The sequence below is a fragment of the Procambarus clarkii genome, chromosome 21 (assembly GCF_040958095.1).
Source record: "Procambarus clarkii isolate CNS0578487 chromosome 21, FALCON_Pclarkii_2.0, whole genome shotgun sequence".
In the NCBI taxonomy this organism is placed as follows: domain Eukaryota; kingdom Metazoa; phylum Arthropoda; class Malacostraca; order Decapoda; family Cambaridae; genus Procambarus; species Procambarus clarkii.
The window spans coordinates 5,964,951-6,037,039 of NC_091170.1; positions in this window are offsets into that span (position 1 = coordinate 5,964,951).

The window sequence follows — 72,089 nt, forward strand, 5'->3', positions numbered from 1 at the left end:
GTATGTCTGGTAGAGGGAGGAGGGGCCAGCCAAAACATGTGGTCGAGCGTATGGCTGCTAGAGGGAGGGGTCCGGCCTCAACATATTCTCGACCACATGTTGAGGCCGGCCCCTCTAACTCTACTAGCCATAAGCTCTAGCATATGTTGAAGTTGGCGAATCCCTCTACCAGTAATACTCTCGACCACATGTTGAGACTGGCCCCCCTCCCTCAACCAGCTATATGCTCGACCACATGATGACGCCGGTCCCCTCCCTCTACCAGTCATACGCACGACCACAATTTGAGGCCGGCCCCCTTCGTCCAACAACTGTACGCTCGATGACATGTTGAATCTGGCCCTTCTCTCTTTTCTAGCCATATGCTCGACCATATATTGAGCCCGGCCCCTAATGGAATAATGGCTGAGCCGCCCCTCTACCAGCATATGGCTGGTAGAGGGAGGGTGGCCAGCCTCAAGTATGCAGCCCCATCATGGAGTATGCAGCCCCATCATGGAGTATGCAGAGTATGCAGCCCCATCATGGAGTATGCAGAGTATGCAGCCCCATCATGGAGTATGCAGAGTATGCAGCCCCAGCATGGAGCCCGTATCTAGTCAAGCACAAGACGTAGCTGGAAAAAGTTCAAAGCTATGCCACTAGGCTAGTCTCAGAACTAAGAGGCATGAGTTATGAGGACAGAGTACGTGAACTGCATCTCACGTCGCTGGAAGACAGAAGAGCTAGGGGAAACGTGATCACCACATTCAAAATTTTCAGGGGAATTGGCAGGGTAGACAAGGATGTATTATTTAACAGGGTGGTACACGCATAAGGGGACACAGGTGGAGACTGAGTACCCAAATGAGCCACAGAGACAATATAAATAATTTTTTCAGTGTCAGAGTAGTTAGTAAATGGAATGCAATAGGAAGTGATGTGGTGGAGGATGACTCCATACACAGTTTCAAATGTAGATATAACAGAGCATAGTAGGCTCAGAAATCTGTACATGAGTTGATTGACGGTTGAGAGGCGGGACCAAAGAGCCAAAGCTCAACCCCCGCAAGCAAACTAGGTGAGTACAAGCTTGACAAGTGCGGACAAATGCACTTGTCCATATACAAAGATTCAACTGAAGTTGAAAGGCAAGTAATAAAGGTGTAATCAGTTAACAATTAAAAAGAAAATCTGATTAAAATTCGCATGACACTATATAAATATGTACATATTTTATTTATTTGAACATCAAATATTAGTCTAGTAAGAGTGAAAATATTATACAGTGCTGTGTTTGTAGTACTACAAACATATTACTACACCTTTTCACTATAACTTAACAATAATGAGCAGCATTAAATATTGGTAACTTGAATAATTACCTCCCAACTTTGTTGTAACGATACAGTTTCTTGTTGCCATCAATATGTACAGCCAGAGTTGTTGTACAACCCGTTCTCGCACTTTCGTACAGTCAATATAGACTTATTAAATAAGTGCTTATGTGATATACTAATTTATTGTGAATGTTTTAGTTTACCTTGAAAAGCTTCATAGAAAACACCGACCTTACCTAACCTTCTTAGTACGTTAAGATAAGCATCTTATTGCTTCGTAATTACAATTATTACTTAACCTATATCTATAAAAGGTCTATAACTATAAAAGGTTAAGTAATAATTGTAATTACGAAGCAATCAGATGCTTATCTTAACATACTAAGAAGGTTAGGTAAGGTTGGTGTTTTCTATGAAGGTTTTCAAGGTAAACTAAAATATTCACAATAAATTAGTATGTAACATATGCACTTATTTAATAAGTCAATATTGACTGTACGAAAGTGCGAGAACGGGGTGTGTTGTATCACATACAGAACACTCATTGTCAGATTCTCCTTTTATTCTCCCGAGTTCATGCTGATGGAAACGCCATTCTAAGAAGATGGCCATTCAAAGAAGACAATGCTAGAATGTAAAATGTGTAAAGCAAAAGTAAGTAGTTATCAAAAGAGGGTGCCAAGCTCTAGAATGTTAAGCATCAGACTATAAATACCTATCTTGAGGTTATCTTGAGATGATTTCGGGGCTTTAGTGTCCCTGCGGCCTGGTCCTCGACCAGGCCTCCACCCCCAGGAAGCTGCCGTGACAGCTGACTAACACCCAGGTACCTATTTTACTGCTATGTAACAGGGGCATAGGGTGAAAGAAACTCTGCCCATTGTTTCTAACCAGCGCCCGGGATCGAACCCGGGACCACTGGATCACAAGTCCAGCGTGCTGTCCACTCGGCCGACCGGCTCCCTACCTGCAGGAAATGAAAATATACTTTCATGAGCATTACATAAAAAGAGAAATTGTTAAAGATTGGTAATCTATTTCCATTTGACTATGACTATGACAATAATAATAACGACAATGCATTTGCTTAGTAACAAACTTAGTTTTAGGTTTATACACCAATTTAATACCTGCACGATTAAAACAGGAATGGTATGAAAACTTACACGCCCTCGAGAAGCACCAAATAATTCCAGTGAACTAACTAAAGCCTGAAGAAAAGTTCCAGGACTGTTTCTCTTGGAAAAATGCCATGAATTAAATAGATTTATGCTGGAGAAAGTGCTACTATTTCTTCCTGTTGAATAAAAACCAGTCTGGTGCATGGTTTTCCCAAGTTCTTCATCTACATATCCGCACTTAAATTATTGATGTATACAGATCATACCTACCTGCCGCCTCCCCCCCACCCGCCCCCCCAGAAAAAAAGATTAGAGTAAAACAATTTTATTTGGCAAGAGGCTATCATTATACGTGTAAACCCACCCACAAGCAATTCTCTGTATTGTTTATGTTATTTCAAAATATTTATTTGATTTGAATTTGAATGTTATATAAATTACATGAATTAAATACAATTTTACAACACACCTTGGTTCAGGATAGAAATGGGAGTAAATGAAACAGATTACAGGTAAACTACAGGAATTTGAATCTGAACACACAGTTCGTGTTGGGTCTAAAGGCTCGAAGAACCCATTTTTCCAGCAGAATCGCTGGTGGAAAGGCATTACAAAATGCTGCTGCTGGTCGCATTTATGACACAAAAAATGAAAGCAGTCTTCACATTTTATGGTTGCCTCACAACTTCTACATTGTACACAACATTTTCCTGGTTGTCCAAAAAATAATGTAATTACTTTGAATGTTAATACTGGATATAGCAATATTGTATACCCGAGTTTAAAAATGACAAACATCTAAGTGTATTCAGAGATTAATAATGCAATTCATAATTATATTGAAATTTAACAATAATTACACACTAAAGATGTTATTTACCTTTACTTGGAACACCCAACTTCGACAATGTCCAGCTAAACAACACTGACCAATGTTCTCGTATTTAATCTCACAATTTTTTCTTCTTTTTTGCCAATCATAAATGCTTGCTTGAGAATCATAAATTTCCTCCAGTTCTGCAGCAAGTACTTTGAAATATGAGATTCTAAATTAGCCAGGAAAATCTTCACGAGCAGGCAGAAGGACTGTGTGGCAGAAAATCAACCTTTAAGTATGGTAATTCCTCAACATTTTATTTATTTTTAATCTAAACTATCTAGATTTTTTTGCTGTCTATGACTACAAATTAATAAAGGAATCGTGAAGCCTATTTATATACTGTGATACTGTGTGTGTGTGTGTATGTATATGTATATGTATATATATATATATATATATATATATATATATATATATATATATATATATATATATATATATATATATATACATATATATATATATATATATATATATATATATATATATATATATATATATATATCCATCAGTCTCCTGAGACTGATGGATGCCTACTACTATATATATATATATATATATATATATATATATATATATATATATATATATATATATATATATATATATATCCATCAGTCTCCTGAGACTGATGGATGCCTACTACTATATATATATATGTCGTACCTAGTAGCCAGAACGCACTTCTCGGCCTACTATGCATGGCCCGATTTACCTAATAAGCCAAGTTTTCCTGAATTAATATATTTTCTCAATTTTTTTTCTTATGAAATGATAAAGCTACCCATTTCATTATGCATGAGGTCAATTTTTTTTTATTGGAGTTAAAACTAACGTAGATATATGACCGAACCTAACCAACCCTACCTAACCTAACCTAACCTATCTTTATAGGTTAGGTTAGGTTAGGTAGCCGAAAAAGTTAGGTTAGGTTAGGTTAGGTAGGTTAGGTAGTCGAAAAACAAATAATTCATGAAAACTTGGCTTACTAGGCAAATCGGGCCTTGAATAGTAGGCAGAGAAGTGCGTTCTGGCTACTAGGTACGACATATATATATATATATATATATATATATATATATATATATATATATATATATATATATATATATATATATATATATATATGTCGTACCTAGTAGCCAGTGCATTCTGGCTACTAGGTACGACATATATATATATATATATATATATATATATATATATATATATATATATATATATATATATATATATATATATATATATATATATATATATATATATATATATACATATATATATATATATATATATATATATGTCGTACCTAGTAGCCAGAACGCACTTCTCAGCCTACTATTCACGGCCCGATTTGCCTAATAAGCCAAGTTTTCATGAATTAATATATTTTCTCTAATTATTTTCTGATGAAATGATAAAGCTACCCATTTCATCATGTATGAGGTCAATTTTATTTTATTGGAGTTAAAATTAACGTAGATATATGACCGAACCTAACCAACCCTACCTAACCTAACCTAACCTATCTTTATAGGTTAGGTTAGGTTAGGTAGCAGAAAAAGTTAGGTTAGGTTAGGTTGGTTAGGTAGTCGAAAAATCATTAATTCATGAAAACTTGGCTTATTAGTCAAATCGGGCCTTGCATAGTAGGCTGATAAGTGCGTTCTGGCTACTAGGTACGACATATATATATATATATATATATATATATATATATATATATATATATATATATATATATATATATATATATATATATATATATATATAAGTATTGGTGTTGCCCTGCGACTTGCTGCTCCTATCTCCACTGAATACCGATGTTTTTGTGGTTATGCACGGCCAGACCAATACGGCAGTCATGGCCTCATCTGTCGTAAGACACAGTGAAATATTGCCAGACAAAATATTAACAGAGACTTTCTGTTAAAAAATATACATTCTGAATTGGACACATTATAACTGTAGCAATAGAAGCTACATTAAATGTTTTGATGACACTGTAACTGTCTAAACCAATGATCAAAGTGATAGAAATTATAATGAGATGGTGGATTTCAAGCCAATTATGCTGAGCATAGAAAAAAATAGTGTTGTTATTGTTATAACAAAGACTTACTGTATTACACAAGGTTGTGAAGTTTTATATTACTGCACTATAAATGCCATAATCAAATGATTTTAAAACAATACCATCATTATTGTCCGCAATTATTCTTGGTATGTCTGGTAAGTAAACATAGTTTTGAGGAGACGAGAACGAATCTGCCAAAAAAATATTGGACTTTGTACATTCCAATTCGTACAATAGCCTAATACTGCATACTAATACAAATTAAAAAACAAATTGGAAATAATTGCTAGCCTAACCTAACACAATGACATAACCTAACACTTCTTTATTTGCAATTTTGTGACCGGCTGATTAAATGATATTTTTCACCTGCAAATATGCTGGCTTGGGTCGATCTTCCAGGCATATTTATTCTACCGATTTATGGTATTTGTGACTACTACTGCCTCAGTTGAAGGATTTGTGACAGACACTGTACTGCTTTCTGTATCATCTACCTATAATAAAAACATAATTGAAAAAAACGTGCTGCATGCTCAAACATATTGGAATGTGAATACCAATATGAAGTAAAATATATTCTTCGTACAAATAACAAGCAAAACTTTAATACTATAACTAGTTTTTTTAAATTATTTAACTAAATAGCAATAAAATATTTGCATAATTTTCAATTAGTAAAATATTACATATGTAGGAATTATTGTGGAATTGGAACTTATATTATAGTTTGTGGAGATTTCATTTTTACATATAAGGGGCCAGGGGCCAGATTCAGGAAGGTACTTACGAAGGTTTTTCTTCTTAGCTACGAATGTTTTCCTTCTTAGCGCCTTCGTGGCGGCTACGTCGGTATTCAGGTAGCTACACTAAGTGGAAAAACCTTCGTAAGTGTGGTCCGGCATCTAAGTGTGGTTTCGACCACTCGTAGCTTTACATAAAATGGATGTAACTCAATTTTTCTCTACTACATAACACTGGGATCGATTTTAAGATTTTGGAACATAAACAAGAGATTATAAAAATTGAATCTAGTGAAGAGGAGTCCTTTGTGTTAGTTATATATGCATTCTCTGCTTGAAACTTGAAACAAGTAAATGTCTTTTAAGATAGTAGAATTAGTTTTATAATAGCAAGATATTATACCCGTAGTTATTAAGTAAATAAACACTGGTGAACATGAAATATGAGAGAAGGTGATGAGCCCTGCCTGATGGGAACATTTTCTATCACCAAATGCCCCTGTTCACCTAGTAGTAAGGGTGTACCTTAGCTATACATACCCATTTCTAATTTATTTAGTTTGGTTTTATTTTGAAATTAAATCTGGGTGAGACATAAAATAAAAATATGCTGCACAAATGATGTTAGGTAAGGAGAAGGGAAAAATGTTAAAAACTTTATTCATTGAATACTTAAAGCTATAATTATGACTATATAGACTATTAAAAAAGAGAGAGGGAAGTAGGGGTCCAAGACCTCTTCCTGTTATACAATTTGGGTGTGGAACAAGTAATTATCAAAAGAAGGCACCATGCCGGGAAGGCTATGTAGCAGTAAGGCAGTGAGGTGAGGCAGCTACTTATTTGAGAAATGCTTTTTTATATACCTTATAAGCTGAGGCAACTTATTTTATTTGAGGAATACTCAGCTGATTCCTCTACATTTAGCATGGAACAAATTTGTGTCCAAGACCTCTTCCTGTTACACAATTTGGCTGTGTGTAACCAAACTAGATGTGCTCTACAAATCAAGGGACCCAGAATGTGGAATGACCTCCCAAATCATGTCAAAGGCTGTACCTCTCTCAACCAGTTTAAGAGTTAAACCAAGTACTGCCTAATTAACTCCATGTAACCTAACTTACCTCTTAAATGTCAACCCATGTCTTGCTATTTTTTAAACAACGCTGTTCACCAACATGTGCAATTGCTGATGTATGCTATGTTAACCCCCTTTTTGTATTTTGTATTCCTTCTTTCAACACAATTTATACCTAATCCCGATTACTATTAAGTTTTAGTCTAAGTGTTTTTTCCCCCACACCTTGCCCGACATGCTATGAGTATTAGTGGCTTTAGGTATTGTATGTACTAGCTCTGTCTATAAATCCAACATTATGTTTGTAAATCAACTGTATGTACTTTTCCTGAATAAAATGTATTTATTATTTATTTTTTAATCAGTAGGTATTAAAAGAAGGCACCAAGCTGGGAAGGCTATGTAGCACCATTGTGTGTAACAATAAACCAATTTTTTTTTCACAAATAATGCACCTGTATGGTGAAACAAATCCTGTCAGCTGTAAAAATATTGATGCAGTTATTTAAATGAAAAATATAATGAAAAAAATATTACTGGTTTATTTTATCCTATCTTTTTGTACTGTACAGTATATCCAAGGAAGTGAAAAATTGAGACGTAATGCACAATTTAATGAATGATTAGCATGGATTAGCACTTCAAAACAAATATGACTATTACATATCAACATGAGATCTTAATGATCCATGGTCAACATGATTTAACAAGGATAATACAGTACTGTATTTGTAATAATACAAACTATAATTTAAAATCTTTATTACTGATTTTTTTTATTAAGAAGATTAGGTATACACAGCAATGTGCTGCTACCCTATTCTATATGGAATATTACACAGTGTAGATAAAAAACTAGCTATAAGTTTATCTAATACTCCCATCTCACAGGATGGTTAGACATACAGTACTGTACATGGAATCAATTTAGAAAATACCAGCCTCAATACAAAAAACAAATCAACTCTGACTAAACAACTCTTCGCGATTCTCACAAGAGGTAAGCACTGAATCATGGAAACATTATATTATAATTACTCTTACCAGTTTCTACAATACTCCTCTCAAACAATGTATTTTTAAACATGTTTAGGTATACACAGCAATGTGCTGCTTCCCTATTCTGTATAAAGGACCACACAGTGTAGATCAAAAACCAGCTACAAGCTCATCCAACATCCTCACCTCACAGGATGGCCAGTCATACATGGCATTAGGGGAGAACAAAATACTTAATGCTGATCTATTAGCCTCCACTGACAAAATCTGGGTGCAGCACATGAATATCTTCCAATATTCCTGAGTGTATGAAGTAATTACAGAGCTCAAAATATCTCATACCATTTGGTATGAAGTCACTGATAACAGGAAATCACAGATATAGTGTTGGAGAGTATGTTCTCTCAAGTAGGACTGAAAACATATTTTTTTCCCCACCAAGAGAGGCTATAAACCCATAGAACCGCCTGCCCGCTGAAGCCGTAAATGCCAAATTCCAGCTAAAAAATATCATTAAGACAATTGGCGGGCCCTTTAACAAGCCGCCGGCTTTCTGTCCTCTTCGAGGCCACTAGATATTTAGTGGCCCTTGGGTAAATTCAGTAAATATATTAAATAATTGTCAGCGCATCTTCCGAGCAACAAGGAAAGCTACACAGTATCTCTTAGAATTACGTAGGTAAACAACAAATGTAACATATTTGTTTACTACAATGTCGGTGCTGGCTGTAGAGGTTGAAAAAACATTGTTTTACTTCGAAATATACTAATTTTATAAGAAAATTCGACGTAAATAGGATGCAGTAGAGCTCCGATAAGCCAGCGCTAAATCTTCAATATGAAGAATGTTGCTGCTCTCTGATTGGCCAAACGAAACACAGTAGTGACCTCTATCGGCACGCAGGTGAACCAACAAATTTCTTCCTGGTTGATACCTGGTTGATGGGGTTCTGGGAGTTCTTCTACTCCCCAAACCCGGCCCGAGGCCAGACTTGACTTGTGAGAGTTTGGTCCACCAGGCTGTTGCTTGGAGCGGCCCGCAGGCCCACATACCCACCACAGCCCGGTTGGTCCGGCACTCCTTGGAGGATCAGTTGCGCCATAATACTCATCGACAGCACTATGCGTTTCTACGTGGAATAGTTTACCTCTGTTCATAGCGCACTGCGTTGATGAGGCTGGGGTGTGGGGAGCCGTGGTGGGAGAGCCCAGCTGGTGTGAGGGCTGGGACACCCCCTGCTGGGGTCTCCCCTGGGGTACTGGCCAGTAGTGACACTGAGGGTGAGAACTTTAATGGTAATGACGATCAAGATGTTGATACCGGGTCTAATAAACTCTGTTTGAAGGAATACAGTAGTGGAAATGTTGAAAGTGATTGTGGTAAAGAACAAAGTGAAACCAGTGACGCTTGTAGTGATAGTGACGAAGTTCAACTGGACGTGGATGCCCGCCTCGGGCCGCGCACGCCACATCCCAGATGGTTCCGCCGTGACACATTTAAAGAAATGGTGACAGGTGATGTGCTGACTGAAGAGGAAAAAGAAGCTGTAATAAAAGCACTACAACCGGTATGTAGACATACTTGCTTTCCTGAAACTGCAGACTGATAAAGTACAAAAGAACAATGGCGGCCTCTGAATCTCATAAGAACAAGTACAGTGTCATCAAGATACTCAGTTGGAATATTGCTTCTCTTAGAAAACGGTATTCAGATCTCCATCATAAGGTTATGACTGAAGACATAGATATTGTCTGCCTCCAGGAAACCCTAACTCCCGCAGGTAAAACCCCGCAGAATTTGCCTAGTAATCAGTGTTATAATCCCAGATCAAAAAATACGTGTCTTATGTATGTTAAAAAATCCCTGCCACATGAGCCACTTCCCGCCCAACAACGAGAGGGGTTTCAATATCATGGTATCCGGGTACACGTTGGTAACTCTACACTTAATGTTTTGAATGCCTATGCACCTACTGGCTTCCTCCAGTATACTGACCTACCTAGTTTTGCACATACTGATTCTACAATATTAATTGGGGATTTAAATGCTGAACACAAACAATTAGGGGATCAACTCACAAACACCAACAGGAGAAGAGTGTTGGCACTTCTCGATGCATATGATGATGTTCCAATTATCAGTAAGAATCAACCAACGCAAATATATGGAGGAGTCCTAGATAGGTGCATTGGCTTTAACCTGTCATACACAACTCATGAGACTGATATTATGGATGACTTAATGTCTGACCATTTAGCCATAACAGCTAACATACACGTGGCTAATGTTGACCTACCTGGCACTAAGCTGAGTAGACGCAGGCTAACAGTAAGGAAAGAGCAAGAAAAATTCTTTATAGACAGCATAGCACATTGGTATAACAATTATGAGCCTGAGAATGTACAACAGTTTTATGATGACCTCATAAATAATACCTATGAGGCCATCAAAAATAGTGAGTCACGCCGAGCAAAAAGAAGTACTGGTAAACAGGTCAGACACAACCAGTACTATGATTATGCTAAACTGAAAGAGCTTAAATCAATTGCTAGACAGACAAGTAAAGCATATAAGAGCCTTAGAACTCCTCAAATGTTAAAACTGTTTCAGGCCGCGCTTGCAGCGGCAAGGGAGAGAATGACTGAACTGAGACAAAATGAATGGGAGGGTTTTGTTAGTGGACTTAACCTGCATACTCCCCTGGGCAAAGCCTGGAAAGGCATAAACAAAATTATTGGTAAAAATAGTAGACAAGTTTCACACCCAAACCCGCTACAGAAAGCTAATCAGTTAATTGCAAAATGAGCTCAGGTTTCCAGCCTTGGAATGTTACCAGCTAGCACTAGGGAGAAATTGCAGGAGAGGTCCACAGACAGAAATGCTCTCATAAATTTCATGTTGAGCAAGCAACATGATGAATGTGATGTTCCATATACAGATTATGAATTGGATGCAGCCCTCTCCAGGGGCAGTAGCACTGCTCCTGGTGAGGACGGCATCACCTATGATATTCTAAGACTCCTACATCGTGTACCCGGTAACCCATTATTAGAATTGTTTAATGCCAGCTATGTCACTGGGCAGTTGCCTGTATCATGGACCACCAGTCTTACGGTACCTGTACCAAAGCCTGGCCAACCTGATGCTTTCCGTCCCATCTCACTGACCAGTTGCATGTGCAAAACCTTTGAGAGAATGGTACTTAATAGATTACTGTATAGAGTTAAAGAGCACATGTCACCTGATATCAATGGTTTCACACATTGTAAAAGTGTACACAACTGCATCACAACCTTTCTTACTGTTCATGGAGATAAAAGGCACAAGTACAGAACATTTCTTGATTTAAAAAATGCCTTTGATATTGCTAATAGGGAAGTGATTATGTATGAATTAGCGAGAATGGATATAGGGGGACATTTATTACAATGGATACGAGGCTATCTTACCAACCGGAAGTCCTCTGCACTGTTCCAAGGCTACAAGAGTGAAACTAAAGTAATGCAACTAGGCACCCCACAAGGAGGAGTACTTAGTCCTACCTTGTTTAATGTTCTAATTAATGCTTTACTAAAATCAATCCCAACTAGTCCGGCAAACATCACTATCAGCTATGCAGATGACATCCTTGTGCATACTAAAACCCACCGCGAAATGCAAACAGTCTTAAATTGTATACATACAGCTTGTGAGAGCCTTGGGTTTGTAATCAACGCTGCTAAAACTAAGGTATTTAACAGACAAATTGGCAACCGCAAAAGTGGACCACGAAAACTTAAGATAGACAACATACCAATAGACTATGTCTCTTCTTTCAAATACCTTGGAGTCTCTGTCCCTTGTACCTCAACTGCAGTCAATAAGTTACATCAACAATGTAGAGACAGACTCAAGGCTCTCAGAACTGTAGTGGGGTACAGCCCGAAATATGGTGTTAATATTAGAATAGCAAGAATGATGTATTTAGTGTATATAAGGTCTCTGATAGACAATCATGCACCAGCTTTGGTCCTGCAGAATGGCAAAAGTATTGATAGACTGGAAAAAAATGCAAAATGAAGCACTCAGAATTATACTTGGCTGTCCTATAACTACCAAAGTTCTCAACATGCGGAAAGAATTAAATATACTTAGCATTCGAGATAGAATATTTGAAATTAATCTTATGATGGGACTAAAGCTGCTGCGTGATAACAAAAACAACATTGTGTCAGTTGCACTGTTAGAACACATACGAAATGGAACTAGCGAGTCTAAATGGATTCAAAGAACTGCCACTCATATTAAAATGATGGGACTGCACGATGTATATACAGATGAAAGAGTACAGCACTTCCTTCCACCCTGGCAGATAGTACCTTTTGACATCCTGGCCCCTGCATACCCCACCAAGAAACTAATCACAAGCAACCCTCATGCTCAGCTTGCTGCTAAATTAAGCACCATAGAACACATTCACAATATACAAGCTGAAAACAACATTGCACAGACCATATACACTGACGGATCACTCAATACAGCTACAGGGAGGGCAGGAAGTGCTGTTATTGCTCATCAGCCCGATGGCAGAATAATTCAAAGAAATATCCGAATTAGTAACTGGGAGTCCACAATGCAAGCCGAGTTGGTAGCGATACTGGTAGCACTCGAAATTATTGACAACACTGAAGTAGACAGCTTAATTATTTCTGACTCCCTATCCTCACTACGAGCAATAAACAGTTTGCAATCAATTGATAACGTGCTTGTCTTGGAAGCTAGACCTAGATATGTAAGAATACTTAGCAAGAGGGTAAATATAAAAATGTTGTGGATTCCTTCTCACATTGGCATGCAGGAACATGACAAAGTTGACGCCCTTGCTAAGGCTGCAGTAAATAAAGACAGTATTGAATGGAATCTTGAGTTATCAAATAGGTCCCTTAAAAGTGTCATTAGACGAGAACTCCTAGATGGATTTGAAGAAAGTAGAACAGTGCAAACTGGAACTAGTAGGTCCATTGTTCATCACAATGAAATGTGTGAAGTAAAACATGTGTATGGGGCAAGTAACAAAGTCAGTAGACTAACATATGTTGTCACAGCTCGTACAAGACTTGGCTACAAGTATCTCTGGCAGTTCGGCTTGTATAGGGATCTAGATGAAGTAAAGTGTAAAGTGTGTGGACATAGGCAGGGACACACACTCGAACACTCTATCTTGGATTGTTGTAAAATTGAGCCTTTTAGAGATAAATCTAAGCTCACTCTGTATGATATGGCAACCTATCTTATTACTATGGATAAATTACCTGAAATCCTTGCACTGTACCCACATTTTGCTTCCAGTAGATGAACGACATATGAGATTCAGAAACAAGTAGTGTATTGTGAGGACTAATAATAAACAAAAGCTCCCCTATGACTCTGTAATATCCCCATTGGCCAAACTATTATGTATTAACGACAAGACCTACCATTAATGTATGATGACTTACTGTAAATATGTAGCTCTTGTAATAGCACTTTCTCTGTAACTAGCTGACATTGTATCTATAAGGTGTGAAGGATTGAAGAAATTGTTTATGTAATAATCTAAGATGAGGTCTGATAAAGACCTTTTGTGCCCTCTGTAATGCTTTTGCGCTTCCGCTCACAGGATGAGTATGGGGTGCACAATACACTAGCCGCCTTCGGCGGCAACAATCAAATCAAATCCTTGGAGGAATAAATCTAGTTTCCTCTTGAAAATGTCCACGGTTGTTCCGGCAATATTTCTTATGCTTGCTGGGAGGACGTTGAACAACCGCGGACCTCTGATGTTTATACAGTGTTCTCTGATTGTGCCTATGGCACCTGTGCTCTTCACTGGTTCTATTCTACATTTTCTTCCATATCGTTCACTCCAGTACGTTGTTATTTCACTGTGTAGATTTGGTACTTGGCCCTCCAGTATCTTCCAGGTGTATATTATTTGATATCTCTCTCGTCTTCTTTCTAGTGAGTACATTTGGAGGGCTTTGAGATGATCCCAATAATTTAGGTGCTCTATTGCGTCTATGCGTGCCGTATATGTTCTCTGTATTCCCTCTATTTCAGCAATCTCTCCTGCTCTGAAGGGGGAAGTGAGTACTGAGCAGTACTCAAGACGGGACAACACAAGTGACTTGAAGAGTACAACCATTGTGATGGGATCCCTGGATTTGAAAGTTCTCGTAATCCATCCTATCATTTTTCTAGCTGTCGCAATATTTGCTTGGTTATGCTCCTTAAACGTTAGGTCGTCAGACATTATTATTCCTAAATCCTTTACATGCTGTTTTCCTACTATGGGTACATTTGATTGTGTTTTGTACTCTGTATTATGTTTAAGGTCCTCATTTTTACCGTAGCTGAGTACCTGGAATTTATCACTGTTAAACATCATGTTATTTTCTGATGCCCAGTCGAAAACTTTATTAATATCAGCTTGAAGTTTTTCAATGTCCTCAGCCGAGGTAATTTTCATACTGATTTTTGTGTCATCTGCAAAGGATGATACGAAGCTGTGACTTGTATTTTTGTCTATATCTGATATGAGAATAAGGAAAAGCAGCGGTGCAAGGACAGTACCCTGAGGTACAGAGCTTTTCACTGTACTTGGACTAGATTTTATATGGTTGACAGTTACTCGCTGAGTCCTGTTTGACAGAAAACTGAGTATCCAGCGTCCTACTTTACCGGTTATTCCCATTGACTTCATTTTGTGTGCTCTCACGCCATGGTCACATTTATCGAAAGCCTTTGCGAAGTCCGTGTATATCACATCAGCATTCTGTTTCTCTTCTAATGCCTCAGTGACTTTGTCGTAGTGCTCAAGTAGCTGTGAGAGGCACGATCTTCCCGCTCGAAATCCATGTTGGCCTGGGTTGTGAAGGTCATTGGTCTCCATGAAATTGGTGACCTGACTCCTAATCACTCTCTCAAATACTTTTATGATGTGCGATGTTAGTGCAACTGGTCTATAATTTTTTGCCAATGCTTTGCTCCCTCCCTTGTGTAGAGGGGCTATGTCTGCTACTTTAAGTGCATCTGGTATCTCCCCCATGTCCAAGCTCTTCCTCCACACTATACTGAGTGCCTGTGCTACCGGCACTTTGCATTTCTTTATAAATATTGAATTCCATGAGTCTGGACCAGGGGCCGAGTGCATGGGCATGTTTTCAATTTCTTTTTCAAAATTTAGTGCGCTCGTGTTTATATCAGTTATATTTACAGGGGTTTGAATATCCCGCATAAAGAAATTGTCTGGATCTTCCACCTTCATGTTGTTTATTGGAGTGCTAAACATGTCCTCATACTGCTTTTTTAGGATTTCACTAATTTCTTTGTCATCCTCCGTGTATGAACCTTCACTTGTACGAATAGGTCCAATACTGGCAGTGGTTTTTGCTTTTGATTTCGCATATGAGAAGAAATATTTTGGATTTTTCTTTATTTCCTGAATTGCTTTCTGTTCTAACTGCCTTTCTTCAGTTTCATATGAGTGTTTCAATTTCCGCTCGATTTCTTCAATCTCCCTATTTAAATTATTCCTTCTTTGACGGGAAATTCGTGTCTGCATAAGCAGTTCCGTTATTTTTTTTCCTGCGTTTATAGTGTCGTCTGCGTTCTCTTTCTACATTAGATCTCTTTTCTTCCTAAGTGGAAGTACTTGAATTGCACCTAAGCATCTTCTTAGGGCACACTTAGGAACCATCGTAGCAAACCCACTTACGAAGAAATACACGGAGCTTCCTGAATCTAGGTCAAGGCTTTCTACTTTAAAGCCAACAGTAAAGCCTGAAAAAGTTAAAAGAAAGCTATATTAGCCAATACATACAATCACAATGTTCCTATTTACATTATATTCCAAGACACTCAGATTAACCACCGTGCTGCGCCCAGTTTATTGTGAAATTCCCCCGGTGCGCAAGAAATATAGTGTTCCCAAAAAATCCTTTTTTCTTCGTTCAGTGATAAATTCCCTTCCCTGAAAATGTCTATGTAATAATAAATACCAAATTCCACTTACTTTTGCTGTGGGGACGTGGACAAGGTGCGCTGTGACGTCATCAGGGCCTGGTCGCCCGTGCGTGAATCTCCCAGACACGGTCGCGCGGGCTATTCAAGCCCCGGGTGTTGCCACAAATATATATTCAATTATTTGTTTTATGTATTTCCAATGTGGTTTTATTTGATTTTTTTTACGTATATGATGCATATATGTGTCCTTTACAATATGTATACAGTTGAACGTTCATAATGTTCCATGGAACTGTGATGCATGTGTCAGTAATGTGTCCACAATAAATGTTTATTGTCGCAATATTACCTGTTAAAAATTCACTAAAATTACAATATGTACAGTTTCACACACTATTTACACAGTAACACACTGTGTTACACATTCAATACTTCGGAAGTGAATAATAATCAACAAAGTAGTCCATGGTAGCCAGCGTGACTTCGCTCTCAGTGCACCAGGTACAGATAAATTTTCGCTTCCTGTTTCTTTAATCTGTGTGCTTGCAAATAACGCACTCATACACACCCATAGCTTTAGTACTTGTAGGTTGTATGTAGCCAAGCTAGTAAAGCTTAAGGTAGTATTGAAAAGATTATAGGAAAAGTTCAGTTTGTAAGGTAGTCTTGAAAAGATCGCTTTGTATGGTCCCACACAGGAAGAGATTCAGCTTGCCTCAAAGAGTTTCCGCTGGTCACAAAGAGATTTAGCTAAGTCTCAAAGAGTGTCCGTCATGTAGGAAGAGATTCAGGTTTTCTTGAAAATATCTACGGAAAACACCACCATGAAAGCCGCTAACACTGTTTATCTATGCCACTTGTATCAGATGTATCATCACTGAACGCAGAAAACAATTCATCTATGTATCATCTGAATAAATTGGAGATAGCATAGGATAGCATAAGGGTGACGCTCGCTGTATTGTCCTCATAGGTGCTGTATCACTTGCATCCGACCTTTATGTTAGGTCCTTATTGTGCCTAGCTTCACCAATATTATGACCCTTATGTTCTTCAAACAATAAGGTTTGAATTTCACCGACAGAGCATTATCTTTCAACGCCGCGTCGGGCAGGTGTTTGGGAGCCAGAGGGGCGTGGGCCACCCATGGTTGCTCATTCAGTACTAACCCAGCCAGCAGCCCTAGGGCATTCTGGGAATTTTTCCCAAGATGGCTGCCTCTCACTGGAGGTCCTAAGAGTCCATTTCGTACACAACCAACCTCGCACACATTTAGAATTGGTACCGAAAAATAAAAAACAAATTCTTGGTTGGCGCAGTTTCCCTCCGAGCGAGAATATGCGGTTGGCGCAGTTTCCCTCCGAGCGAGAATATGCGGTTGGCGCAGTTAAGTGGGTAAAAGATCTCAGTAAAACATCAACTGTTAATTAACTTACAACAATTTCTATTCTGCTCGGGAGATGAATCTGGAATTGTCGATTCTGAATGAACGAATCAAACTGTACTACTGGGACAATTCAATTATGTACAATCTACCACCTCCTGGTATATTACTGTTCTCAGACTACTTATAGGCAATCGAAAGTTATAATTAATTATCTTAAAGACACAAATACCGAGAAAACTTTACATACCATGTCCGAATCTAGATCACGTGTGTTATTGTTGTTGAACAAATGCGCCCATGATCACGTGTTTACATTCACTGCGATGAAACAAATGACTTTTAATTTTATACAGCTTTATATATCAACTGTTTTACTTACATAATTTTTTTGTTATGTGTTCTTAATATAACAAATATTTGCTTCTTTTTTATGCCATTTGTAATTAATGTCATAAAGCTTTACCATCTGAATGCACCAAACTGTGCCTTTTCATATTTCCAAACTGAAGTCGGGCACCCGAAAATGAATATATCCATGCTAACCGAATCACGTCCTGCTATTTGGAGAATGGTTAGTTTTTTCCTACTGATAGGTGCAGTTTGTGTGATATAAGTATTCATCCAGAGGGTTGGAAAATATCGGCGGAACAGCCTACCCGCCGATCATAAAAGACAAACATCTGTTAACTTTTCTTTTAAAGTATAGCTGGAAAATATCATCAAGGCAAACTTTCGACAAGCTGCTGATTTCCTTTCCTCTTCAAGCCTACTATTTTTAGTGTCTCTCACTGTAAACCTATGTAAAATCAGAAAAGTTTTTCAATTGGCTGAAAGCACGACAGTTGATGTTGGGGGCCGCTTGGCTTCGCTTCGTGGTTGATGATAAATATTTGACTGTTAGTCAGGACTTGGGCATTGTTTCTTACAGTTAGACTATGAGAGCACTAGATGGTCAATGGTGGTCGTTCTTCTTTATGATAGGTTCAGTTTATTGTTTAGTGGCCAGTATTATTCAGTTTATTGGCCAGTGCGTTGGCATCAGTTCTCATTGACGAACGAGCAAAAACTAGAAGGAATTAAATTGTCCTTTAAATCGTTATCTCATACCTTCTGTCCTTTGAATGTCAGTGACTGCTTCTGCCATTCTCAATTCTCTCAAAAGCGGCCAATTTTCATAATACCTTAAATTATAAAGACCAAATTTGTGCTGAGTATACGAGAATACGCAAAATTGACTGAGTATCTGCAAAATTTAAGGAAAAAAACAGCACACCCGTTACATTAAAGAGAACAAATTCATTGTTTCGGGAGAATATATAGGGAGCTCAGCAGGTAAATGTAACAGCCCCATAAGTGCAATTATGTACTAATTACGTATGTCGGGAAATGTACATATTACATTTAGTATTAAAACATACTGTCTATTCAGAGAATGGGTTGCATTTAAAGAAAACCAACATCGCTGGAAACCCAGCAAAACTCCACGGATTTAAATTTACTAGAGATAAGAAACAGCCAATGTTGGCTCTCGACGACTACCGGATGGACAGGATTAAAGGACTCAAGAGCCATGAGGGCACTACGAGAGTCAACTACAATCACAAAGGAAGATTAACAACGAGAAAGCCGGGGACAGGGAGCATAGGGACATGAGTGCAGAAGCGTTTATCCAAGCTTTTTGTAGATTTGCTGCACGCAGATGCTGCTCCAGATTGATGATTTCAGATAATGGATCAAATTTTGTGGCCGGAGAAGCCTGTCTACGAGAGATATGGAACCATGCAGAGGTACAGTCAGTATTAAAACAGACAATGCCACTGGAAATTTATACAACCAACACCCCTTTAGCAAGGTGATTTTTATGAGCTTATGGTGGGAACTGTCTAGAAATGCTTAAGAAAGGCCTTACATCGGCAAAAAATTAATCTCACTGAACTGCAAACCCTTGTCACAGAAGTCGAATCAAGAGTCAACAACAGACTATTGACCTACCTTTCAGATGACTTCTCCCAGAGAGAATCCCCGAGTCCCTCACTCTTAATTCATGGTGGTCTTCTGAGCCCTCTAATATCTCTAGCAGGCGAGGATCCAGCTGACCCTTCACACGTTGATAGGAGAGATTTGGTAGAAAGTTATAAACATCTTTCAAGGATAATAGAGAAGTGGAATGAAGTATGGACTCGAGAATATCTCACCGCTCTGAGAGAATATCATTATGGAGCTACGAGCCCCTATACTAAAGTTCAACTGAAACCAGGAGATCTAGTGTTAGTTGACAGTGCAACCTGTTCTCTTAATAATAACGTCGCTTTTGGCTATTTACCTGTATGGCTGAAAGTGGGCGTAATTTGAAAATAATAAAAAATGAAAATAAATTTGGGATTTTTTTTCAACAACAGTAAGTTAAGGGTCCTCTGATAGGTTAGGTGGGCAGGAAATTCTCATATAGTTTTAAAACGTTATGAAAAAGTTCGTTGAAAGTTTCCTTTCCTAACCTGTCTGTGTAGGCCAGACGACTCAAACAGTAAACGGAACAGTACGTCACTTTTGTGAGTTGATTTCATTTCAAATTACGTCCAAAATTGGCCATAGCGCGCATACGAGCCAAAAGTGACGTTATTTTTAGGAGGACGGGTTGGACAGTGATGGACCCAGGTCTGAGTGGCCTATAGACAAGATTGTCGCTGACCACTCAGATCGTCAAGGTATCCTACGAATAGTAAGGGTTTTGTGTCGAGGCACTACTACCTTGAAAACATTGGAGAAGTTGGTACCTCTAGAATTAACTGAACATGAAAGTTCAACTGAGTCAACTTTACCACCAGTTACAGAAAGCAATGATACTGTTCAACGGAGCTCACGACCATATAAAGTCGATGCGCAACAGTGTAAATTGAAACTTCAGCAATATTTTAATTCTGAGTAATTACAGTTAATTTATCATTCGATTTTGAGTCGATCATGATGTTACAGTTGGGTTGATGTCCAGTAACTCAACAGATACAAGTCACTATGGCCCTGGACAGTGATCCTACTGCAGATTCGATGTCGTCTTGATCTTGAATGACCTTGTTATGGGGGGCAAGTTGGTTGTTGTACTGAGAGGTTCAATAGTGAAAATCACAGTTCTTAAAATAGTGTAGATTAGTTAGGCCCCGACCCCCAGGGAAGAATGTTCCCAACAATGAATACTTGCTTGGCTAGATTAACTTCTGCCGTCTAAGATAGATCATCTATTCCACTTTAACAGGACGAAAAGATACTCCTAGCTTATTCCTTATTTATTAAACCCTCTAATAACCCCCACGTATACAAACTACAGTAAATCACTTTACCACTCTACCTTACGTTAAACACCTTGATCCACATAAGCAGGATGCAAGGTTTATAATTGCAAACTAGGGTAAAGACTACTTGGTGAAGGGCACTTGTAAAGGCTCCAGGTAGCCTGGGTAAACTTGAGCACACGTGGTTCCCCAGTCACCCTAGAGTACAATTAGGGATACCAAATCACTGGCTAATAATACACACTCTCTTAAACATACACCTAACTAGTTGCACGGTAAAATCGGACAAAGGTACTTATCTTGGACATAGGGTATAGGGAGAGAAGAAAAGAGGAGAACAGAGCCCACAGGAAAGGTGTAGTCACCACCACAGCAGTTACAGAGAAGAACCAGCAAGCAACTCTCTCTGCCTACAATGATGTTGTGCGCGGATACTCAACTGATCATACGGTAGCAATCTTCACAAGTATTCCCAGACATTCATTACTAGTTACTTTAACAATTCTAAGAATAGCTGATTTCTAGCTTTATATTATATTTAATAATCAACAAGCACAGAGTCTGAATGCTCTGTGAGTAACAAGATTCGTCTTACTTCTGGCATGGAAGACGGGTACAAATGCATACCCAGGTTTTAAGAAGCCATGAATGTAAATGTTATTGTTAATTAAACATCCTTCTCACATGATCCTTCTCACATCCTTCTCTATGAATTAATGTCTACAATTATTTTGAACTCAAATTGACCTCTGGTTTCCAATTAAGAACCTAGGATCGTAACAGACATCATAAGATTAAATTTATAATTTATTTTACATGTGTAGTCTTGTGGAACACAGCCTACACATAAATAGCATCTATTCTTGAATATTTCTGAGTCTACAAAATTGTTCTGTGACTGAGTAATTTTACCCTTACACGTCATAAAGACACAAGTCATAGATTCAATGAAGATTTAGAAAGTTCTTGTTTTAGATGATGTAACTCTTTAATATTATTACGTTTAATTTATGTTCCCATGAAGACTTAGAGTCTTCTTACCTACTATAGCAGAATCGGGACAGCCGTTACGTGTGTACTAACGTACTAACTTACTAACCTTATAATATAATTTCAGGGTAGGGATAGGAACGTCATTACTCAGCAGTTAACTGCGATCCAAAATTTAGGGAGTAATGTTGGAAATAACCAACAGTTTTTTCTCCTTTAGCTACTAATGTTAGCATTTACTAACACCACTAACACGTAGAATTATAATAATTCATGTTTTCTATAGTAAGGCAATATTTTGTCAGATCCTTCCTAGTCCTCATGACACCGGGAGGCAGCGTCAACCTGAAACATGAAATCCTTCACGTTTTGTTGGAAATAATATTGAGTTCAGTTAATTACTTTTCTTTCTAAGTATCATTCTTTATGAAAGAGTCTACTTATTTCACGTATCTCTATGCAACGTGGACGCCATTACTGAGAGAACAACGTGGTCAAACAACCAATACTGCATTTAATTCTCGTGTCTAGCAGTCTATATTTATCCAGTAATCCGACCTTCTGCATCAGCGAACGTCAGGGACCATCAACTACTCCTACAATCAGCAGACACGATCAGCGAGCGTAATGAGTATAACAGTTCCTACGTTAAGTTTTTTAGTGTGCACACATAAATTAACATGTAGGTTTCTCGTCGTCATATAGCCAAAAGAAACAAAAACCACGTTAGTTTCCCTTGTATTTATGTCCTCACCTTTTCTAATGAATAGTGGAATAATTTACTACCCTAGACATTTTCTACAATTTTATTGTGATTCCAGTGTGGATTGTGAGGATAAGCCAAGATAATATTCCCTTCCATGCGGTTTCCATTGCCCTGTGTTCTCAACAAGTAAGTAATTATCAATAAAAGGCACCTAACCGGGAAGGCTATGTAGCACCATCAAATCCGCGGGATAATCAGAGGGCTCTAAATATCACCAAGAATGCCAATACGAGAACAAAAACGCATAAGGCGAACGGTATCAAAAGTATCCGAGTCACCAAGAATTCTATCGAGGGACAAGCGACCGCGGGGGACGGTCGGAAAACAAGACACACGCTCGTCCTGGAAGTCAGAACATTCAACAAGGATATGTACGACCATAAGAGGGACAATGCAATTTGAACAATAAGGAGCAGGGCGGCGCTCCATTAAGTGACCGTGAGTTAAACGGGTATGGCCAATACGTAACCTAGCCAGAGCCGTTTCCCACCGCCTGTTACGGTGGCAGGAGGAAGACCACTGGGACACACGACTCTTAAGAGTATGCATTTTGTTACCAATAACAGACGACCAACAACTCTGTAATCGGGCAAGGATAGAGGCATAAAGAACTGGGTAAAAGTCGGAATAAGGAACACCTTTATGGGAGATGGGACAAGTGCAGATAACGTCCTTAGCGGCAGCATCCGCACGCTCATTTAAAGAGACACCAACATGGCTGTGAACCCAGCAAAACGCAACCGTCTTAAATTTACTGGAGATAACAAACAGCCAATGTTGAATCTCGATGACCACAGGGTGGACTGGATTAAAGGACCCTAAAGCCATGAGGGCACTACGAGAGTCAACTACTACCAGGAAGGAGGATTGCCCCTGGGAAAACAGGAGACGAAGAGCATACAGAATAGCATAGAGTTCTGCTGTGAAGATGCTAGCCTCCGGAGGAAGGCGACACATATAAGTATGGTCAGGAAAAACAACAGAGTAGCACGCACTGTCAGCAGACTTTGACCCGTCGGTGAAGATGGTAACGGAGTGGGAGTGAGAAGGAAAGTGCTCAAGGAAGAGGCGTTTCAGAACAGTAGGAGAGGTAAAAGCTTTAGTGATGCGCGTCAGAGAAGTACAAAATTTGGGAAGGGGGACCCTCCACGGGGGCAAGGAGGGAACAATACGAGGAGAAACATTAGTAATACGAACCGAAAGAGAATCTTGTAAGCGAAAGAAACCGACAGAAAGAGGAAGGTGGTGAAGAGGAACAGGAACTACAGGAGGGGTAAAAGTCAAAGTACGATAGAGGCGAGAGTGAGGATGCTGTAAGGATCGGGCAAGATAGCGAAGACTGTAGCGATCACGGCGATCCTGGAGAGACAGAAGGCCAGTGTCCGTGTACAAGCTGAGGGTAGGAGTTGAACGAAAAGCACCAGAGCTGAGGCGCAACCCAGTATGGTGCAAAGGATCATGATGGTGAAGAGTAGAAGGAGAAGCAGAAGAGTATGCAGGGCAACCATAATCGAGCTTAGACAAGACGAAAGAGGAATGCAAATAAAGGAGCGTGCGCCTATCCGCTTCCCAAGAAGTATGGGACAAAACCTTAACAGGTTAAGGGCCCTAGAGCATTTAACATGGAGGTAAGGGACATGGGGCGATCAAGACAAACGAGTGTCACAGAATAACCCCAAAAGCTTCGTGGAATCTTTGTACTCAAGGGGATGACCATAAAGTGACAAAGAGGGACGAAGAACGACCCGCTTCCGAGTAAAAGTCATGGCACAAGTCTTAGTAGTAGAGAACTTGAAGCCATGATTGGTGGCCCAAGAAGACACGGCATCAATCGCAAGTTGAAGCCGCCGTGTAAGGAGAGGCGAATCATCACCTCGACAGCAAAGAGTAAGATCATCAACATAAAGAGCGGAGAAGATGCCAGAAGGAAGGGAGGAAAGGAGACCATTGAGGGCAACCAGAAAAAGAATAGTACTCAGAACACTACCTTGGGGCACACCTTCATACTGTCGAAAAGAGGCAGAGAGAGTGGCACCAAGCCTGACTCGAAAGGTACGACGAGAGAGAAAGCTTTGAAGGAAGAGAGGGAGATTACCACGAAGGCCAAAACAACGAAGTTGGGACAGATTATGGTATCTCCAAGTCGTGTCGTAATTCTTTTCCAGGTCAAAAAGGACAGCAACAACGGAGGTCTTTGCAGCAAAAGCAGTACGAATATAGACCTCCAAGTTCACCAGGACATCAGTCGTGCTGCGGCACTTGCGAAAATCAAATTGAGAAGGAGAGAGGTGGTGATGGTGTTCCAAGAACCACATCAGACGGACATTTACCATACGCTCAAACAGCTTGCAAACACAACTCGTGAGAGCAATAGGGCGGAAGTCCTTAGGGGACGTACCAAGAGACCCTGGTTTCCGAATAGGGAGTACAACGGCATCGAGCCAGTCCTCAGGGACGGACGACGACTCCCAGACCTGGTTATACAGATTCAGTAAATACTGAAACGTGCACGGAGGGAGATGGCGAAGCATCTCATAATGAGTGTCATCCGAGCCCGCTGCCGTAGATCCACAGAGGCCCAGGGCAGACCGAAGTTCAGAAAGAGAGAAAGGATCGTTATAGGGAAGGCGGAGATGAGTGTGGAAATCTAAAGGATAATATTCAAGAACAGGCTTACGAAGAAGGAAGGATTGAGGAAGATGAGAACCAGAGCTAACAGAAGAAAAGTGGGAACCCAGTTCGGCCGCTACCTGGACTGGATCCGCCACAAGAGTGCCATGGAGGCCGAGAACCGGCGAGACATCTGGAACAAACTTGCCTGCAATCTTGCGGATCTTCTTCCAGATCTGCGGAAGAGGAGTATCAGACGTAATGGTGGAAACATAAGATTTCCATCTCGCACGTTTAGCAGTACGGATGGTCGTACGGGCCACCGCACTTGCCTTCCGAAACAGAATAAAAGAATCAGCCGTCTGCCAGCGGCGGTGTTTTTTCCAGGCTGCACGCTTACAGCGGACAGCCCGAGAACAGTCCACATTCCTCCAGGGAACACACCTCCGTGTGCCCCGGGAGGAAGAGCGAGGGATAGAGCTGAGGGCAGCGTTGAAGAAAGAGTCATAAAAAAGGAGGAGGGTGCGAGGAAGAGGCAGAGAGAGTAGCACGGAGGGTGAATAGGCACCAGTCAGCCTTGGCAAACTGCCACCTAGGGAAGGAGAGGGGAGGGTGGAAAGAGAAAAAAGAAACGAGGATGGGAAAATGATCACTGTTATGGAGGTCATCAAGAACCTGCCACGTGAAATCTAAGTAAACGGACGACGAGCAGAGAGAAAGATCAAGACAGGAAAGGGTGCGAGTCCGAGAGTCCACATGAGTGGGCTCACCGGAATTCAGAAGAGAGAGAGAGAGAAGAAGCGAGGATGAACAGTTCGAGAAGACGGCCTCGGGTGTTTGTCAGAACATCACCCCAGAGGGAATGTCGACAGTTGAAATCACCCAAAAGAAGCATCGGCTCTGGCAAGGAGTCCAGGAGGTGCTTAAGATCAGGAAGGGTTAGAGGGACATTTGGAGGGAGATAAATGGAACAGACTGTATACCATTTACCCACAAAAACACGGGCAGCCAAACAATGGATAGGGGACGGAAGAAGTAGGGTGACGAAGGGAATATCAGAACGAATTAAGACAGCAGTAGAGTTATGGGCCCCAGCAAGAGCTGAGGGGGGGGGGGGGGAGAAAGAAAGGAATAGCCACGCAAGTGACCAGGACGAGCACCAAGCATTGGTTCCTGGAGACAAACACAAAGTGGTGTAAACTGTGTAATTAGAAGTTGGAGTTCATGGAAGCTGGCATAAAATCCACGAATGTTCCACTGAAGAATAGACATTATCAAAGAGAAAGGACAGTAACAGAGAACAAGAAAGAAATAAAGGTAAAGAGGAACAAAGTTTATTAAAGAATCTCCGGATCAGGGTCAGGATCAGGGGTTTGGATCAGGAGCAGGGTCGGCAAAATCAGGGTTAGGGGGCATGGGTAAACTTAGTAAAGAGAGAGGGAGCGAGAGAACAGACCAGAGGAGGGCTGATGGGGTCCGGAGGAGGAGGAGACAACTGAGAGGGGCAGGCAAGGACAGTTGGAGGAGGAGGGGGGGGGGCAGAAATCAGAGAGTGCACCTCAGGAAGGGCAGCAACAGAGAGGGAATCAGGGGCGGAAGAAACCTCCATATCAGAGACAGGGGGTTCGACTACTGAAATGGGAGGGGATGTAGTGACAGAGCCAGAGGGAGGGGGTGAGGAAGAATGCGAAACCTTCTTACCCGCCGGAGAGGCAGAAGGAGAGGAGCCAGGCTTACGTTTCTGACTCAAAGAGACAGGCGTTCCAGTAACAACGTACCGGGCGACAGACTTAATGGTCTCAGCAGGAGAAGAGGAACGAGAGCGAACAACATGAAGATTGCTGGGAGGATGATGGATATCAGTCTGAACAGACAGGTGGCGTGGAGGGTCAAGAGACTGGGGGAGGGTCGGGAAGAAAGAGTGGGGGGAGATGGGGAAGAAGACAAAGGAGATATGGTGGACTGGGTAGGAAGGGGGGATACCCCAGATGGAGAACCGGGAGGGAGACCATCTGGGACAGGAGGCAAAGGAATAGGGGAGGAGGTGGTGGGTGTGGTCGCGTTTAAGGCCTGAAAACGGTTGTGAGACTGAGGAAGACGAGAAGGACGAGGAGAGGTAGAACGCCACACGCGAGCGTAGGAGACGCCCGCGAAAGGGGTGAGACGACAAACATGGCGTCTCGCTTCAGGAAAAGACAGACGATCACGGTGCTTCAAGTTGAGGACGGCTTCCTCGAGTTTGTAATGCATACACGAGCATGAGAAGGTAGGGTGTGCTTCACCGCAATTGAGGCAGCAAGCCTGGGGAGAAGTGCACTCGGACTTAGAATGACTATCGTCCCACACACAAGGGGCACAGATACACAGTACTGGTGCATTTGAGGACACCGTGCCCGAACTTCCAACACTTATTGCATAGTCTAGGAGAGGGAATGTCATCCTGAACGGAGCATCTGGCACCAGCAAGAATAATAGAGGGCGGAAGGGCCCCTACTATCAAAGGTGATTTTTACAACTCAAAGGAACTGACGGCGATGACCACGAGGGGGTCGAGTAAACGTGTCCACCTGGAGGACAGAATGGTCTTGGGCTTCGAGGATATGTTTAATATCCTCATGGCAATCTTTGAGGTCCCGAACACCAGTTGCAACATGGTGTGGGAGGAGAACAGTGCCAACACTGGCATTTAACCGAGCGTTCTTGGAGACCCGAACAGGGGTCTCTCCAATGCAGGACAAAGCGGCTAAGTGAGTAGCTGCATCCTGAGAAGGAGCAGCGACGACACGCGTACCGTAACTGGTGGAGTTAAAAGTAACAGAGGCATCTACTGAATCACAAGGTGTTTATGGAGGGAGAAATCGTTAAGAGGAGTAGAATCCAGTTGGTGGAGATCAAAGTATTTAGCTCACGTAGCGGGACCAAACAAGGCGTTGTAAGTACTATTACGGGAAGGGATCGTGCAAGTGCGGCCATGGCGGGAACGGCGTTGAGAACCCCCGGAGTTCATGGGGGTAAAAGGCTCAATAGTCACAATGAGAGACGAAGCCGTGCCAGGGGACGAGGTATCACCACTGGGGGCTGGGGACTCAACCCTACCGCAGAGGAGGGAGGGGAGCTGAGGGGAGTAGTCAGGTCGTCGGGGCCAAATGCAGCAGGGGCTACAGGGCCTGGTCTTCCAACACAGTCCAACTCGGGGGCTTGGTCGCCCACCCCATGAGCCTGAGAAAGTACAAGGGAAACATTATCAGCTATGAAAACGAGGGAAACCTTTCATTCACTATTGTGCACCTACACCCACCATGGAGCCACAATTAGAGGCAGGAAACCCAACAAGAAGCTATCGCCGATCTTGCCGGGAACCCCCAGGAGTGCGTCGTGAGTATACGCTCCACAAACGCCACCTTAAGAACCGTGAGTCCGTCGAGATCGGGTTCAGTGACAAAAGGAGGATTGACAATAAAAGGGTCCCCTCGCTCGAGACGTTGGGTACTACTGTTCTATGGGTGCAAGAGTATGCCTCCCCAAACACCCGGGCATCAAAACAAAAGAAGGTCGAAAGAATAATCAAAACAGGCAAGAGGTCGGCAGGAAATGACAATTTGATAGGAGAAGAGGGGGGGGGGGAATGTAACACAAGGAAAAGGAAAAGGGGCCTGGCAAAATTGGTAAAGGCAGCAGCAGGAGCATAAGGCTGCAAAAGGACAGAGGACTGACCCATGGAGCATCACATTCCGGCAGCTGCCCACGAAGCCCCCTCACGGCGACAACGAGCCAGACAGTGAGGGGGTGTTCCAGACAATAACCTTGTTCCCAACAATAATAATACGTCTACGAGAATTTGATCTGTTAAATGAACGTTGTGAAATCTTTTTTACAGCTAAGCCCTCATATTAATTTTTCTTAGGTACTTTAGTCACATTCCTAATTGATTTATTTCAAGGATTTATTACTTATACATATGCTATTCATTTCTTATGCATGTATATAATATTTCAATGTAATTAGACAAATTTACCCTCTTTCATTTTCTAACTATCTACTTACTTCATCATAGAACCAGTGCTGAAATAATACTAGGGATATATTTATCACTTAGTATGTAACCCCCCAGTTTTATATATGTTAAGTCTACTCTTTAATTTATTGTAATTACAGTTCATTTAATGCTCTTAATACTTCATTGACTTAATCTAGGTCCATAGGACACTGGTTCTTTGGGTCTTTTCACATTAATTTATTTTTCCTTCTTTTTATATAAAAGAAGGTGGTCTTTCGGAGTTATCTTCGTATTCATTTTATATGATTATTATTAATATTCAGAGTTAGACTTTTCCCACAGTGGGTATGGCGTCCACAACCACTTGTAGGTTGGATATGGGGTCCTCTACACCGTCCGCAGGGTGTATATGGGGGTCCATTACCACCCACAGGATGGATATGGGGTCCACTAGCGCCCACAGGATGAGTATGGGGTCCATTACCGCCAACAGAATGGGTATGGGGCCCACTACTACCCATAGGATTGGTATGCAGAGGGGCCACTACCACCCACAGGATGGGTATGGATTCCAATACCACCTACAAGATGGGTAAGGGGTCAACTACCACCTACAAGATGGGTAAGGGGGTCGACTACCTCCCACAAGATGGGTATGGGGTTCACTACCACCCACAAGATGTGTATGGAGTCCACTACCACCCACAGGATGGGTATGGTTGATACCTGGTTGATACCTGGTTGATGGGGTTCTGGGAGTTCTTCTACTCCCCAAGCCCGGCCCGACGCCAGGCTCGACTTGTGAGAGTTTGGTCCACCAGGCTGTTGCTTGGAGCGGCCCGCAGGCCCACATACCCACCACAGCCCGGTTGGTCCGGCACTCCTTGGAGGAATAAATCTAGTTTCCTCTTGAAAATGTCCACGGTTGTTCCGGCAATATTTCTTATACTTGCTGGGAGGACGTTGAACAACCGCGGACCTCTGATGTTTATACAGTGTTCTCTGATTGTGCCTATGGCACCTCTGCTCTTCATTGGTTCTATTCTACATTTTCTTCCATGTCGTTCACTCCAGTACGTTGTTATTTTACTGTGTAGATTTGGTACTTGGCCCTCCAGTATCTTCCAGGTGTATATTATTTGATATCTCTCTCGTCTTCTTTCTAGTGAGTACATTTCGAGGGCTTTGAGACGATCCCAATAATTTAGGTGCTTTATTGCATGTATGGGGTCCAATACCATCTATAAGATGGGTATAAGGTCCACTACCACCCAAAGGATGGGTATTGGGTACACTATCACTCACAAGATAGGTATGGGGTCCACTAGCTACCACCCACAGGATGGGTGTTGGGTCCAATTCCAGCCACAAGATGGGTTTGGGGTCCACTACCACCCAACAGGATGGGTATGGAGTTCACTACCACCCACAGGATAGGTATGGGGGTACATTACTACCTACAGGATGTATATGGGGTCTACTACCACCCACAGAATGGGTATGGGGTCCACCACCACCTACAAGATGGGTATGGGGTCCACTATCACCCACAAGATAGGTATGGGGTTCACTACCACCCACAGGATGGATATGGGGGCTCCCTTCCGCCCACAGGATGTGTGTGGGGATCACTACCACCCGCAAGATGGGTATGGGGTCCACTATCACCTACAAGATGGGTATGGGTCTACTTTCACCTACAAGATGGGTATGGGGGTACACTACCACCCACAAGATGGGTATGGGGTCCACTACAACCTACAAGATGGGTATGGGGTCCACTACCACCCACAAAGATGTTAATGGGTCCACTACCACCTACATGATAGGTATGGGGTCCACTACCAACTACAAAATGGGTATGGGGTCCACTACTAACGATAAGATGCGTATGGGGTTTACTACCAACTACATGATGGGTATGAGTCCACTACCGCAATGTAAGTAGGGTAAAGTGTGACTACGACGACGCGCGCCACCTGTCCAGGTGGCACTCTTGAGTGCCAGCTGAGCAGGTGTTGCGCGTCGTCGTAGTCACAGCGCGTCGTCGTAGTCACATGGGGTTTTTGCGGGGGGGATTTTCCTGGAAGTTTGGCGTGTTTCGGACGCGTGTGAGCGTCCTGTGTTTGGGTATGTGGGCAGGAACGAGGGAAGTCATGTTGCGGGGGTGGACAGGTGTTGCGCGTCGTCATAGTCGCAGCGCGTCGTCGTAGTCACATGGGGTTTTGGGGGATTTTCCCGGAAGTTTTGGCGTGTGTCGGACGCGGTCTCGAGTGGTGGGTGAGCAGGTGTATCGCGTCGCTCTAGTCGCAGCGCGTCGCTCTAGTCACAAAGGGGATTTCTGGGAAGTCGTAAGAAAATAGAAGGATAAGAGGAAGGAGTAAATGAATATGTATGTGTGTTTTGCGTAGACTTAATCCTGTGTGCGGATAATAATTTTGATGATCGTGAGATTGCGTGTAGATGCGAGGAGACCCAACACAGTCTGTTATGTTGTTTGGGGTGGGGGAGGGGTATGGGATGGAGGGAGGGAGGGGAAGGGTGAGTGGGAGCTTCCCCTCGTCGTCGTGAGACTGCTCTGGGTCATTATGCGGTTAGACAATCCATTTAACTCCCCTACAGGAAGCCCTTAAGTGGGGCGCATTGCTCTAGTCCTCGTGGTTGTTGGGGCTGTAAGAAATGCATGGAAAAGACACGCGAGTGGCACCTGGCTTTTTCTGTGTGTTTGGGTCATGAAAGAGTGAAGCCACCCTCGTTGTGAGACTGCAGTGGGTCATTATGCGGTTAGACAAACCATTAACTCCCCCTACAGGAAGTGTTAAGTGTGAGAGGATGAGAGAGTAGACTCCAGCAGGAGGACTGTGTACCATTACCCTTAAGCGTTTTTCAATGTCCGCGGAGGGGTGTGCGTATGGGTCACAGGTTAGAGGCTGACTGAAAGTCTTTTTCCAAGTAGTCGGGTTATATCTCCCCCTCCCGGAGGGTAGGCAATGTCGACCATTTCTTCCTCAGACAGGGCGGAAGTGGTTGGGCATCCATTACACAGTGCGTTTCGTACTGAAGTGCATTTCCAAGTACTATGGTTGTATCTCCCAGAGGGTAGGCAATGACTGTCATTACTTTCTCGGACATGGCGGAAGTGGTTGGGCAACCGTTACCCAGTGCGTTTCGTTAAGGGGAGTGGTAGCTACAGTCAGCAAGTCTGTCTCTCTGTCTCTCTGTCTCTCTCTATCTCTCTGCCTCTCTCTGTCTCTCTCTGTCTCTCTCTCTCTCTCTGTCTCTCTCTGTCTCTCTCTGTCTCTCTATCTCTCTCTCTGTCTCTCTGTCTCTCTGTCTCTCTATCTCTCTCTGTCTCTCTGTCTCTCTCTGTCTCTCTGCCTCTCTCTGTCTCTCTCTGTCTCTCTATCTCTCTCTCTCTCTCTCTCTCTCTCTCTCTGTCTCTCTGTCTCTCTCTCTCTCTCTCTCTCTCTCTCTCTCTCTCTCTCTCTCTTTCTCTCTCTCTCGCTCTGTCTCTCTGTCTCTCTCTCTCGGTCTCTCTGTCTCTCCCTCTCTAAAGTCCACCACACGTCACTTCACTTAGTAAACTCAGTCAAAGTCCGGAGGTTAGCGTTTACTAAAACCTGAATGAATGAGCCGGCCGTACCCTCCCCCAGCCCACCCCACAAACCCATACCCCTACGACCCCCTCCATGGCCGAACCATCACTGACCCCTTCCCAGACCGGATGTTCTGTTCTAAGCCTTAGTATCATCATAAGCATATATACGATAATATGGAAAACACAATCTTGTTACTATTATTAAATTGTCTTGTTCATTATCCCGAGTTCAACACACTCTCTCTCTCTCTGTCTCTCTGTCTCTCTCTCTCTCTGTCTCTCTCTCTCTCGGTCTCTCTCTGTCTCTCTCTGTTTCTCTATCTCTCTCTCTCTCTCTCTGTCTCTCTGTCTCTCTGTCTCTCTGTCTCTCTCTCTCTCGGTCTCTCTCTGTCTCTCTCTGTCTCTCTCTCTCTCTCTCTCTCTCTCTCTCTCTCTCTCTCTCTCTCTTAAGACCTACATTATCCAATGTAAACAGTCCGGATGAGCTCTGGGTTAAGTCTGTTTTCAGTTCTTATAACAAGTCTGCTTTTCAGTTCTTATAACATTTGAAAATGTAAGCGTGGTTACTCATTCCGTCTCGTTGCATCTCGTTAGGGACTGACCTTGAGTCTTTCCATAGCGCGAGTTTTCACTCATCATCAACCATTAGTAATCGTTCGATCCAACAGAAAAAAACAGAGACTAGTGTTAGCATAATAGGTGAAAAAAAGTTAATCTTTCTCTTATTACGTTTTATTCAATGACTGGTAGACACTTACATATTTATCTTGGTAAAACAAAACATAATAACTGTCAGACAGACAGACAGACAGACAGACAGACAGACAGACAGACAGACATATGGTGTTAGCATAATAGGTGAAAAAAAAGTTACACTTTCTCTTATTACACTTTATTCAATAACTGGTAGACACTTACATATTTATCTTGGTAAAACAAAACATATTAACTAACAGACAGACAGAGACATATCACTCAGCTTAATGCAGTCATCAGCGGAGTTTCAAAAAGTTTTTTTTTTTTTTTTTTCAACTATTATGAGTTGTTTTCCATGTTTCTTTAACACCATGGCTAAGTGAGCCAGAGCTGTGTAGTAGTTGACCTCCCATTCAAGCTTTTCATCGGGATTCAAGTCATCACTGTCAATCATTCCCAACCCATAAGGAATTTTAACGCGCTTGATTGAATTATGTCGCTTAGTTATGCTTAAAATTTGATTAATGCATAGTTTAAAGCTCCATCGTCTCTTGATCTTAGTATCGTTGCGGAGTCCCTCCATTATACAATCTATATCCTCCCCACACTGCTCTAATAGAATTTTTTGGTTAACAGCGTTATTTTCTATTGGTGGTCCTGCGCTATATCTGGTCGCAATAGCTATAACATGTGGTAGACTTTCTGGTGAGGGGGAAGGAGAAAAGACGGCTCCTCCCACTTTAACGCGATCAGCCACCACCACATAGTTACTTAATGGTTGGATCGCTCGCTGTAGTCGTGTATAAGGATACCTTTCCCAGATCTCGCAAGACATTCCTCCTGAATGGGTGTGAATTGAAGGAATATCATACACTATACAGTCACCAGGATGGATCTCATCCGTTGCCAGATAATCACCTTCTACTTTGCAGTCTTTAAGACTGGTTAGCTTATGAAGCATATACCTTGAACACATCTTGACAGTTATTAAACGCGAGTTTGCGGATGTAAGAATTATATACAGTATAGAGTTACCAGTTACTCTTTTTCATTCCTCTATCACATCTATAAACACACTCAACTGTTTGTTAAAGCGGGAAGATAAACACAGAGTATAATATTATTTTTATTATTATTAATTGCAAGCATGGAAAAATGGTAACAATAGTAAATAAATAAAGTCAATAGTTTATATATATATTTCTAGTCAACTGTTAAATCAATCAGTTCTATATCTCCTGTGAGATCTATTATAGGCACGGCTTTGCAATGGGGTTTTGTAGTTTCACCTCCAGCTTCATCCACATCTGCGTTCAAGTTGTTGTTCTTCATCCGATGATAAGCAGAGGCAACTCCTTCACTTAACTTATGTGTAAGCACACCGTGTGTAGGCAATGCTGCAGGGATTGCATTGCTTGCAGAGTCAACCATCACAAATTTCAACCCGCGACGCTGGTAATACCGCTCCAACTTCATCATTATGGGTAGATATTTCAGTCTCCACACTTCTTGATTGTAGCTCTTCCAGTACTGACCACAGCTCATCCCAAGTCCAAAAGGGAAAATTATGCGGTTAATTTTATATTCTTCTTCTCTTGTTAAGATGATTGCAAAGGCCTTACGCAGAGATTTTGTAAACCAATAGCGACGCATTTCTTCTGTATCCAACTGTAAGCCTCTGTAGTAGTGCGGGTCGACAGCATATAACGTCTCGATTTCCTTCATCGTCATGTTCAGGGGTTTAGATGATTTCCCTCCGGCGTGATGTGTTATTAATCCGATGAGATGAGGTAGATGCGGGTCATCACCAATTCGATTGTTGAATTGAGGGAGTTCACCATAGACAATCTCTCCAGGCAGGGCTCGGTCTCTTCTCTCTGCACGATTTTTGTAGGGTAGTTTGCTCCGATGAATGCGAGCATAGGGATAACGAGTCCATAATTCTTCAACCACCCCACTCATCATCACACTACAGGCGTCCATATCATAGATGATGCAGTCGGAGTAAGAGTACTCCGAAAAAGATGAAAGGCTGCCAGCTACAGTCGTCAACATCTTATCTGATGAGTAGAGTAGAGGAAGTGAGTCGGAGAAGGAAGAGCAGCCGCCCCTTTATACGGTCGTGCGAAGGTTACTGGGTTTCCTGTTTTGTTTCGTTCCTGTTTCCCTGGGGCGGACTAAAATCACTTTGACGTTATAAGGATTTAAACTCCCCTGCATATTTTGAATAATGGGGAGGTGAGCACTTTCCCACTCTGCATCTTCACACCGACCTGACATACCTACACCCCAGGGAAGAATAACTTTCGTGATCTCCTCGGTATCTTCAATATACAATAAGAGTTCTTCTAATGATTTCGTCAAGTATAACAAGCGGTTTTCTTTCATATCAGCATGCAACCCTTTAACCATAGAGTAATCTTTTGATTTATCGGTAATGGCTTGAGCAATATCATTCCTCTCAATAGGCTTCCCTAATCCATACTGCGTCGCCAAGGCTACTATGCTTGGTCCTTGACTGTCTCTGCTGATGTGAATGGATCCAGGTGTTGGACGGTCTTCTCTGGTGCATCTCTTTAGATTATACAACAGCGTTCTGGCGTAAGCGGTGGCATGAGAATATTTATCAGCAATGTCCTGGGACAGACCGTAGGGGGAGCACGATATACAATTTACAAAGTAGACAATGCAGCACTCTCGATTGTTAAACTCCTCATCCGTCATGTATCCATGATGAATTTCTACAGAGTTCATTTTGGCTATGGAGTTCATTTTTCCCCAACGCGATATAGATGAAACACAGGGGAGCGATGAGCGGGCAGTAATGAATTAGTGTGATCTACCCACCCCCTTTTATCCTCGTCATGTGTGGCGCGCGTGCGCGCATGCTCCCGGGATAGTTTCCAATTAATGATTAACCATACTCCTTAGTTTCATATTTTATATTATTTATTTATTATTATTTAATAAACGTGGATTATAGTCCATTCTAGCAGTAAGATAGGTGTAATACTATATTCTCAACAATGAGGTTTTATATTGACTTTGCACCAAGCTAAGATTTTTTTCTAAGTTGTGGAGAGCTTAGTATATCCCTTCACATCTCCTTCACTATAGAAATTAATCTAAGGCGGTGCTGTATATATATATATATATATATATATATATATATATATATATATATATATATATATATATATATATATATATATATATATATATATATATATATATATATATATATATATATATATATATATATATATATGCACTACTCCCAACCAACTATAGACCTGATAATATTCTACAAAGCAAGAAGACTTCCAAACTCCTTATCAAAACAGTTCCGAAGCGAAAGAGAACCCTCTACAGCAGTCAAGCATTGTATACATGTACACTTACCCCCCCCACGAAGGATGCAACCTTCAATCTAAGTACATAGGTATGACACCAACCAAGCTGAGGAGGTGATTGTCACATCATCTTCAATCCGGTGCCCCCCAGGAATCGCATGAGACAAGCTCATGTCATCACTCTAACAAGAGAAATGTTGAACAAGAATATCTGCATAATAGACAAAAAAAAAACAGATGTAAGAAGATTGTGAATTCTTGAGGCGATTCGCATAAGAATAGATCAACTTACAATGTTCACCCAAATCATGGAGGCATTTACTCTACACACCATGAGAATAAGGTCAAGACCAGAATATAATGCCACCGTCACAGAAGACAATATCCAACAATATATATATATATATATATATATATATGAATATATATATATATATATATATATATATATATATATATATATATATATATATATATATATATATATATATATATATATATATATATATATATATATATATATATATATAACTATAGGTCAAGACCAAAATATAATGCCACCGTCACAGAAGACAATATCCAACAATATATATATATATATATATATATATATGAATATATATATATATATATATATATATATATATATATATATATATATATATATATATATATATATATATATATATATATATATATATATAACTAAATTCAGTTGCATATTGTCCTGGGGACCATTCAGGCTTGTTCGCATATATATATATATATATATATATATATATATATATATATATATATATATATATATATATATATATATATCATATTTATCTCAAACAAAAACTACTCCCTCGAGCGGTGTTTAGAGCGAGTGCAAACTTTAATCCACTACTGGATAGAACAGATTAGATTTTTTTTTTTTTCAATCCGTGCGAAGCCACCTATTTCAGCTTTCCCACTACCTCCGCTTAAACTAATTGGAGCGAAATGCGTCACCCCATTCTCGAGGATAAATAGCCCGGAAACGGTCAAACCTTTACCACAATTTCGAGTGTTCGACCCAGCATGGACGTCTTTCGCACCAAAACTTTCCGCAGCATGGAACGAAGCAGATGAGGTTAGACACCTTTGTGGGATGGCGTCTTGACTGGCTTTTGCCCCAGGATTTAGCCAGTGATGGATTCTACTTCACCAAATCCGTGGATTACTGCATATGCAGTTTCTGTTATGCCTTAATTGGAGGATGGGTGGAGGGGGAGGACACTCCCCGCAGTCGTCATGTAACTGCAGCTCCACACTGTCCTTTCATCACTGGTAAACGTACTGAAAATGTCAGCATTGCGCTAAGCAACATGGTCTACGCCTATGGATTGAATTTCACCTATTCCGTCCTGCAACTGGAAAGAGATGGAAATTCAGCCAACAGTTGTAAGTATCCATCACAATTATGTGTTATCTCATAGTCACTGTGAATAACGTTGCTTGTATAGTCATTGTGAATAGCTTGATAATAAGAGTGTGTGTGTGTGTGTGTGTGTGTGTGTGTGTGTGTGTGTGTGTGTGTGTGTGTGTGTGTGTGTGTGTGTGTGTGTTTGAACACATAGTTATCTTTCATAGTGTGTTTATAGGAATGGTAAGCATATATATATATATATATTTATTATTATTTTAATAATTGTAGGTACTGTGGAATGGAGTGAGGAAAACTCGGGAATTCTACCATTTTCTATGCCCATATACCCAGAGATAAGTCTCGTTTGGCATCATTCGGCATCATCTGGCCTGATATGTGTGGTCAGTCTCCGGCAGAATTATCTCGTGCTGGCTTTTTCTCTTGTGGTAAGTATTGGAAGATAATATTATTATTATTATTATTATTATTATTATTATTATTATTATTATTATTATTATTATTATTATTATTATTATTATTATTATTATTGTTGTCTTAATGTAATCACACGAGCCAAGTCTGTTTGAGACGTGCTAGTATTTACTTTCTCATTTATTTATTTATAAAAAAAAATGTTTATATATATATATTTTTCTTTTTTCTTAGGAGTTGGAGACCATATACGATGCTTTTATTGTGGTGGTGGTCTTGTTAACTTCATACCTTCGGACGACCCCTGGACTCTCCACGCCCGGTACTACCTAAGCTGTGTCTACTTAAACTTGAAGAAGGATCGAGCCTTCATTAAAAATGCAGTCCCTTTCTCACCTCCTCAACCGACAATAGCAGTTGATAAAACATTGATAAATGCGCTCCTGCACGGTCTTGATTATTACAATGGTCTCGCTGCTGCAGTAAGATTTCCTTACATCGCCCTGCGAGGTGCACTAAGAGAATACCTCAAGATTAAAAAGGATATATTACCTCTCCTTAGCGAATCTAACTGTGTAGAGGTGATGTTGTGGTTTTTAGATGGAGTGGATGAAAGTGAGGACACAGGTGCAGTAACTGAATCTCCCTTAGAAGTATTATCATCCCAAGGTGTTATTTTCCCCCGCCCAGTTCCCCCTGTAGATGAACGAGAGGAAGAGAATGCAGTGCATGGTGCAGCTAGGTTTTATTGTAAGGTATGTTTCACTCAAGAAATAAACACGGTTCTCATTCCGTGTAGGCATATGGTCATATGTTTGGATTGTGTAACACGATGTGACAAATGTCCTGTATGTCGCGGAGATGTAGTACATCTACTTCTTCCCATCATCTCTTAATAATAAAAACAAATCTAAAGTTGATTCTTTTATATTATCCTTATGTATTATTTTTATTATTATTATTATTATTATTATTATTATTATTAAGGCTGAGGGAGTTGGAGGTGTGTCGTAAGGAGGCACCCTCGTGAACGGGGGTATATAGCTCACCCTTGACCTGTCAGGGTAAACACTCAGTCACCAACCCGCCCACCAATCCAAGATGACCGCACGAGCCGCTGGTGCCACCACCGGTGTGGCCTCTCCTCACTCAGAGGGCGATGAGCGCTTAGGACAAGCCATCGTAATAATACGAGGTACGTTTCCCTTAAGTTGAGTCATATTGTGCTAAGATGCTTGTTGTTGTTGTTTGCTAATGTTGATGTAACAAATAATATCAATAATGTGAAGAGTGAGAGTGAGTGTGTGTGTGTGTGTGTGTGTGTGTGTGTGTGTGTGTGTGTGTGTGTGTGTGTGTGTGTGTGTGTGTGTGTGTGTGTGTGTGTGTGTGTGTGTGTGTTATGCTAGTAATGTAAACTTTTTTTTTAGATTATCTGGAGAAAGCCAGCGGCTGTGTGAGCAGCAGCAGCAGCAGCAGCAGCAGAGGTCCCACCAGATCCACCTCTGAAGGGAACATCTTTATATTCTTGGGAACCACCCACATACACACGAACACGGGGGAGGTGTCTGTGTCCTCTTCCCCTACTCCAGTCGACTACGGTGACAACCTCCCCTCACACACCGGTGCTGCCAACCGTAGCAACCAGGTCGCGACAGGTGTCGCCCCGGCTGATACCACACGCACCGCACGTGCATGTCTCCCTACACACGCCACTACCACACCCGCTACTGCTCCGGCTGATGGAGATTGTGGTGATAGAAGTACTAGTAACACCATCCCTCATTGTGTACCAACCAGTCCTACTGCCGATCAGAGGGGTGGTAACGTTTTATATTTTATGAACACCATTGAAGAGGTGCTGTCCCCCAGCCTTTTAACTGGGGGGTGTAGAGTAAGTAGTGACCCTACTACTAGTAGTAGGGTCAGAATGAGTACTACTAGTATCCCTAGTAGAATGAGTACTACTAGGGATAATAGGACTGAAGAAGAAGTAGTAAGAATGAGTGAGAATATTTCACACAGGGGGGTGAGTATCCAGATCTCTTGACTATGAGCGGAGGTCTTGATGATGCGGTGTTTGCCGCTATTTCTCTCTCAGAGGACAACCCCGCTACTCAAACCGAAAATGATTTGAATGTAGAAGCCTTACTGGGTGAGCGTATAATGCTTACAGACAGTCAGCAACGTGGATTGCTGACTGACGTTGATGTGAATCTTTTCCTCAACCCCCAACTTAGTTCACTCCAAGGTGTATCTACTAACCTTGACCCTGAACCCCGCTCTCACCCCTCATCCTCCACATCCCACAACTCTAAACTAAGTTCACACAAAGCCACATCTCGGGCTAGAGGTCGTGATGAGTGCAACACAATGTCTCAGACGGTGATAATAAGCAGTGATGGCGAAAACTTTACCCCTCTGCGAAGGATACGAGTTGGTGACGATCTTAATAGATCCCGCTATATTGACACCACCACTGATAGCGGCAGCGACTGTGATAGCGAGGTTGAGCGTGAAATAATCGCACCTCCCCCACCCAAACGTCAGATTAAACGAAACGGTGAACGTCTGACTATAGAAAAACCCAGCAAAAATCTAAAATCTAAGCCTAAAGCTAAAAAAAAAAAATTTTTGAAACTCCGCTGATAACTAGTAGTGATGTAACTGCATTAAGCTGAGTGATATGTCTCTGTCTGTCTGTTAGTTAATATGTTTTGTTTTTTACCAAGATAAATATGTAAGTGTCTACCAGTTATTGAATAAAACGTAATAAGAGAAAGATCGACTATTTTTTCACCTATGTCAGCATTATGCTGAGTGATATGTCTGTCTGTCTGTCTGTCTGTCTGACAGTTATTATGTTTTGTTTTACCAAGATAAATATGTAAGTGTCTACCAGTCATTGAATAAAACGTAATAAGAGAAAGATTAACTTTTTTCACCTATTATGCTAACACTAGTCTCTGTTTTTGTCTGTTGGACCGAACGATTACTAATGGTTGATGATGAGTGAAAACTCGCCCTATGGAAAGACTCAAGGTCAGTCCCTAACGAGATGCAACGAGACGGAATGAGTAACCACGCTTACATTTTCAAATGTTATAAGAACTGAAAAGCAGACTTGTTATAAGAACTGAAAACAGACTTAACCCAGAGCTCATCCGGACTGTTTACATTGGATAATGTAGGTCTTAAGAGAGAGAGAGAGAGAGAGAGAGAGAGAGAGAGAGAGAGAGAGAGAGAGAGAGAGAGAGAGACCGAGAGAGAGAGAGAGACAGAGAGACAGAGAGACAGAGACAGAGAGAGAGATAGAGAGACAGAGAGAGACAGAGAGAGACCGAGAGAGAGAGAGACAGAGAGACAGAGAGAAAGAGTGTTGAACTCGGGATAATGAACAAGACAATTTAATAATAGTAACAAGATTGTGTTTTCCATATTATCGTATATATGCTTATGATGATACTAAGGCTTAGAACAGAACATCCGGTCTGGGAAGGGGTCAGTGATGGTTCGGCCATGGAGGGGGTCGTAGGGGTATGGGTTTGTGGGGTGGGCTGGGGGAGGGTACGGCCGGCTCATTCATTCAGGTTTTAGTAAACGCTAACCTCCGGACTTTGACTGAGTTTACTAAGTGAAGTGACGTGTGGTGGACTTTAGAGAGGGAGAGACAGAGAGACCGAGAGAGAGACAGAGAGACAGAGAGACAGAGTGAGAGACAGAGAGACAGAGAGACAGAGCGAGATAGAGAGAGAGAGAGAGAGAGAGAGAGAGAGAGAGAGAGAGAGAGAGAGAGAGAGAGAGAGAGAGAGAGAGAGAGAGAGAGAGAGAGAGAGAGAGAGAGAGAGAGAGAGACAGAGAGACAGAGAGAGAGAGAGAGAGAGAGAGAGAGAGAGAGAGAGAGAGAGAGAGAGAGAGAGAGAGAGAGAGAGAGAGAGAGAGAGAGAGACAGAGAGAGACAGAGAGAGGCAGAGAGACAGAGAGAGACAGAGAGACAGAGAGAGATAGACAGAGAGGCAGAGAGACAGAGAGACAGAGAGAGACAGAGAGAGAGAGATAGAGAGACAGAGAGAGACAGAGAGAGAGAGAGAGAGAGACAGAGACAGAGAGAGACAGAGAGAGGCAGAGAGATAGAGAGAGACAGAGAGACAGAGAGACAGAGTTGCTGACTGTAGCTACCACTCCCCTTAACGAAACGCACTTGGTAACGGTTGCCCAACCACTTCCGCCATGTCCGAGGAAGTAATGACAGTCATTGCCTACCCTCCGGGAGATACAACCATAGTACTTGGAAATGCACTTCAGTACGAAACGCACTGTGTAATGGATGCCCAACCACTTCCGCCCTGTCTGAGGAAGAAATGGTCGACATTGCCTACCCTCCGGGAGGGGGAGATATAACCCGACTACTTGGAAAAAGACTTTCAGTCAGCCTCTAACCTGTGACCCGTACGCACACCCCTCCGCGGACATTGAAAAACGCTTAAGGGTAATGGTACATAGTCCTCCTGCTGGAGTCTACTCTCTCATCCTCTCACACTTAACACTTCCTGTAGGGGGGAGTTAATGGTTTGCCTAACCGCATAATGACCCACTGCAGTCTCACAACGAGGGTGGCTTTACTCTTTCATGACCCGAACACACAGAAAAAGCCAGGTGCCACTCGCGTGTCTTTTCCATGCATTTCTTACAGCCCCAACAACCACGAGGACTAGAGCAATGCGCCCCACTGAAGGGCTTCCTGTAGGGGAGTTAAATGGTTTGTCTAACCGCATAATGACCCAGAGCAGTCTCACGACGACGAGGGGAAGCTCCCACTCACCCTTCCCCTCCCTCCCTCCATCCCATACCCCTCCCCCACCCCAAACAACATAACAGACTGTGTTGGGTCTCCTCGCATCTACACGCAATCTCACGATCATCAAAATTATTATCCGCACACAGGATTAAGTCTACGCAAAACACACATACATATTCATTTACTCCTTCCTCTTATCCTTCTATTTTCTTACGACTTCCCAGAAATCCCCTTTGTGACTAGAGCGACGCGCTGCGACTAGAGCGACGCGATACACCTGCTCACCCACCACTCGAGACCGCGTCCGACACACGCCAAAACTTCCGGGAAAATCCCCCAAAACCCCATGTGACTACGACGACGCGCTGCGACTACGATGACGCGCAACACCTGTCCACCCCCGCAACATGACTTCCCTCGTTCCTGCCCACATACCCAAACACAGGACGCTCACACGCGTCCGAAACACGCCAAACTTCCAGGAAAATCCTCCCAAAAAACCCCATGTGACTACGACGACGCGCTGCGACTACGACGACGACCGACACCTGCTCAGCTGGCACTCAAGAGTGCCACCTGGGCAGGTGGCGCGCGTCGTCGTAGTCACACTTTACCCTACTAATGTATACAATTGGAACAGACAAATATGGACTGGAGATGCAGATGTACTAAATTAAAACTTTAGAGTCCATTAACAATGGTGGAATATTGTAGCAATAATAAGTCTATAGTAGCTAATATTAATGTGAAAATATTTAAATGATGTCAAGGTTCCCCCCTTCTTACCTTATATGGTTGGGGCCGTTCCCATGGGTCTTCGTCCCTCCGAACCAGGCGCCACTGCTTGCCCTGGGGCTCCCCAGTCTACTAAGAGCCGGCCTTATATACACCTCTAGCGAGTGGAGAGGTTCAAGTCTACCTGTACCCCACCTGAACCTGCCCGTCTCTATCACTAGGAGGCTCTCTCTATCTCTTTCTGGTCTGCCCTAGGTTGCCAGCTGGGTGTTTATACTCATCTCCCAACAACACGTCAGTGGTCTCATTAGTTGTCTAATGAGACCACTGACATCAATCTCATGTGCAGTGCAAGGTGACATAAATGGTTCACTCAGAATAGTCCTAAAGAATGGAGGATCACTTAAACACATTTTTTAGATTAAAAGTTTACTGAAGAAAATATATACACTTGCATAAAGAAATAATCAGGTGGAAATTTCCGATGGCAGCAACCTTCTCTCGTCACGTCTGGCAACAAGGTCAGTTGACTGGGTCCACTTGTCAGGCAGCGGGCACACACCTTGCGCCTCTGGCAACACGATTAGCTGGCTGGGTCCAACTGTCAAACCGGCGGGCACACACCTCGCGCCTCTGGCAACACGATCAGCTGGCTGGGTCCAACTGTCAAACCGGCGGGCACACACCTCGCACCACTGGCAACACGAACAGCTGGCTGGGTGCAACTGTCAAACCGGCGGGCACACACCTCGCACCACTGGCAACACGAACAGCTGGCTGGGTCCAACTGTCAAACCGGCGGGGACACACCTCGCGCCTCTGGAAACACGATCAGCTGGACGATTCAAAGTTCGTTTCTGGCTCCTTGAAAACCAGCCACGACTTCGAGATACACCAACGTCACCGCACTTACATATTTATATTCCACCACCAACTCATGCCTACATGAGCGCCTTGGCTCCTAGCCTAACACTCTGTCACATGGACAATGAATGATAACAAGAAATGTTCATGATATACAGAATATCCTAGCTCACCTAGATCAAAGGGGTAAAGGGAGGGATAACTATCTACCTTACATCATTCCATTATGAAGGCGACTCGTCCTCTGGTGAGGGATAATGAAATTCCTGGTCCTGGCTTCTGGTCTTCCGTTGATCAGTTCCCGCATACACAAGTACCTCAGTCGTCTTTGTAGTATCACGTCCTCGCTGTCCTCACACCCGGCAGGTACGGTCCTCGTCCTCTTCCTCGGGGTACTGGAGCCAGGTACCTGTACCGTCGTCCTCTTCCTCCTCTCACTGGCCTGTAGACACAACTTGCAGTCCAGTATAGCTTCCCCTTGCCTCACTTCCAGTAGATTCGGCCCAGCCGTCGCTACTCAGCTTGATATGTAGAACGTGGTCCGCTGGGCGTCCCAGATGTCTCCAGCCCAACGTCCGTCCATGCTAGTCTCTTGATAATAGAGCTCTTGATTCTCTAGCCCGGCCAATCCGTACTCCTTGGCACTCCACGGGATGTCTGCAGTATCAACGCGATACTTAAATCCACAGGTAGGGGCTCTCTAGCCTCTAGATCTGGAGCTCACTGGAATGCGTACTCACTCTGTGACGGTCCGTGACGTACTCTGCCTCCCAGGCGCCAGCCGCCCCTGGGAGCCCTCCACCTCGTGACATCACACCGCCCGAGGGCATTCATCATTCGTCACTTCCGGCACGTGACCTTACCTGGCCAGTCAGGTGCTGGAAGGTGCCACGACGTTTTGGCGCGAAACAGAATGGTCCGGCGCAATATTGTGCCTCAAAAGAGCGTAAGCCCCTTGTATAATAACTTTAAATGGCAATTTGACAGCCAACCTGATAACGCTCCACACTCTCACACACGTTAAAATGGTCGTCTGGATATCAGAGAACGCTCAGGTTATGGAGATATGACTCTTTAAGCTGGGTTAGGAGAAATATAGGGGTGGGACACTGTCACAATGAATAAATTAATATTTAATTGATAATTAACAAAGTTATCAATTTATGAATTAGATTGACAAATTTTAAGTTCCTAGTGTTAAACAATATTGTGAAATTGAGAATCTATGTAGTAACATAAATTGGTAAATCATAAATATTGTAAGTTAATAATCTTATGCATGTGTGTGTGTGTGTGTGTGTGTGTACTCACCTAATTGTACTCACCTAATGGTGCTTGCGAGGATTGAGCTCTGGCTCTTTGGTCACGCCTCTCATCCGTCAATCAACAGGTGTACAGGTTCCTGAGCCTATTGGGCTCTATCATATCTACACTTGAAGCTGTGTATGGAGTCAGCCTCCACCACTTCACTTCCTAATGCATGCTATTTGTCTACTAAGTTATCATATTTAGTTATGTTACACACACTAAGCTATGTTAACACACACTTAGTTATGTGTGTGTGTGTGGCGGGGGGGGGGAATAGGGGGTAGATATAGCCTAAGCTACTCTATCCCTTTGAGATGTATTTTTTTCTTCACTCAATAAACATACTTGAACTTAAACTTGAACTTGTATTTGGTAAGCGAAAGTTGCAGGTAACCTTAGACGTTTTGTGGTCAACGTGGGGGGAGGGGGGTGGTAGGGTCAAACCCACCCTCCAATATCTGGGCATTGTAACAGCAGCCTCCACAACACTCCCCCAGCCTCCAGCTGGTGCTTGTAGATGCCTCATCTAACCTCACTTATGTCACGCATTAACCTACAGTTCCTGTGATATTTAAATTCCTCATCACAGTGGCGTCTCACCAATATAAACTGTATTGGATTTTGTCCCGAAATAGATATATGCTGACTGGACGTATATGATGTATGAATGTATGTATGTATGTATGTATGTATGTATGTATGCATGTATGTATGTATGTATGTATGTATGTATGTATGTATGTATGTATGTATGTATGTATGTATGTATGTATGTATGTATGTATGTATGTATGTATGTATGTATGTACGTACTCACCTAGTTGTGTTTGCGGGGGTTGAGCCTGTCTTTATCTACCCTATCAATTCCCTTGAGAATCTTGAATGTGGTGATCATGTCCCCCCTGACTCTTCTGTCTTCCAGCGAAGTGAGGTTTAATTCCCGTAGTCTCTCCTCGTAGCTCATACCTCTCAGCTCGGGTACTAGTCTGGTGGCAAACCTTTGAACCTTTTCCAGTTTAGTCTTATTCTTGACTAGATATGGATTCCATGCTGGGGCTGCATACTCCAGGATTGGCCTGACATATGTGGTATACAAAGTTCTGAATGATTCTTTACACAAGTTTCTGAATGCAGTTCGTATGTTGGCCAGCCTGGCATATGCCGCTGATGTTATCCTCTTGATATGGGTTACAGGAGACAGGTCTGGCGTGATATCAACTCCCAAGTCTTTTTCTTTCTCTGACTCCTGAAGAATTTCCTCTCCCAGATGATACCTTGTATTTGGCCTCCTGCTCCCTACACCTATCTTCTTTACTTTACATTTGGTTGGGTTAAACTCTAACAACCATTTGTTCGACTAATCCTTCAGTTTGTCTAGGTCTTCTTGAAGCCTCAAACAGTCCTCTTCTGTCTTAATCCTTCTCATAATTTTGTCATCGTCCGCAAACATTGAGAGAAATGAATCTATACCCTCCAGGAGATCATTTACATATATCAGAAACAAGATAGGACCAAGTACAGAGCCCTGTGGGACTCCACTGGTGACTTCACGCCAATCGGAGGTCTCACCTCTCACCGTAACTCTCTGCTTCCTATTGCTTAGGTACTCCCTTATCCACTGGAGCACTTTACCAGCTACACCTGCCTGTCTCTCCAGCTTATGTATCAGCCTCTTATGCGGTACTGTGTCAAAGGCTTTCCGACAATCCAAGAAAATGCATTCCGCCCAGCCCTCTCTTTCTTGCTTAATCTTTGTCACCTGGTCGTAGAATTCTATTAAGCCAGTCAGGCAAGATTTACCCTCCCTGAACCCATGTTGGCGATTTGTCACGAAGTCCCTTCTCTCCAGATGTGCTACCAGGTTTTTTCTCACGATCTTCTCCATCACCTTTCATGGTATACAAGTCAAGGACACTGGCCTGTAGTTCAGTGCCTCTTGCCTGTCGCCCTATTTGTATATTGGGGCCACATTCAACGTCTTCCATATTTCTAGTAGGTCTCCCGTCTCCAGTGACCTACTATACACTATGGAGAGTGGCAAGCAAAGTGCCTCTACACACTCTTTCAGTACCCATGGTGAGATCCCGTCTGGACCAACAGCCTTTCTAACATCCAGATCCAGCAGGTGTCTCTTGACCTCCTCTCTCGTAATTTTGAACTCATCCAAGGCCGCCTGGTTTACTTCCCTTTCACCTAGCACAGTGACCTCACCTTGTTCTGTTGTGAAGACCTCTTGGAACCTCTTGTTGAGTTCATCACACACCTCTTTGTCATTCTCTGTATACCTGTCCTCGCCTGTTTTAAGTTTCACTACCTGTTCTTTCACTGTTGTTTTCCTTCTGATGTGACTGTGGAGTAGCTTTGGTTCGGTCTTGCCTTTGTTTGCTATATCATTTTCATAACTTTTCTCTGCTTCTCTTCTCACCCTGACATACTCATTCCTGGTTCTCTGGTATCTCTCTCTGCTTTCTGGTGTTCTGCTATTCCGGAAGTTCCTCCACGCCCTTTTGTTCAGTTTCTTTGCTTCCATACATGCCCTATTATACTATGGATTCTTCTTTTGCTTCTCGGATTTTTCCTTTTGGGCCGGGATGTATCTGCTTACTGCCTCCTGACACTTTTGGGTGACATAGTCCATCATATCTTATACAGACTTAGCTCTGAGGTCTGTGTCCCAAGGTATTTCCCTTAGGAAGCTTCTCACCTCATAATTTCCTTTTCGGTATGCCAGCCTTTTGTTTCCTAGTTCTTTTTCAGGGGAAGGGGGGGGGGGAATTCCTAGCTCTACCAGATACTCAAAGTTCAATACACTGTGATCACTCATTCCCAAGGGTGCTTCCATCTTGACTTCCCTTATATCCCACTCATTTAGTGTAAATATATCAGATCAAGCATTACTGGTTCATCTTCTCCTTTCATTCTTGTTGGATCCTTGATGTGCTGGCTTAAAAAGTTTCTTGTTGCCACGTCCAGCAGCTTAGCTCTCCATGTTTCTGGTCCTCCATGCGGGTCTCTGTTCTCCCAATCTATCTTCCCATGGTTGAAGTCTCCCATGATTAGTAGTCCAGATCCATTCCTGCTAGCAACAGAAGCTGCTCTCTCTATTATGTTACTGGTGGCCATATTGTTTCTATCATATTCCTGTCTGGGTCTTCTGTCATTTGGTGGTGGATTATATATGACTACGACTATAACTTTTTGCCCTCCAGTTGTTATTGTTCCTATTATGTAGTCACTGAAACCTTCACATCCCTGAACAACCAATTCCTAAAAATCCCAGCCTTTTCTTACCAGCAGGGCTACACCACCACCACCTCTTCCTTCTCTCACTTTCCTCATAACATAATAGTCCTGTGGGAACACTGCATTTGTTATTGTTTTCGTCAGCTTTGTTTCTGTGAGAGCTATTATGTCTGGGTTTTCCTCTAGTACCCATTCTGCAAGTTCATTTGCTTTATTTATAATTCCATCTATGTTAGTGTACATTGCCTTGAGGCTCACTTTCTTCTGCCCCTTCTCAAATCTCCTCCTTGGTGAGTGTTCTGCTGGTGGAGGAAGCTTTGCCATGGGTGTGAGGATTTGTGAGGTGGATACTAGGGTTGCAGAGGATACTGGGATGAGGGGTGGGGGGTCAAGTGAAGGGGGAGGGACAGGGTGGGTATGGGGTGAAAGGGGCGGGAGGACAGGAAGGAAAGGAGGGTTTTCTATGCAGAGGAGGGTGGTGGGGTTGCCCTCCCCGCTGATGTTACTGGGCAGCTGGTTGTGGGTTCCCCCTCACCTTTGGGGGTGATGTGTTGGGAGCTGTGGTTTCCTGGTTTTCCCCTCTCGCCCTGCGCTTCTTTCTTACTTCTGCCGCCATGGCCCTCTCCTCCCTCGTCATGTCCCTCTGGAGGAATACTTTTTTGAATTCTCCCACATGTTGCAGGTGGCTTTTCTTTGTTAGAATCGTGTCCTTTGTGTTCTCGCTTGCAAATACTATCTTTAACACACGGTCTCGGTCTTTTTTGTACCAGCCTAACCTGAAAACCTTCTCAATGCTATGCTCAGCCCGTTTATGTCTAGTGCTTTCAGTATTTCATTCACTGCTGCTTTGTCCTTATCATTCCACTCTTTCCTATTAGAGCCTTCCTGCTCTTTAATACCCACAGCTACTACTGATCTTTTCCTTTCCAGCAGCTGGCTAGTGGACCATGCCGCTTCCTGTGAGGTGGCTGCTTTCATGGCTACCTCCATCACTGCAGACATTACTTCAGAGTTGTTTTTTTTAGCATTTCTGCAAATGTTGCTTTTATTGTGGCATTCTCTTCCAAAATACTATTACCATCTTCTCCCTGGGTGGTTATCTGAGTCTCAGCATCGATACTGTTCTCTTTGAGGGCTCTAATCTCCTCCTTTGTTATTGTCAGCTCACTTTTTAGGTGGCTTATTTCAATCTTCATTTCCTGCATCTCACTCTTGATGTCCTCCAGAAACTTGGCGAACATATCCTTCATTTCATTACCTGAACTTTTCCCTGTTCCCCTGTTGCCTCTGGTTGTCATGCTTGACCCTGTTCCTAGTTGTGCCATGATAGGATTTGTCAGAAGGGCAGAGCGGGGTGGGGGAGAGAGAGAGATAGAGAGAGAGAGAGAGAGAGAGAGAGAGAGAGAGAGAGAGAGAGAGAGAGAGAGAGAGAGAGAGAGAGAGAGAGAGAGAGAGAGAGAGAGAGAGAGAGAGAGAGAGAGAGACAAAGAGAGAGAGAGAGAGAGAGACAAAGAGAGACAGAGAGAGAGAGAGAGAGAGAGAGAGAGACAGAAAGAGAGAGAAAGAGAGAGAGAGAGAAAGAGAGAGAGAGAGAGAGAGAGAGAGAGAGAGAGAGAGAGAGAGAGAGAGAGAGAGAGAGAGAGAGAGAGAGAGAGAGAGAGAGAGAGAGAGAGAGAGAGAGACAGAGAGAGAGAGAGAGACAGAGAGAGAGAGAGAGAGAGAGAGAGAGAGAGAGAGAGAGAGGAAGAGAGAGAGGGGGAGAGTATGTGTAAGGGGGATGCAGGGGACTGGGAGGTGGTACCGACCAGGTCAGGTTAGGTCAGATTGGGGGTAAGAGAGGAGGTGGGGTATAGTGGGGTCTTGCATCTTTCCACAATAGGTGTTAATCCTTTCTTCCCTGACTGAACGTTTGTTTGTGCGTGTATGTGCATGCATGCATGCATGTTTGTATGTATGTACATATGTATGTGTGTATGTATTCCCTATCACGTCGAAGACTGCCCCTCTGTCATCCAGTTTAAGAGAAAAACAACTAGGTACTACACAATCAACTCCTTGTAACCTTACTTCCTAAATGTCAACATATGTCAGTTCAATTCATGCTGTTGATCTCAATTAGTCTTAAGTCTTAGTTTCTACGATTTTTCCCAGATCTTGCCAAAAATGCTGTGGGTATTAGTGGCTTTAGGCATAGTATATACTTGTTCTATTTTGATATCCAACACTCGACTTGTAACTCCCAACCACTCCCAACACAACAACCACTCCCAACACAACAACCAATCCCAACACCTCAACCACTCCCAACACAACAACCACTCCCAACACCACAACCACTCCCAACACCACAACCACTCCCAACACCACAACCACTCCCAACATCACCACCACTCCCAACACCACAACCACTCCCAACACCACCACCGCTCCCAACACAACAACCACTCCCAACACCACCACCACTCCCAACACCACCACCACTCCCAACACCACCACCACTCCCAACACCACCACCACTCCCAACACCACCACCACTCCCAACACCACAACCACTCCCAACACCACCACCACTCCCAACACCACCACCACTCCCAACACCACCACCACTCCCAACACCACAACCACTCCCAACCCCACAACCACTCCCAACACCACCACCACTCCCAACACAACAACCACTCCCAACACCACCACCACTCCCAACACCACCACCACTCCCAACACCACAACCACTCCCAACACCACCACCACTCCCAACACCACAACCACTCCCAACACCACCACCACTCCCAACACCACAACCAATCCCAACACCACCACCACTATCAACACCACCACCACTCCCAACACCACCACCACTCCCAACACCACAACCACTCCCAACACTACAACCACTCCCAACACCACCACCACTCCCAACACCACCACCACTCCCAACACCACCCTCACTCCCAACACCACAACCACTCCCAACACCACCACCACTCCCAACACCACAACCACTCCCAACACCACAACCACTCCCAACACCAACACCCCGTGGGAATTAGTAAAATTTATACCATCCATGAGCTGTAGTTGACCCCAATCCGTGATCAGTAGTTAACCCAGTACCCCATCCCGTGAGCTGTTGTTGACCCCATATCCCAGCCCGTGAGCGGTAGTGGACCCCACATCCATTCTGTGGGCAGTAGTGAACCAGATACCTATCCTGTTGGCGTAATAGACCCCATACCCATCCTGTAGGCGGTAGTGGGCCCAATATTCTCATCCTGTTAGTGGTAGTGGATCAAATGCCCATCCTGTGGGCCGTAATGGACCCCATACCAATCCTGAGGGCGGTATTGGACCCCATATCCATCCTGTGGGTGTTAGCGAACCCCCATGTCCCCTCCTGTGGACGGTAGTGGATCCCCATACCAATCCTGTGAGAGGTAAGGGAACCCATACCCCTCCTGTGGGCGAAAATGGACCCTATACCCCATCCTGTGGGAGGTAGTGACCCCCATAGCCATCCTGTAGGCAGTATCTAGTAGACCCCATACCCATCCTCTGGGCTGTAGTGGATTCGATACCCATCGTGTGGAGGGGTTATGGACACCATACCCATCCTGTGGGTGGTAGTGACGCCATACCCTTCCTGTGAGTGGTTGTGGACCCAATACCCATAATGTGGGCGGTAAAGGACCTCATACCCATCCAGAGGCGGTAGTGGACCCCATTTTATTCCTGTTGGTTTTGTGGACCCCATACTCATCCTGTGGGAGGTAGTGGATGTCATACCCATCCTGTTGGCGGTAGTGGACCCCATACTCATTCCGTGGGCGGTAGTAGAGCATAAAACCATGCTGTGGATGGAAGTGGTCCCCATACCCACCTTGTAGGCGGTTGTGGGCCCTATACGAATCCTGTAGGCGGTAGTGGACCCCAAACCTATCTCGTGGGCGGTACTGGACCCTATACTCATCTTGCGAACGGCAATAGAAGCCATACCCATCCTGTGGGCGGTAGTGGACCCCATTTTCATCCTGTGGGTGGTTGTGGACCCCATACCCATCCTGTGGGCGGTAGTGGACGTCATACACATCCTGTGGGGTGGTAGTGGAACATATACCCATCTAGTGGACAGTTGGACACCATACTCATCCTGTGGATGAGTGGTCAACAAAACCCCTCTTATGGGCAGAAGTGGACCCCATACCCAACCTGCCGGAGGTAGTGGACGCCTTACTCATCATGTGGACTGTAGTTGACCATATACCCATCCAGTGGGCGGAGGTTGACCCCATACCCATTCTGAGGAAGATAGTGGTCCCCAACCCCATCCTAAGGATGTTAGTGATCCCCATACACATCCTGTGGGCGGTATAGTGGACGCCATACTCATCCTGTGGGGCAGAAGTTGACCATATACCCATCCAGTAGGCGGTAGTGGACCCCATACCCATCCTTTGAATGTTAGTGATCCCCATCCCTATCCTATGGATGTTAGTGATCCCAATCCCCATCCTATGGATGTTAGTGATCCCCATACCCATCCTGAGGGCGATATAGTTGACACCATACTCATCCAATGGACAGTAGTGGACCATATACCCATCCAGTGGGCGGTAGTGGACTCCACACCCATCCTGTGGATGATAGTGGTCCTGTGGGCGGTAATGGACCTAATACCCATCCTGTGATTGATAAAGAGTGGTGCTAGCGGGAAATAAATCGGATTGGAAAAATGTGGTACGTGAGATATCACAGGGTCCATTTTAAGGCAGAATCATCTTATCGGATGGACCCGATGGTCACTTGCCCGGGATCCCCACGAGCATGTATGGACCCCACGAGCATAGGGGCCCCACAAGCATAGAACATGCAACCACACTTATATAATGTAACACTTGGTGTGGGACTAAATAATAAATATTTAAGATATATATATCCAGGTGAATAACCCTTTCAACAGAAATGAAACGTAATGTTTTGACTTGAACGTAAATGTTTCATAGTGTGCCATCTAATGTGTAGCTTACTAGTTATTATTGCCTTTTCAAGCCTTGTGTATTGTTCAAATGTTTATAATGTTGATTAGTTGCTGCTCCACAGCATGTTGCTAATGTTTTAGCACCAGTTTTGTTAAGTGCCAATAGAATATATAGGTTTTCAATATTATCGACCATTTACTTTTTATTCCTTTGAGTTGTTGTCGTAGGGGCCCCAGCACACTGGTTTACCGAGTCGGCCATAATAATGTTAAGACGGCATGTTTTGGGCCCAACTCTTTTTGCCTTATACATCAGTGACAGAGATGAAAATATTACAAACCACTGAATGTTAAACCTGTGTAAAACCTGTGTTACCAGCAGCCACCGGCCATATATATCGATATATCAGCCTAATTCTGGCAATTACAATGTCACACTGTCTAGTAGATGTTTTATCCTGGCCGTATATATAAGTTTTGGTTGTAAACATGTCATAGCTATTTACACTCGTGCTTTCTGGCCTATGTGTGTCAGTAACTGTTCTTCTGTCATTCCCAATTTCCTGAAATATTGTGGCATTTACAGCAGAGATTGTAATGCCAATTTTCCACTCAATTTCATGCTTATCACTTGCAACTTTAGCTGCCTTATGCACATCTGTGACAGGTGAGTATGCTTCCTATGTGTAATGATATCCATACAAATGAGACTGAAACTCTTGCTCTGTGAATTTAGTAGTTGACGAAATTCCTACAGTTGGTAGTGGTCCCCATTCCTGTCCTACAGACGACGGAAGTAGACCCCATACCCAACCTATGGGCAGTTGTAGGCCCACACTCATCCTGCAGGTGGTATGGACCCCTTACCCACCCAACAGGTGATACTTGAACCCCATACCCATCCTACAGTTGGTAGTCGACCCCATACCATCATGTTTGCAGTAGTGTACCCCACAAACATTCCAACGTAACATCTTTTTCTGTTGGTTTTCCTACAATCCATTCTCTAGAGATTTTCAAAGCACAAACTAGTGTATATAATGTTGATTTGCGAAACAATAATTTATAGTGCTTATTATAATTTACTGAAAACAACCATCATTTCTCAAAACAAAACTACGAAACAAATATAACTGGGAACCTACCACATAGGTACTATAAACATTAGCAAAATAGGGACTATAAGCATTTAGTCATATGTGTGCTGTCTTATAGCGAGAACGTGTTGTCCTTGGTTCCTAAGGTGGCGTTTGTGGGACGTATATTCACGGCGCACCCCCTAGAGGGCCCCTCCTGCATGATCGGCGATATCTTCTTGTAGGATGTCCTGCCATGTGGCTCCATGGTGGGTGTGGGGGCACATTCATGAACGAAAGTGTTTCTTCTCGTATTTATGTCTGTGAATGTTCCTCTTGTACCTTCTCAGGCTCGTGGGGTGGGCGACCAAGCCCCCGCGTTGGACTGTATTGGAAGACCGGGCTCTGTAGGCCCTGCTGCATTGGGCCCCGACCTTGCTTCTCCTTTGACCCTCCTGACTGCTCCTTCTCTTCTTCTTCTTGAGAATAGGTGCAGTTTGCATGAAGGGGTAACCCTCCCGATGACTGCACCAGGACAGATGTAGGGAGACGCGTTGATGGTGAGGAGGAGAAGAAAGTCAAAAGCGGTAGATGTGATGGGCCGTAGAGAGGAGTGGCGACGAATACAGAGGCGAACGTTAGAGGGAGACTCCCCGCACCGGGGGGGGGGGGGGAATCGTGGTCACGGCGGCAGCTGATCCAGGCACGGCGTAGCCGTGTGCGCAAGACGGGAACTAATACTTCTCCGGAAACTTGCGTATTGGAAAGCGCAAGCAGTACGCTTCCCAAATCACCCACAGGTCGGCGGGCAGCCGGCCATCAGGCAGTACCCTCGGCTGAGACATCCTATCCGGCACCCTATAAACAAACACCTTCTCAGACGATACCCAGATAGTGGACGAGTACCACGGGATCGGAAGAACCCGGGCATCCCAATAAGGGCCCAACTCCGGACCCTCACAGGGCACGACCCCAGCAGACGGGACTAGGCAACCACCAGACCGGGGCAATGAAGGAGGGGGAACAGCAGGGGATGCAGGCGCGGCAGCGACCCCACCACAGGGCACAGGAGCCGAGGCCCCCCGGCGCACATCTTTCCGCAACATCACGACGAGGTCCCGATCATCAGGGACAACCCCCCACTGCGGGGATCCAACAGCAGGTGACACAGGAAGGGGGACACAGGTAGCAACTTCGGAGCCCCGCACAGCACCATCATCCACGGCGGGGGACGCCAGCTGAGCACCATACTCCCCACCTCCTCCCAAGGCACACCACGAAGGGGAGACACACTCAGAGCCCGCCGCGAACGCTTCCAGACAGGCCGCACCACACCACGCCCAGCAGGCCCCTCCGCAGGCACGGCCACCATCGTTACATCCACACAGGCCACACCCGCACCATCCGAAGAGTCCACAGAGGCCACATCACCCACACTGTCTACATCATCCACGGAAACAGCCTCAGAACACCGACGTGCACGCTTCTGCAAAGGAATGGAAAGAGCAGAACTACAGTTGTTAACACACACAGGCACGGCAGGCACCTCACCTTGCCGAAGCACCCCCTCCAAAACAGCAGAACCCGCGTCCCCGGGAGCCGTTACCACATCCACAGGCGGGGGAGGGACATGAACCTCCACCGGGACACCCTGCACTACACGCAGCGCAGGCGACGCCCCGTCACCCTCACACACCGGCTCAACAACCCCAGGGGTCACAGCAGTCACCTGACGTGTCGCACGGGCCAGAGAACTCGCTTCAACAGGCGGAGCAGCAGACAGGCAGTCAGGCGCCTCAGGCACAGCACCCACACCGTCCGAACGCAACAGGGGCGGAAAATCCTCCGCACGAAGAACATGCACCCGACCAGTTGCTCCCACGTCGCACGCCGCAGCCAGATGACCTTCGTGACCACACCGATAACAGGTGCGCGGTTGACCCCGGTACTGGCAGCGGAGCATGTAACCCAACACGGACATCGACGACGGTACACTACACTTCAGCGACATCGTCAGGGTGCGGGAGCCGCCAAGCATACCAACACAGTGCCCGGCAACGACCTTATTCCATCGAACACTTAACACAGCTCCAAACCGTTCGAAACAGGTTAAAAAGTCGTCCTGAAATTCGAAGGGGGCACCATGCACCGTCACAGACGTCAAGGTGACACTGAGATTCACTACCTTAACAGAGCCAGCAGTATCAGGGAGAGGGTAAACACGCCCCTCACACCGCTCGAGAAACGCCTGAAAGGCAGCCTGGAGGCGGAACTTGACTACAGCACGGTGGCCCTGAAGCAGCTGGATGCCCACCAGGTCCGACAGCTCTACATGCAGCACGTCCACCAGGGCGACACCAACCAATGGATGGTCCACCGGCACCGTAAACGCCAGACCAGCTGACAGCGTCCTCGTCATTGGAGGGCGAGACGTCCCCATGGCTAAGCAAACTTCACCCTGTCAGTGGCAAACCACCACCAGCAGGGCAAACAAGCGATCACCCAACGTAAACACTAGCCAGAAGCAGAGAGACCTCAGGAACGTCCGACCTGGCCAGCGGTCACCACGCAACTCCCCTTCTCAGCCTGACTGCTCCTCTCGGCTCCCCTACCTCCCCTGTGGTTTGGTCGAGCTACAAGCTCCCATTGGTGACCACCTCGTCCCCTGGCACGGCACAGTCTCTCGTTGTGACTACTATGCCTTTTATCCCCTCTCTCTCTGGGGGTTCTCAACGCCGTCAGTGTCACGGCCGCACTCGCTCGATTCCTTCCCATACTGATGCGTATCAAGCCTTGTTTGGTCTCGCTTCGTGGGCGAAATACTTTGATCTCCTCCCTCCTGATTCTATGCTTCCTAACGATTTCTTCCTCTTTAGGCACCTTGTTGATACCGTAGATGCCTCTGTTACCTTCAACCCCACCCGTCTCGGTACACTTGTTGCTACTCCTTCTCAGGATGCAGCCTCCCACTTGGCTGCCTTATCCTGCCTTGGTGAGACCTCTGTTTGGGTCTCCAAGAACGCTCGGTTGAATGCCAGTCTTGGCACTATTCTCCTCCTATTCCATGTTACTACCGGTGTTCGGAATTTCCAGGACTGCCACGAAGATATTCGTCATATCCTTGATGCCCAGAGCCATTCTGTCCTCCAGTTAGACTCGTTTACTCGTCCCCCTCGTGGTCGTCTGCGTCAACCCCTTGGGGTTGTGGAGATTACCTTTGATGGTAGGTCCCTTCAGCCCTCTGTCATTCTTGCTGGTGTCAGTTGCTCCGTCCACGAGTACATTCTCTCTCCTCGGCTCTGTAATAAGTGCTGGAGGTTTGGGCATGGTGCCCACCGCGGCTCTGGATCTGTCTCTCCCTGTCTTTTGTGTGGGGGCGAAGGTCACTTAAAGTCGGAGTGCGCTTCTCCCCAGGCTCGCTGCCTCAGTTGCAGTGAGGCCCACCCTACCTTCTCCCGTTTGTGTATACTTTACAAGTTTGAGGCAGCCATTCTCAACTTGAAGCATCAGGAGCATTTGTCTTTTCCTAAGGCGAGGCGCCAAGTTCGCCGGCTCCCACCTTATACTAACGTCTCTTATGCTCGCTTGTTGCGGTCTTCCTCTCTTCGTCGTTCCCACCTTCCTCAGACTCACAACCGTTTCCAGGTCTTGGACCCTGATACGCCCATCGCCCCCTACTCTGTTCCTTTGAGTTCTGTCCCAAAGGGTCCCCCTCCTGGTCCTCTGTCTGGGGTTTCCCTTCTTTCTGCCCGGTCTGTCATGTCTCCTGTGTCTTCTTCCTCGTCTCCCTCCGATCCTCCTTCTCGTCCTTCTCCTCCGTCTATTGGCTCTCCACGCTGTCTCTCAGTATGGGCTGATGTTCATCGCTCTTCCAACGGCTGTCGTGTATTCTCTCGTTCTGCTTCTCCTGTCGAGACACTGGAATCCGTTGCTCAGTACGTAGTTGCTGGGACTCCTGTCTCTTTGAGTCTGAAATGTAAGCCTAGCTCCTCTCCTTCCTCCTCCCCTGCGGGTAAAAAGGCTTCTCTTTCTTCCTTTCCCCCTACTTCTGACTCTCTCGCTCTGTCCCCTCCTATTTCGGTGGTTACGCCCCCTGTTCCTGCTATAGAGGTCTCTTTGGCTCCCGCTTCCCTCTCTCAGATGGTGCCCTTGCTGAGGTGCATCCCCTAGTTTCTGCCCCTCCTGCTGCTGTTCTTGACCCTCGGTTATCCCCCCCCCCCCATCTTCTTCCTCCGGACCCTACTCGTCCACTCCTGGTCGGTCCTCTAGCCCCTTCACTCCTTCTTTACTCAGTTTACCCATGCCCCTTAACCCTGACCCTGATCCTGCGCTTCTTTAACGTGCTGTGTTCCATTTTTGCCTCTGTTTCTTCGTTGTTCTCTGTTGCTGTCTTTCCTCTTCTCGTCGATGTCTATTTTTCAATGAAACGTTCATGGTTATTACATCAATTTCCTTGAACTCCAGCTTCTGATTTTGCGATTTTCGCCCCTTTGTGTCTGTCTCCAGGAGCCAATGCTTGGTGCTCGTCCTGGTCGCTTTTGTGACTATTCCTTTCTTCCCCCCCCCCCCCCAAGCTGTTGCTGGGGCTCCTAACTCTTCTGCTTTCTTGATTTGCTGTGATGTTCCCTTTGTCCCCTTACTTTTTCCTTCACCTCTCCATTGTTCTGCTCGTATTTTTGTCAGGAAATGGTACACTGTTTGTTCCATTTATCTCCCCCCGAGTGTCCCACGCATTTGGACTCTCGGACTCGCACCCTTTCCTTGATCTTTCTCTTTCCTCGTTTTCTGTTTACTTGGATTTCACGTGGCGGGTTCTTGATGACCTACATGGTAGTGACCATTTCCCCATCTTTGTTACCTTTTTCTCTTTTCACCCTCCCCTCTCCTTCCCTAGGTGGCAGTTTGCTAAGGCAGACTTGAACCTATTTACCCTCAGTGCTGCTCTCTTTGACCTCTCCCTTCTGCCTCTCCCTCGCTTTCTCCTCCTTTTTCATGTCACCGTCTTCAACGCTGCCCTCCGCTCTATTCCTCACTCTTCCTCTCGGGTCCCACAGAAGTGCTTTCCCTGGTGGAAAGCACTTCCGTGCGTTTCACCAGGGAACTGTGCTCGGTCTGTCCGCTGTAAGCGTGCAGCCTGGAAGAGACACCGCCGCCGGCAGACGAGCGATTCTTTTCTTTTATTTCGGAAGGTGAGTGTGGTTGCCCGTAGGGCCATCCTTATGCCTGAACGTGAATGTTGGGCGTCTTATGTCTCCACCATTACATCCGAAACTCCTCTTCCGCAGATCTGGAAGCATATCCGCAAGATAGTGGCTAAGTTCGTTCCTGATGTCTCGCCGGTCCTTCACCTCCATGGTACTCTTACGGCAGACTCGTTGCAGGTCGCTACCGAACTGGGTTCAAACTTTTCTTCTGTTAGCTCTGGTTTTCATCTTCCCCAATCTTTCCTTTTTCGTAAACCTGTCCTTGAATCTTGTCCTTTGGATTTCTGTACTCATCTTCTCCGTCCCTATAACGATCCCTTCTCTCTGAACTTCGGTCTGCCCTGGCCCTCTACAGTTCTACTGCGGCGGGTTCCGATGGCATTCATTATGAGATGTTTCCCCATCTCCCTCCATACACGTCTCAGTATTTACTGAGTCTGAATATTCGGGTCTGGGAGTCGTCGTCAGTCCCTAAGGACTGGCTCGATGCCGTTGTTCTCCCTGTTCGCAAACCAGGGTATCTGGGAACATCCCTAAGGACTTTCGCCCTATTGCCCTCACAAGTTGTGTCTGCAAACTCTTTGGTTAACGGTTATGTAACGTATGGTTAACGCTCGTCTGTTGTGGCTCTTAGAACACCATCACCACCTCTCCCCTTCTCAATTTGGTTTCCGCAATTGCTGCAGCACAACAGACCTCCAAGTTCTGGTGAACTTGGAGGTCTATATGCGTACTGCCTTTGCTGCGAAGACTTCCGTTGTTGCCGTCCTTTTTGACCTGGAGAATGCTTACGACTCCACTTGGCGATATATTCTATCCCAACTTCATTCTTTTGGCCTTCGTGGTCATCTCCCTCTCTTTCTCCGCAGCTTCCTCTCTCGTCGTTCCTGTCGGGTGCGCCTTGGTACCGCTCTCTCTGCCTCTTTTCAGCAATACGAAGGTGTGCCCCAGGGTAGTGTTTGGAGCACTACTCTTTTTCAGTTGCCCTCAATGGTCTTCTTTCCTCTCTTCCTTCAGGTGTCTTCTCCGCTCTCTATGTCGACGATCTTACCCTTTGCTGTCAGGGGTGATGATTCGCCTCTCCTTCAATGCTGGCTACAACTTGTGATTGATGATGTGTCGTCTTGGGCCACCGATCATCGCTTCAGGTTCTCTACGTCTAAGACTTGTGCAATGACTTCTACTCGGAAGCGTGTCGTTCTTCGTCTTTCTTTGTCGCTTTATGGTCACCCCATTGATTTCCTACCCCAGGATTCTGCTAAGCTTTTGGGGTTGAGTTTTGATACGCGTTTATCTTGGTCGTCCCATATATTTTACCTCCGTGTTGAGTGCTCTAAGGCCCTTACCCTTCTTCGGGTATTGTCCCATACTTCTTGGGGAGCGGATAGGCGCACTCTACTCGCTTTACATTCCTCTCTCGTCCTGTCTAAGCTCGATTCTAATCTTCTAATTCTAATGCTTCTCCTTCTAATCTTCTCCTTTTTGAGTAGATGCTGACATACTTGATGCTTTGCACCATACTGGGTTGCGCCTCAGTTCTGGTGCCTTTCGTTCGACTCCCGTCCTCAGCTTGTATGTTGACACTGGCTTCCTGTCTCTCCAGGACCGCCATGATCGCTACTGTCTTTGCTATCTTGCGCGGTCCTTGCAACATCCTTCCTCTCGCCTCTGTCGTGCTTTAACTTTTGCCCCTCCTGCGGTGCCTGCTCCTCTTCACCACCTCCCTCTTTCTGTCCGGTTATCTTGCTTACAGGATTCTTAATCAGTTCGTATTTCTAATATTTCTCCTCGTGTTGTTTCTTCTTTGCCCCCTTGGAGAGTCCCCCTTCTGCAGTTTTGTACATCCTTAACCCGCATCACTAAAGCTTTTTACCTCTATTATGGTTCTAAAACGCCTTTTCCTTGAGCACTTTTCTTCTCACTCCCACTCCGTTTCCGGCTTCACTGATGGGTCTAAGTCTGCAGACGGTGTAAGCTACTCTGTTGTTTTTCCTGATTGCACTTATATGTGTCGCTTACCTCCAGAGACTAGCATCTTCACAACGGAACTTTATACTATTCGCTATGCTCTTCGTCTCCTACTTTTTCGTTGTCAATCTTCCTTTGTAGTTGTTGTTGCCTCTTGTAGTGGCCTTATGGCTCATGGGTCCTTTAATCCGGTTCATCCAGTGGTTGTCGAGATCCAGCATTAGCTTTTTCTTATTCACAGTAAATTTAAGTCGGTTGGGTTTTGTTGGGTTCCCAGCCATGTTGGTGTCTCTTTAAATGAGCGTGCGGATGCTGCCACCAGGGAAGCTGTTTGCTCTTGTCCTATCTCTTGTAAAGGTATTCCTTATTTCGATTTTTACCCGATTATCCATTCCTCCATCCTTACCCATTGGCAGGCTTGTTGGTCTTCTGTTACTGGAAACAAACAGCGTTTTCTTAAGAGTTGTATAACCTCGTGGCCGTCCTCCTATCACTGTAACCGGCGATGGTAAACGGCTCTGGCGAGGTTGCGTATTGGCCATACTTACTTAACTCATGGTCAGTTCATTGAGCACCGCCCTGCTCCTTATTTTTCGAATTGCATTGTCCCTCTTACGGTCGTGCATATCCTTGTCGAATGTCCTGACTTCCAGGACGAGTGTGTGTCTTGTTTTCCGACCATCCCGCGCGGTCGCTTGTCCCTCGATAGTATTCTTGGTGACTGAGATACTTTTGATATTGTTCGCCTTATGCGTTTCTGTTCTCGTATTGGCATCCTTGGTGATATTTACCACCCTCTGACTATCTCACACATTTGATGTTACTACATAGCCTTCCTGGTTTGGTGCCTTCTTTTGATAATTAATTTACTTACTTCCCTATTTAGCTTTAATGAATAAATATACTTTATGCTGGGAGCTATGCACATGCGCGACTTTCGAGCAGGAAGGGGGACTCTCGCCATATTAGATACACTGGCAGTACGGTGTTCCGAAGCAGTCCTTACACATATTACAATCTAGCCATCATCCTTACATCATCGGGCTTCTTATTGAGGACGTAGCTTACCAGAATCATGGACACCAGTTCGGCAGGCTTTTTTACCTTTTTGTATTATTATTTTGAGCTCTAATAATAATTAACATAGGTACCAGGTCGTGATACTGCAGGCGATAAAATAAACCTCATGTAAGTGCTGTTTCCTCCCCTCCAATTATTTAGATATTGCATTTATGTGTGCGAATACTAGTTTGGAGTGGAAATTATGGAATTTGATTATTGCAGCATGGTGCAACACCACTGAGGAAGCGAGTAACTGTCATTTACTCACGTGTTCCCAAGATCACTATCTCAAGCTGCTTCTAGACTGTTGTAGAAATTAAAGAATTTCTACAACAGTAAAGAACTAGGTTAAGAAATTAAACTAGAGCCTGATTTCTCCACAACACTCTATCCCAGGTCTGCATCACTACACTCCACCCTTGGGCTGCTCCACCACATTCTGCCACTAGGCTGCTCAACCACACTCCGTCCCCAGGCTGCACCACAATACTCTGCCTCCGGGCTGCACCACAATACTCTGCCTCCGGGCTGCACCCCCAAACTCCACCCCCAGGCTGCACCACCACACTCCGCCCTCGGGCTGCACCACCACACTCGGTCACCGGGCACACCACAACACTCTGTCCCCAGGAGAGTGGGGGAGCCGGTCGGCCGAGCGGACAGCATGCTGGACTTTTGATCCATTGGTCCCGGGTTTGATCCCGGGCGCCGGCGATAAACAATGGGCAGAGTTTCTTTCACCCTATGCCCCTATTACCTAGCAGTAAAATAGGGCTGCAGTAAATAACCGGGCTGCATCACCACACTCCGCCCCCCTGGTTGCCACTGTTACGTACTCCTAGCAGAATACGTATATAAATTTAAAATAACTTGTTTATTTCTATTATATCATTGCCTGTATTTGTACACACATTGTGTTTTGGTAAATTATCGTATGGTGTGGCAGCGTTAGTGGAAACAGGAGCGCGGTTGCTTTTGCACACGTCTAGTACCTGTTAGATACGGGAAGCTGGACCTGTTCAGTTGAGAGTTCCAGATGTCACTTTTATTTAGTTAGGTAATTGTTTATATTCTGTAATTAAACAGGTGGCATTATACTTATATATTTTGTATGTAACTATTATCTGTAATTTGCATTCTTATGTGTTTTGAGAACAAGTGGTTGTTCAATTAGTTTTAAATATTAAAAAGTCCTTAGTTTCCACCCCTCATCCTGGGATGAGGCAAACGGGAGGTGAGAATTTGGGTAGCGACAGAGCGAGAGTTCAGTAGCTGATACGGGACCAGGAGAGTAACATGTGGGAGATAAGTCTGTACATTCATGTTGTGCCATATTTTATTTTATTATATTAAGTGAAATGACAATACTTTGGTTTGTTGTATAAGTTAACTTTACCATCTGTGTTTTTATATTATACTGTCTTGAATATATATCTATATAATATTTTGTATCTATTCTTCAGTCCTAAAGGAAGATTTTTATTTATGTGCTCATTACTTGTCAAGGGGTTATACTGGTGATCCGCTTTTGAGAACAGCAGTTTCTCGTATCCCTAGACGTAATTAAAGCTTGGCTGCTGTAGGGTCACGAGCCGTAACGAACGATAGGTAACAAAGAGTTATGGGGGCCTATGCCGGGAAATATTGTTCCCACTTAACCTTAATTATGCTAATCTAACCTTGCCTTCCTAGGTACCATTGTGTCAAGTGTCTGTGTGTTTCTTAAGAACTATTCCATGTGCCAAGCAAGCCTTCCTGTGTGTCAAGTAACAACGTTTCACGATTTTGAGGTAAGTCATCCTATATATTTTGTTTGTGCAGTGAGGCCAAGCGAATTTTCAGTGTGGTGACAATTTTACAGTGAAGTGTAGTGCAGTGCCATTGTTTTTAATTATTGTTGTGAATCAAGTGCCAAGTGTTAGTAACGATGGAGAAGAAAGTTGCAGCGTTGGTGGCTCACCCAGACTTTGAAAGGATTCAGAGCCTTAAAAAGACTGATTTAATACAAATGGCAAATCAGTTGGATTTGACCGCCAACAATAGAATGGTTAAAGCCCAAATATTGAAAGTCATTGTGACACATTTTGTTGAGAATGGGAGAGTTAGATGAAGAAATTCTAGAAGAGTTAAAAGAGGAGTCGAGTGATCAGATGACGTTAAAGCGTCTTGAGTTAGAAGCGCAAATAGCCAATGCTAAGCTTGAAGCTCAAAAAGAACAGAGAATATTAGAACTTGATGCTCAAAAAGAACAGAGAATATTAGAACTTGAAGCTCAAAAGGAACAAACTAGGCAATTAGAGATTCAACAACAAATGGCTGACACTAACTTCAGGCTGGAATCACAGCGTATGGCAGCTGGGCATGGAAATACTAGTAATGTTTCAATAAATAGTGATAATAATCCCATCAAGACGCATAAGTATATAGAGTTACCAAAGTTCAATGAGGAGGATCCTGAGGTTTTCTTTGCACATTTTTATAAAATTGCCATCAGTATGAACTGGCCAAGGGATCAGTGGGTAGCCATTATGCAGTCTCAATTTAAGGGGCGTAGTCAGGAGGTTTTCACATCCCTACCTGACGCTCATAGCTTTGATTACGAATTTGTAAAGAAAAGCATCTTAAATGCATACCAATTAAATCCAGAGGCACACAGGCAGAAGTTTCGGAATCTAAGGAGGATAAGTGATCAGACAATAGCAGATTTTACTCGTCAGAAGACGAATTTTTGCAACAGATGGTTAAAGTCACTTTCAGTCACTGACTTTGATGCTCTAAAGAATCTTCTTATAATGGAAGAAGTATTGTCATGTCTCCCAGACCAGTTGTCTACTTTTATGGCAGAACAAAAGAATGTAACAGACATTCATGAGCTGTCAAAGCTCGCGGATGAGCATGAGTTGTTGACTAAGGCCCAGTTTACGGCCACTTCACCTAAGTCTAGTCGCAGAGTAAATTATAATGCTCCCCGAACTCCTTATCAGAATCCATCCCGTCCTAGTACTCCAGTTACTCCCATGAGCTCTTCTCTTACAAAACCTAATCCTGCTACTTCATTGTCAGGAATGTCAAATAATAATAAGGTTATTTCTAAACCTACAGTTGGTTCTACCAGTGTGTCCACTGTAAGGTCCTGTTCCCATTGTAAGAGAAAAGGCCATGGAATTCATTCATGTTTTATATTGCACCCTGAGTTACGACCAACTGGTCTCATTTATTGCAGAGGTGTGCAAAATAAACTTACTAATAAACATGTAACTGTAAACCCCAATTGGGTGAAACAGTATTCACCATATATGTCTTCAGGTGAAGTTTTGTGTATTAATGGGAAGTGGAAGCCAGTGGTTATTCTTCGTGATACAGGTGCTTCCCAAACCATAATTTCATCCAGTATTCTTTCTGATGTTGAAAAGAGAGATACTGGAAAGTTTGTTGTTCTTCAGAGTGTTGCAGGATGTAAAACTGTACCTCTAATAGACATTAATTTCAGATCCACCATTACACCACGTTTATGCACTGTGGGTGTTAGTACACAGTTGCCCATCCCAGGTGTGGATGTTATATTGGGTAATGATGTGGCCATAAATCATGTTGTGGGTGAGATTGATCCCCGTTTGTGTAAACAGCCAGTTGAAGACCATGTTTATTCTGCCTGTGCTGAAGTTAGTTCTATGAATGAACCTGTTGTAGAAGATGGTTTTGTCCATTCTACCTGTGCTGATGTCAGTACTAATATAAATCCAGTTGTCAGTTCTGATGTTGTTACTCAAGCATTTGTTCCAGTAACCAGTACCCCTTCAGTGGAGAAGTGGGATGTGGTTGTTCCAGATTCCTGTGTGGCCGATTTAGTTGTTGAGAGTAAGCCTGATACTATGACTCTGCTTTATTCCAATAAATTGGGAAAGGATGTCCATGTACCATTGTCTTGCCCGCTCACTACGAACGTTGTGCCAGGAGTTGAGAGAAACTTAAAAGCCACGACTCTGTATTCCAGCCAAGTGAATGGTTTAGGACAAGATGTCGGGTTGGCAGAAGTATTCCCGCTCACTCCAAGTTTCGAATCAGTTGTCGAGAGTAAGTCCGTTGTAGAGGCCCCGCCTCACCCTAGTCAAGGTGATCGTATAGGGGAGGAGGTCAAACTACCTGTTACTTGCCTGCTCGTTTCAGATTCCCTTAATTTAAGTGCATTGAGTAGAACTGACCCTAAGATTTCAGAGAGAAGCAAGGAGACAGTCTGTACTGTAGATCCAGTTTTGGAGAGTGTGGGAAAGCAGCCAGAGGATCAGCTTCTGTTGAGTAGATGGAGACCCATTGAGCCTCCCTCTTCAGTTGTCTGTGAGGATGTGACCCAGCTTGGTAGTGATATTATTGATTGTGAGCAGACAGTACTCCAAGCAACTCCAGACGTCATGGGAGGAAATTTTGGTAAAATCATTGAGAGTGGTAAGGTAGCATTTGGATCTAAGTTGCGGAGTTGTGATTCTTATTCTATGTGGAGTAAGTATTTCTCATTGTGTACATTGAGTCAGAGTGTGTGTAGGATGTTGAAATCTACTTTTATTCTGCAGGAGCCATTTTCTTGTGAAGTAATGGACTGTGGGACATCTTTGTCAAGCCTTGTGGTTGAGCAGAGAGAGTTTACTCAAGTAGGTTGTGCATCCAGTTCTGAGGAAGTGGTGAGTTATGCTAGAGCAGTGTCTCTATATTCAGATCCAGTTAATTTTGATGCACGAGTGATAAAAGTGTATGTTCCACTTAAGTGTGGTGTTGACTTTCAGAGTCATATTGGAGTTGATTTTCAGAATCATATTGTGGGTGAAGGATTAAATCATACTGGGGAGCAGATGTTTGAGGCTCCAGGTGTGTATTTCAAGTTGGGGGATAAGGTTATCCTACCTAGTGTTAATCATTGTGAAGGGTTTCAGATTGTCCTTGGGTGTTTCCCAGGTAATCTGCTGTGCATCTTCAAGATGTTAAGACCCTTAAACCCCTTGGTTGATTGTTTGTCATCAGACGTAAATCACTTGGGAAGTGATGGTGAGGGTTGTCAAGTTTTCGGCATGTTTTATTTAGTCTTTTGGCAGACTAGACGGTTGATGAAAGTGTGTGTTGTGTTCAAGTTCACCATCAGGAGGTGTGAACTTGTCTTGAGAGTTATGATTGAGATATGGTGCCTAGGCATAGGCCTGTTTTCTTTCACTGATCGTTATGACAGAGTTATGAGGCAATTGATTTCTGTGTTCCTTATGGATCATCTGAGTCAGTTCGATCAGGTAGTCTTTGCACTTATCTTGGGTTGTATTTCTTGGTTTGAAGGTCAAAGGTTTGCTAAGTCGGTGTCTTGTGTTTTGGAAGGTTCTATGAATGGGAACGTCTTATGCATAATTGTGAGGTTTAATGCTAATTTCTCTAATTTTAGTATCCATTGGGCGAGAGTATGTGTTCCACAGAGGATCAAGACGGATGAAGAGCAGATGTCTGTGTCAGAGCATACCCAGGAGAAGTCCAAAATCTACTCAACATCCAGTCAGCTTCAATTAAGCAGTTCAGCTCCAGAAAAAGGGAGTAATGGGAAAGGGAGTCTGTCTTGGAAAATGTCACCATATAGAAAATGGATCAATTGGAAATATGGGACTGATCTCAGAGAAATAGTAGCAACAGATAGAAAGATAAATTGCCGTGATAACTGTGTGAAAGCAGCTACCTTTCTTGACAATTCTAATAATGATAATGTTGTAGATAAGAGTGTGAAATATGATCTGAAACTAAGTGATATAAATGAGATAGTACCCTGGAGAGATAAATTTGCATACTCCAGTGAAACCAATGTAGTGTTTCTATTCATAAGATGTATGAAATTTTTGTATTTTTTTTACTGTGTGAGATTTCATTGCTTTGCACTTGAATTTTAGTCGAAGCATTTTCATGTTATATTACATGTTATATTTCATGCAGTCAAAAAAAATGAAATCAACCTTCAGTTAATTTCATTTTTTCCTTAGGGGACGGGAGGGATGTTACGAATCTCACTAGGATTCTGCCATTACTCTTGATTCTCATATTACTTTATTGTCTTGTTCTTTAATATAGCATCTAGTTGTATGATATAAGATTTTGTATGTTATATATATATATATTATAGCATGCAGTAGTGTGCCTGAGTTACATTATATTGTGTGAGGCTTTTGGTGTTAATTTCTCATGTAGTTTCTCCGTGTGGGCGGTTGACCATATTTGGATATGGCCAGTGTGGGAACATTGTTGTCAATCGAGTGTTTATAGTTGTACATTGATTATTCCCATATTTTGGTTTCTGTATTATTGTATGGAATGTTGTACCAGTGTTTACTACTCTTTAGTTTAACAATGTTTTGATTATTAGTGCTGCGTTTTATTATTAGATTTTCCACAATGTTTTGTGTGGACGGTTAGTTGATTTTTTGGTAGACGCTTGGCCTGCGGTCCAAGGCGTGGGGAGAAGCGTGGCGGCTGCGGTCATGAGGAGTCATGGTTTAAGTTAAGTCATTGGTCACTGTTATTTTAGCCCATATAAATGTTAATTATCTGGTTAGATCATATTGTATATATCTCTCTAATTAATCTATGTCTTAGTGATAGTGCTCATGTCTCAATAAGGAGGTTATTCTATGATTTGCATGCTGAAGAATATTTCTGGTTATTATTTATACATTTAAGTGTTATTCAGATTGTCCCCCTTAGCATAAATATATTGTTCTCCATTTTATGCAGTGATGTATATTTACCCCTAGACAGTTGTTGGCAAGGCCGATTTATTATCTTTTTATTGCACTGCGGGGAGAAGAACCTTGTTTAGTCTCAAGGGTGGTAACAGCAACCCAGGGGTAGAGTGTGGTGGCGCAGCCTGGGGGGCAGATTGTGGTGATGCATCCCAGGGGCACAGTGTGGTGGAGCAGCCCGTGAGTGGAGTGTGGTGATGCAACCCGCAGGTGGATTGTGGTTGTGTAGCACGGTGGTGGAGTGTTGTGGTGCAGCCCAGGGGTGAAGTGTTGTGGAGCAGCCCGGGGAGGAGTGTGGTGGTGCATACCGGGGAAAGAGTGAGGTGGTGCAGTGTGTGGGTGAAGTGTGGTGGTGCAGCCTACGGGTGGAGTGTGGTGGAGCAGCTTGGGGGCAGAGTGTGATGGTGCAGCCCGGGGGTGGAGTGTGGTGGTGCAGCCCGTGGGTGGAGTGTGGTGGTGCTACTGCCAGAGGGTAGAGTTTGGTGGTGCAGCCCGTGGGTTGTGGTGATGCAGCCAGGGGAGGAGGACTGTAAAGGAGCAGCCCGGGGGTGGAGTGTGGTGGAGCTGCCCAGGGATGGAATGTGTCGATGCAGTCCGGGAGTGAAGTGTTGTGGTGCAGCCCAGGGGGTGGAGTTTGGAGGTGCAGCTCGGAGGCAGTGTGTTCTGGTGCAGCCAGTAGGGTGGAGTGAGGTGGTGCAGCCAGGGGGTGGAACCTATTTACCCTCAGTGCTACTCTCTATGACCTCTCCCTCGCTCTCTCCTCCTTTTTCATGACACCGTCATCGACGCTGCCCTCCGCTCTATTCCTCACTCTTCCTCTCAGGGACCACGGAAGTGCATTCCCTGGTGGAATGCGAACTGTGCTCAGGCTGTCTGCTGTTAGCGTGCAGCCTGGTAGAGACACCGCCGCCGGCAGACAAGCGATTCTTTCCTTATATTTCGGAAGGCGAGTGCAGTGGCCCATAGGGCCATCCGTGCGGCTAAACGTGAATGCTGGGCGTCTTATGTCTCCATCATTAAGTTCGAAACTCCTCTGCCGCAGATCCGGAAGCATGTCCGCAAGATAGCGAGTAAGTTCGTTCCCGATGTCTCACCAGTCTTTCACCTCCGTGGGACTCTTGTGGCGGATAATCCTTCCTCCTCATCCCCTTTCTCTTATCCCTCCCCCGCCTCTTCCCCTTCCTCCTCATCCCCTTCCTCCTCATCCCCCCTTCTCTTGCCCCTCCTCTCTTCCCCTTCTCTTGCCCCTCCTCTCTTCCCCTTCCTCCTCCTTCTCTTACCTCTCCACCGCCTCTTCCCCTACCTCATCATCCCCCCTTCTCTTACCCCTCCCCACCTCTTCCCCTTCCTCCTCATCCCCCCCTTATCTTGCCCCTCCTCTCTTCCCCTTC